This window comes from Rutidosis leptorrhynchoides, chromosome 6 (genome assembly GCF_046630445.1).
Source record: "Rutidosis leptorrhynchoides isolate AG116_Rl617_1_P2 chromosome 6, CSIRO_AGI_Rlap_v1, whole genome shotgun sequence".
NCBI lineage: Eukaryota > Viridiplantae > Streptophyta > Magnoliopsida > Asterales > Asteraceae > Rutidosis > Rutidosis leptorrhynchoides.
In genome coordinates, this window is record NC_092338.1 from 396,745,653 (window position 1) to 396,817,741 (window position 72,089).

Consider the following 72,089-nt stretch of genomic DNA (forward strand, 5'->3'; position numbering starts at 1 on the left):
AAACTTGTTCGCAAACAAAAGTTAATCCTTCTAACTTGACTTTTAAAATCAACTAAACACATGTTCTATATCTATATGATATGCTAACTTAATGATTTAAAACCTGGAAACACGAAAAACACCGTAAAACCGGATTTACGCCGTCGTAGTAACACCGCGGGCTGTTTTGGGTTAGTTAATTAAAAACTATGATAAACTTTGATTTAAAAGTTTTTATTCTGAGAAAATGATTTTTATTATGAACATGAAACTATATCCAAAAATTATGGTTAAACTCAAAGTGGAAGTATGTTTTCTAAAATGGTCATCTAGACGTCGTTCTTTCGACTGAAATGACTACCTTTACAAAAACGACTTGTAACTTATTTTTCCGACTATAAACCTATACTTTTTCTGTTTAGATTCATAAAATAGAGTTCAATATGAAACCATAGCAATTTGATTCACTCAAAACGGATTTAAAATGAAGAAGTTATGGGTAAAACAAGATTGGATAATTTTTCTCATTTTAGCTACGTGAAAATTGGTAACAAATCTATTCCAACCATAACTTAATCAACTTGTATTGTATATTATGTAATCTTGAGATACCATAGACACGTATACAATGTTTCGACCTATCATGTCGACACATCTATATATATTTCGGAACAACCATAGACACTCTATATGTGAATGTTGGAGTTAGCTATACAGGGTTGAGGTTGATTCCAAAATATATATAGTTTGAGTTGTGATCAATACTGAGATACGTATACACTGGGTCGTGGATTGATTCAAGATAATATTTATCGATTTATTTCTGTACATCTAACTGTGGACAACTAGTTATAGGTTACTAACGAGGACAGCTGACTTAATAAACTTAAAACATCAAAATATATTAAAAGTGTTGTAAATATATTTTGAACATACTTTAATATATATGTATATATTGTTATAGGTTCGTGAATCAACAGTGGCCAAGTCTTACTTCCCGACGAAGTAAAAATCTGTGAAAGTGAGTTATAGTCCCACTTTTAAAATCTAATATTTTTGGGATGAGAATACATGCAGGTTTTATAAATGATTTACAAAATAGACACAAGTACGTGAAACTACATTCTATGGTTGAATTAACTCAATCGAATATGCCCCTTTTTATTAAGTCTGGTAATCTAAGAATTAGGGAACAGACACCCTAATTGACGCGAATCCTAAAGATAGATCTATTGGGCCTAACAAACCCCATCCAAAGTACCGGATGCTTTAGTACTTCGAAATTTATGTCATATCCGAAGGGTGTCCCGGAATGATGGGGATATTCTTATATATGCATCTTGTTATTGTCGGTTACCAGGTGTTCACCATATGAATGATTTTTATCTCTATGTATGGGATGTGTATTGAAATATGAAATCTTGTGGTCTATTGTTACGATTTGATATATATAGGTTAAACCTATAACTCACCAACATTTTTGTTGACTTTTAAAGCATGTTTATTCTCAGGTGAATATTAAGAGCTTCCGCTGTTGCATACTAAAATAAGGACAAGATTTGGAGTCCATGTTTGTATGATATTGTGTAAAAACTGCATTCAAGAAACTGATTTCGATGTAACATATTTGTATTGTAAACCATTATGTAATGGTCGTGTGTAAACAGGATATTTTAGATTATCATTATTTGATAATCTACGTAAAGCTTTTTAAACCTTTATTTATGAAATAAAGGTTATGGTTTGTTTTAAAAATGAATGCAGTCTTTGAAAAACGTCTCATATAGAGGTCAAAACCTCGCAACGAAATCAATTAATATGGAACGTTTTTAATCAATAAGAACGGGACATTTCACAACTATCATAATTACTCCGTGAGTAACATTTACTAGTCATGAATACGTCAAACCTCTTATACCATTGTCGAGGTGATTGCTTCAAGCCATATAATGACTTTTTCAACAAACATGCATAATCTTCCTTTCCTTGGACAACAAATCCTTCTGGCTGGCGCATAAAGATCCGTTCCTCCAACTTACCATGTAAGAATGCCGTCTTGACATCTAATTGCTGCAACTCCATATCAATTAAAGCAATCATGGCAAGTAACACGCGGATAGAGGTATGCTTTACGACCGGTGAGAAAACTTCATTAAAGTCAACTCCCTCTCTCTGAGTAAAGCCTTTTGCTACAAGGCGTGCTTTGAACCTTTCATCTTCTACACCCGGAATTCCGTCCTTCTTTTTGAAGATCCATTTGCATCCAACAATCTTCTGACCTTTTGGCGGTTTCACCAGCTCCCATGTATGATTCTTATAAAGAAACACCATCTCTTCATTCATAGCTACAGACCACTTTGCAGATTCTGGACAACTAATAGCTTCAAGAAATGTAGCAGGTTCTTGGACCTCTATATCTTCTGCCATGCTCAGGGCATAAGCTACTAAATCTTCATGCCTAAACCGTTGTGATGGTCTTATAGCTCGTCGTTCTCTATCTCTTGCTAGATTATAATTCCGTAGATCATGTTGCTCATCTGACTGATCTTCTGGTGTCATATGATCAACACCAAAGTCATGTACATCTTCTACAATGGGCTCGATAGGAGTATCTTGTACTACTCCTTGTGGAACATCTATTTCTTGCTCCACCTGCTCCTCAACTTCACGATCTATTCCAGCAACTACTTGTTCTTTCTCTGTCTTTTTCAACATAGCAGACTCGTCAAATGTCACATCCCTGCTGATAAGAAATCGGGATGATTTACCATCAGGGCACCACAATCTATAACCCTTCACCCGATCTGCATACCCTAGAAATATGCATCTCTTAGCCCTCAGCTCAAGTTTACCATCTTTCACATGAGCATAAGCAGGACAACCAAAAATCTTCAAATCACTATAACTTGCAGGGGAACCTGACCATTTCTCCAAAGGAGTTTGACAATCAATTGCCGTTGATGGAGATCGATTTACCAAATAACAAGCCGTGTTGACAGCTTCAGCCCAAAATATATTTGGTAATTTTGTATTTGAGAGCATACACCTCGCTCGCTCAAAGAGCGTTCTATTCATTCGTTCTGCAACGCCATTCTGTTGTGGTGTAAACTGCACTATGTGGTGTCTCACAATGCCTTCGTTCTTGCAGAACTCATTGAATTCGCCTTTGCAGAATTCCAGTCCATTGTCAGTTCTCAAGCGCTTGATGAACTTTCCAGTCTGCTTCTCTATCATCATCTTCTATTGCTTGAAATTGACAAAGACTTCATCCTTACGTTTAAGGATATAAACCCACACTCTTCTCGAATAGTCATCAATAAAGGTTAACATGTATCTCGCACCACCTTTTGAAGGAACAGGAGATGGACCCCAAAGATCTGAATAGATATAATCCAAAGTACCTTTTGTCCTATGAACGGCTGTGCCAAACTTTATTCGGCTCTGTTTTCCGAATACACAATGCTCGCAGAATTCTAATTTTCTGATATTCTGGCCACACATCAAACCTCGTTTACTAAGTTCCATCATTCCTCTCTCGCTCATGTGTCCAAGGCGCATGTGCCATAACTGTAGTGACCCGAACTTTTCCATGTTTATATATATTAATTGAGATTGATATTTACATGATTAAATGTTTCCAACATGTTAAGCAATCAAACTTGTTAAGACTTGATTAATTGAAATAGGTTTCATATAGACAATTGACCACCCAAGTTGACCGGTGATTCACGAACGTTAAAACTTGTAAAAACTATATGATGACATATATATGGTTATATATATAGTTAACATGATATTATGATAAGTAAACATATCATTAAGTATATTAACAATAAACTACATATGTAAAAACAATACTACTAACTTAATGATTTTGAAACGAGACATATATGTAACGATTATCGTTGTAACGACATTTAATGTATATATATCATATTAAGAGATATTCGTACATCATAATATCATGATAATATAATAATTTAAAATCTCTTTTGATATTATAAACATTGGGTTAACAACATTTAACAAGATCGTTAACCTAAAGGTTTCAAAACAACATTTACATGTAACGACTAACGATGACTTAACGACTCAGTTAAAATGTATATACATGTAGTGTTTTAATATGTATTCATACACAGACTTCAAGACACTTATCAAAATACTTCTACTTAACAAAAATGCTTACAATTACATCCTCGTTCAGTTTCATCAACAATTCTACTCGTATGCACCCGTATTCGTACTCGTACAATACATAGCTTTTAGATGTATGTACTATTGGTATATACACTCCAATGATCAGCTCTTAGCAGCCCATTTGAGTCACCTAACACATGTGGGAACCATCATTTGGCAACTAGCATGAAATATCTCATAAAATTACAAAAATATGAGTAATCATTCATGACTTATTTACATGAAAACAAAATTACATATCCTTTATATCTAATCCATACACCAACGACCAAAAACACCTACAAACACTTTAATTCTTCAATTTTCTTCATCTAATTGATCTCTCTCAAGTTCTATCTTCAAGTTCTAAGTGTTCTTCATAAATTCCAAAAGTTCTAGTTTCATAAAATCAAGAATACTTTCAAGTTTGCTAGCTCACTTCCAATCTTGTAAGGTGATCATCTAACCTCAAGAAATCTTTGTTTCTTATAGTAGGTTATCATTCTAATACAAGGTAATAATCATATTCAAACTTTGGTTCAATTTCTATAACTATAACAATCTTATTTCAAGTGATGATCTTACTTGAACTTGTTTTCGTGTCATGATTCTGCTTCAAGAACTTCGAGCCATCCAAGGATCCATTGAAGCTAGATCCATTTTTCTCTTTTCCAGTAGGTTTATCCAAGGAACTTAAGGTAGTAATGATGTTCATAACATCATTCGATTCATACATATAAAGCTATCTTATTCGAAGGTTTAAACTTGTAATCACTAGAACATAGTTTAGTTAATTCTAAACTTGTTCGCAAACAAAAGTTAATCCTTCTAACTTGACTTTTAAAATCAACTAAACACATGTTCTATATCTATATGATATGCTAACTCAATGATTTAAAACCTGGAAACACGAAAAACACCGTAAAACCGGATTTACGCCGTCGTAGTAACACCGCGGGCTGTTTTGGGTTAGTTAATTAAAAACTATGATAAACTTTGATTTAAAAGTTGTTATTCTGAGAAAATGATTTTTATTATGAACATGAAACTATATCCAAAAATTATGGTTAAACTCAAAGTGGAAGTATGTTTTCTAAAATGGTCATCTAGACGTCGTTCTTTCGACTGAAATGACTACCTTTACAAAAACGACTTGTAACTTATTTTTCCAACTATAAACCTATACTTTTTCTGTCTAGATTCATAAAATAGAGTTCAATATGAAACCATAGCAATTTGATTCACTCAAAACGGATTTAAAATGAAGAAGTTATGGGTAAAACAAGATTGGATAATTTTTCTCATTTTAGCTACGTGAAAATTGGTAACAAATCTATTCCAACCATAACTTAATCAACTTGTATTGTATATTATGTAATCTTGAGATACCATAGACACGTATACAATGTTTCGACCTATCATGTCAACACATCTATATATATTTCGGAACAACCATAGACACTCTATATGTGAATGTTGGAGTTAGCTATACAGGGTTGAGGTTGATTCCAAAATATATATAGTTTGAGTTGTGATCAATACTGAGATACGTATACACTGGGTCGTGGATTGATTCAAGATAATATTTATCGATTTATTTCTGTACATCTAACTGTGGACAACTAGTTGTACGTTACTAACGAGGACAGCTGACTTAATAAACTTAAAACATCAAAATATATTAAAAGTGTTGTAAATATATTTTGAACATACTTTGATATATATGTATATATTGTTATAGGTTCGTGAATCAACCAGTGGCCAAGTCTTACTTCCCGACGAAGTAAAAATCTGTGAAAGTGAGTTATAGTCCCACTTTTAAAATCTAACATTTTTGGGATGAGAATACATGCAGGTTTTATAAATGATTTACAAAATAGACACAAGTACATGAAACTACATTCTATGGTTGAATTATCGAAATCGAATATGCCCCTTTTTATTAAGTCTGGTAATCTAAGAATTAGGGAACAGACACCCTAATTGACGCGAATCCTAAAGATAGATCTATCAGGCCCAACAAGCCCCATCCAAAGTACCGGATGCTTTAGTACTTCGAAATTTATATCATATCCGAAGGGTGTCCCGGAATGATGGGGATATTCTTATATATGCATCTTGTTAATGTCGGTTACCAGGTGTTCACCATATGAATGATTTTTATCTCTATGTATGGGATGTGTATTGAAATATAAAATCTTGTGGTCTATTGTTACGATTTGATATATATAGGTTAAACCTATAACTCACCAACATTTTTGTTGACGTTTAAAGCATGTTTATTCTCAGGTGAATACTAAGAGCTTCCGCTGTTGCATACTAAAATAAGGACAAGATTTGGAGTCCATGTTTGAATGATATTGTGTAAAAACTGCATTCAAGAAACTGATTTCGATTTAACATATTTGTATTGTAAACCATTATGTAATGGTCGTGTGTAAACAGGATATTTTAGATTATCATTATTTGATAATCTACGTAAACCTTTTTAAACCTTTATTTATGAAATAAAGGTTATGGTTTGTTTTAAAATGAATGCAGTCTTTGAAAAACGTCTCATATAGAGGTCAAAACCTCGCAACGAAATCAATTAATATGGAACATTTTTAATCAATAAGAACGGGACATTTCAGTTGGTATCAGAGCGTTGGTCTTAGAGAACCAGAATTTTGCATTAGTGTGTCTTATCGAGTTTGTTAGGATGCATTAGTGAGTCTGGACTTCGACCGTGTTTACTTGAAAAATGATTGCTTAACAAATTTTGTTGGAAACTATATATTTTTAACATGTGAATATTATGTGATATATTAATCTCTTAACGCGTTTGATATTATGTGATAGATGTCTACCTCTAGAACAAGTCCCATTGACTCACCTAATAATAATGAAGAGTCAAATGTAAATTAGAATGATTCGTGGACTGATTCACAAGTTCCCGAAGAGGAACCGGAAGAAGAGTCGGAACCGGAAGAAGAATCGGAACCGGAAGAAGAATCGGAAACGGATGAAGAAATAGAACCGGTGGGGGAAATAATAAAACGGTTAAGTAAAAGAAAATCCTCAACCAACCGACCAAGGTTAATTATGGTCAATGGTGTTTCCGCCAAGGAAGCAAAATATTGGGAGGATTACCAATTCTCCGATGAATCGAATTCCGACGAGAATTCCGATGATGTTATAGAAATTACCCCAACTGAATTTAAAAAGGCAAAAGAAAATAATAAGGGAAAGGGCATAAAAATAGAGAAATCTAATTCCAACCCCGATGAACTTTATATGTAACGTCAACCCCCGAAGTCCTTAAGTTGTAACAATGACCCGGGAACCTCTAAACCACCAGGTTTTTCTAAACCAATGTGGAAAACGACGGCTCGTATTAGGGGAACATCATATATCCCTAGAAACTTGGCAAAATGAACCAAAACCGAAGAAGAAGAAACAAGCGAGTCGGAATAAGATAGTTGTATTCGTGTGGTGTAATATATTTAATATAGTATGCTTATGCTTTATGATATATGTAAAAATTGCTTGTATTAATAAGTATTTTTTTTTATGAATCTAACTCTTGTCTATTTTACAGTATAAAAATACAAAATGGATAGACAACCCAATATTTTAAGAGACCTACCCGGAGACATGATTGATGAAATCTTGTCTAGAGTCGGTCAGAATTCTTCGGCACAACTATTTAAGGCGAGATCAGTTTGTAAGACATTCGAAGAACGTTCCAAGAATGTCTTGGTTTATAAGAGACTTTCGTTTGAAAGATGGGGGATATCACATTGGGAAACCAATAAGTTACGATGTGTTTACTTTGACGCATATATTGCGGGGAACCCAAATGCTATTTTACGCAATGGGTTAAGAAATTATTTTGACTCAATATATCCGAATATTGGACTTCGTGATTTAGAAAAAGTGGCTAACACGCAACATAAAGAAGCATGTTATGCTTACGGATTAGTAATGTTCGCTTCTCACCAAAGTGAGAACAAGAACATCGGGCTACAACTATTAAACAAAACGTTCCCACAAGTGACGGAGTCGGTAATTGGGGTAAGAAATGAGGTTTTTAGATTGTTACGGGACTGTTGGACATTACGTAACCCTCGTCCCTTTGACGACGTTACAACACGCTGTCTTATCAACGGCCATAACGGTTATGTTCCACAAGACCAAGGATGGGAAGTAATCCTAGTAAAACCAGAATGCATGACTTGTTTCTGGACGTATGAATTACGTGTCTTTATTGCCTTTGCTGAACGACTTGTGTACTAGCTAGAATTATCTTCACAACCATCTTGTATCAAATTTATTGTGTGCTATATTTCATGCTATATGTAAAATAAGCGGTATTGTAAGTTTGTAAAATATTGTGTAAAAGTTTGAACGCGAAATATTATTATAATCAGTTTTTCATATAGAATTGTAGTAGTTGAATTGTATATTAGCTACTAAGTATGAACTTAACGGGTAGGTACTACCCGAATTTAAACTTATAAAACGCTAATATGAAGAAAAAGCTTTTATAAATGAGTTCATATTATGCTACGAAATACTATTAACTACTCTTAATATTCTGTATGATTAACTTGTTCCATTTGACTATTTTGAAGGAAATGGCACCGACTACTCGACACACCATGAATATGAATGAAGAGGAATTCCGTACTTTTCTAGCTTCAAACATAGCCGCAGTACAGGCTGCGCTACATACCAATAATAACCTTGGATCTAGCAGTACAGGAAATCATGTAGGATGCACCTACAAAGAATTCACTGCCTGCAAACCTTTGGAATTTGATGGAACCGAAGGACCGATCGGATTGAAACGGTGGACCGAGAAGGTCGAATCGGTGTTTGCCATAAGTAAGTGTACTGAAGAGGACAAAGTGAAGTACGCTACGCATACCTTCACAGGTTCTGCATTAACATGGTGGAATACCTATCTAGAGCAAGTGGGTCAAGATGATGCTTACGCACTACCGTGGTCAGCATTCAAGCACTTAATGAACGAGAAGTACCGTCCCAGAACTGAGGTCAATAAGCTCAAGACAGAACTTAGAGGGTTACGAACCCAAGGATTTGATATTACCACGTACGAAAGACGATTCACAGAATTATGCCTATTGTGTCCGGGAGCGTTCGAAGATGAGGAAGAGAAGATCGACGCGTTTGTGAAAGGATTACCGGAAAGAATCCAAGAAGATATAAGTTCACACGAGCCCGCCTCCATACAACAGGCATGTAGAATGGCTCACAAACTAGTGAACCAGATTGAAGAAAGAATTAAAGAACAGACTGCTGAAGAGGCCAATGTGAAGCAAGTCAAAAGAAAGTGGGAGGAAAACGGTGATAAGAATCACCAATACAACAACAACAGCAATTACAACAATAATCGCAACAATTATCCCAACAATCGCAACATCAATCGCAACTACAACAAACGGCCCAACAACAACAACAACAACAACAACAACAACAACAACAACAACAACAACAACAACAACAACAACAACAACAACAGCAACTACAACAATCATCCCAACAACAATAATAACCGCAACAACAACAACAATCAGAAGCAGCTATGCCAAAGGTGTGAAAAGTATCACTCGGGGTTCTGCACCAAATTTTGCAACAAGTGTAAAAGAAATGGGCATAGCGCGGCGAAGTGTGAGGTTTACGGACCAGGGGTTAATAGAACGAAAGGAACAAATGGTGTCGGAACGAGTAATGGCAGAGAAAGTAGTGTCGGAGCAAGTTACGCCAATGTAGTTTGTTATAAATGTGGAAAACCGGGCCACATTATTAGAAATTGCCCGAACCAGGAGAACACGAATGGACAAGGCCGCGGAAGAGTTTTCAATATTAATGCGGCAGAGGCACAGGAAGACCCGGAGCTTGTTACGGGTACGTTTCTTATTGACAATAAATCTGCTTACGTTTTATTTGATTCGGGTGCGGATAGAAGCTATATGAGTAGAGATTTTTGTGCTAAATTAAGTTGTCCATTGACGCCTTTGGATAGTAAATTTTTACTCGAATTAGCAAATGGTAAATTAATTTCAGCAGATAATATATGTCGGAATCGAGAAATTAAACTGGTTAGCGAAACATTTAAGATTGATTTGATACCAGTAGAGTTAGGGAGTTTTGATGTGATAATCGGTATGGACTGGTTGAAAGAAGTGAAAGCAGAGATCGTTTGTTACAAAAATGCAATTCGCATTATACGAGAAAAAGGAAAACCCTTAATGGTGTACGGAGAAAAGGGCAACACGAAGCTACATCTTATTAGTAATTTGAAGGCATAAAAACTAATAAGAAAAGGTTGCTATGCTGTTCTAGCACACGTCGAGAAAGTACAAACTGAAGAAAAGAGCATCAATGATGTTCCCATCGCAAAAGAATTTCCCGATGTATTTCCGAAAGAATTACCGGGATTACCCCCACATCGATCCGTTGAATTTCAAATAGATTTTGTACCAGGAGCTGCACCAATAGCTCGTGCTCCTTACAGACTCGCACCCAGCGAGATGAAAGAACTGCAAAGCCAATTACAAGAACTTTTAGAGCATGGTTTCATTCGACCAAGTACATCACCGTGGGGAGCTCCTGTTTTGTTTGTCAAGAAGAAAGATGGTACATTCAGGTTATGTATCGACTACCGAGAGTTGAACAAACTTACCATCAAGAACCGCTACCCACTACCGAGAATCGATGACTTATTTGATCAACTACAAGGCTCGTCTGTTTATTCAAAGATTGACTTACGTTCCGGGTATCATCAAATTCGGGTGAAAGAAGATGATATTCCAAAGACTGTTTTCAGAACACGTTACGGTCATTACGAGTTTATGGTCATGTCGTTTGGTTTAACTAATGCACCAGCTGTGTTCATGGACCTTATGAACCGAGTGTGTGGACCATACCTTGACAAGTTTGTCATTGTTTTCATTGATGACATACTTATTTACTCAAAGAATGACCAAGAACACGGTGAACATTTGAGAAAGGTGTTAGAAGTATTGAGGAAGGAAGAATTGTACGCTAAGTTTTCAAAGTGTGCATTTTAGTTGGAAGAAGTTCGATTCCTCGGTCACATAGTGAACAAAGAAGGTATTAAGGTGGATCCGGCAAAGATAGAAACTGTTGAAAAGTGGGAAACCCCGAAAACTCCGAAACACATACGCCAGTTTTTAGGACTAGCTGGTTACTACAGAAGGTTCATCCAAGACTTTTCCAGAATAGCAAAACCCTTGACTGCATTAACGCATAAAGGGAAGAAATTTGAATGGAATGATGAACAAGAGAAAGCATTTCAGTTATTGAAGAAAAAGCTAACTACGGCACCTATATTGTCATTGCCTGAAGGGAATGATGATTTTGTGATTTATTGTGACGCATCAAAGCAAGGTCTCGGTTGTGTATTAATGCAACGAACGAAGGTGATTGCTTATGCGTCTAGACAATTGAAGATTCACGAACAAAATTATACGACGCATGATTTGGAATTAGGCGCGGTTGTTTTTGCATTAAAGACTTGGAGGCACTACTTATATGGGGTCAAAAGTATTATATATACTGACCACAAAAGTCTTCAACACATATTTAATCAGAAACAACTGAATATGAGGCAGCGTAGGTGGATTGAATTATTGAATGATTACGACTTTGAGATTCGTTACCACCCGGGGAAGGCAAATGTGGTAGCCGATGCCTTGAGCAGGAAGGACAGAGAACCCATTCGAGTAAAATCTATGAATATAATGATTCATAATAACCTTACTACTCAAATAAAGGAGGCGCAACAAGGAGTTTTAAAAAAGGGAAATTTAAAGGATGAAATACCCAAAGGATCGGAGAAGCATCTTAATATTCAGGAAGACGGAACCCGGTATAGGGCTGAAAGGATTTGGGTACCAAAATTTGGAGATATGAGAGAAATGGTACTTAGAGAAGCTCATAAAACCAGATACTCAATACATCCTGAAACGGGGAAGATGTACAAGGATCTCAAGAAACATTTTTGGTGGCCGGGTATGAAAGCTGATGTTGCTAAATACGTAGGAGAATGTTTGACGTGTTCTAAGGTCAAAGCTGAGCATCAGAAACCATCAGGTCTACTTCAACAACCCGAAATCCCGGAATGGAAATGGGAAAACATTACCATGGATTTCATCACTAAATTGCCAAGGACTGCAAGTGGTTTTGATACTATTTGGGTAATAGTTGATCGTCTCACCAAATCAGCACACTTCCTGCCAATAAGAGAAGATGACAAGATGGAGAAGTTAGCACGACTGTATTTGAAGGAAGTCATCTCCAGACATGGAATACCAATCTCTATTATCTCTGATAGGGATGGCAGATTTATTTCAAGATTCTGGCAGACATTACAGCAAGCATTAGGAACTCGTCTAGACATGAGTACTGCCTATCATCCACAAACTGATGGGTAGAGCGAAAGGACGATACAAACGCTTGAAGACATGCTACGAGCATGTGTTATTGATTTCGGAAACAGTTGGGATCGACATCTACCGTTAGCAGAATTTTCCTACAACAACAGCTACCATTCAAGCATTGAGATGGCGCCGTTTGAAGCCCTTTATGGTAGAAAGTGCAGGTCTCTGATTTGTTGGAGTGAAGTGGGGGATAGACAGATTACGGGTCCAGAGATTATACAAGAAACTACCGAGAAAATCATCCAAATTCAACAACGGTTGAAAACCGCCCAAAGTCGACAAAAGAGCTACGCTGACATTAAAAGAAAAGATATAGAATTTGAAATTGGAGAGATGGTCATGCTTAAAGTTGCACCTTGGAAAGGCGTTGTTCGATTTGGTAAACGAGGGAAATTAAATCCAAGGTATATTGGACCATTCAAGATTATTGATCGTGTCGGACCAGTAGCTTACCGACTTGAGTTACCTCAACAACTCGTGGCTGTACATAACACTTTCCACGTCTCGAATTTGAAGAAATGTTTTGCTAAAGAAGATCTCACTATTCCGTTAGATGAAATCCAAATCAACGAAAAACTTCAATTCATCGAAGAACCCGTCGAAATAATGGATCGTGAGGTTAAAAAGACTTAAGCAAAACAAGATACCAATTGTTAAGGTTCGATGAAATGCTTGTAGAGGACCCGAGTTCACCTGGGAACGTGAAGATCAGATGAAGAAGAAATACCCGCATCTATTTCCAGAAGATTCGTCAACACCTTCAACAGCTTAAAATTTCGGGACGAAATTTATTTAACGGGTAGGTACTGTAGTGACCCGAACTTTTCCATGTTTATATATATTAATTAAGATTGATATTTACATGATTAAATGTTTCCAACATGTTAAGCAATCAAACTTGTTAAGACTTGATTAATTGAAATAGGTTTCATATAGACAATTGACCACCCAAGTTGACCGGTGATTCACGAACGTTAAAACTTGTAAAAACTATATGATGACATATATATGGTTATATATATAGTTAACATGATATTATGATAAGTAAACATATCATTAAGTATATTAACAATGAACTACATATGTAAAAACAAGACTACTAACTTAATGATTTTGAAACGAGACATATATGTAACGATTATCGTTGTAACGACATTTAATGTATATATATCATATTAAGAGATATTCGTACATCATAATATCATGATAATATAATAATTTAAAATCTCTTTTGATATTATAAACATTGGGTTAACAACATTTAACAAGATCGTTAACCTAAAGGTTTCAAAACAACATTTACATGTAACGACTAACGATGACTTAACGACTCAGTTAAAATGTATATACATGTAGTGTTTTAATATGTATTCATACACTTTTGAAAGACTTCAAGACACTTATCAAAATACTTCTACTTAACAAAAATGCTTACAATTACATCCTCGTTCAGTTTCATCAATAATTCTACTCGTATGCACCCGTATTCGTACTCGTACAATACATAGCTTTTAGATGTATGTACTATTGGTATATACACTCCAATGATCAGCTCTTAGCAGCCCATGTGAGTCACCTAACACATGTGGGAACCATCATTTGGCAACTAGCATGAAATATCTCATAAAATTACAAAAATATGAGTAATCATTCATGACTTATTTACATGAAAACAAAATTACATATCCTTTATATCTAATCCATACACCAACGACCAAAAACACCTACAAACACTTTCATTCTTCAATTTTCTTCATCTAATTGATCTCTCTCAAGTTCTATCTTCAAGTTCTAAGTGTTCTTCATAAATTCCAAAAGTTCTAGTTTCATAAAATCAAGAATACTTTCAAGTTTGCTAGCTCACTTCCAATCTTGTAAGGTGATCATCCAACCTCAAGAAATCTTTGTTTCTTACAGTAGGTTATCATTCTAATACAAGGTAATAATCATATTCAAACTTTGGTTCAATTTCTATAACTATAACAATCTTATTTCAAGTGATGATCTTACTTGAACTTGTTTTCGTGTCATGATTCTGCTTCAAGAACTTCGAGCCATCCAAGGATCCATTGAAGCTAGATCCATTTTTCTCTTTTCCAGTAGGTTTATCCAAGGAACTTAAGGTAGTAATGATGTTCATAACATCATTCGATTCATACATATAAAGCTATCTTATTCGAAGGTTTAAACTTGTAATCACTAGAACATAGTTTAGTTAATTCTAAACTTGTTCGCAAACAAAAGTTAATCCTTCTAACTTGACTTTTAAAATCAACTAAACACATGTTCTATATATATATATATGATATGCTAACTCAATGATTTAAAACCTGGAAACACGAAAAACACCGTAAAACCGGATTTACGCCGTCGTAGTAACACCGCGGGCTGTTTTGGGTTAGTTAATTAAAAACTATGATAAACTTTGATTTAAAAGTTGTTATTCTGAGAAAATGATTTTTATTATGAACATGAAACTATATCCAAAAATTATGGTTAAACTCAAAGTGGAAGTATGTTTTCTAAAATGGTCATCTAGACGTCGTTCTTTCGACTGAAATGACTACCTTTACAAAAACGACTTGTAACTTATTTTTCCAACTATAAACCTATACTTTTTCTGTCTAGATTCATAAAATAGAGTTCAATATGAAACCATAGCAATTTGATTCACTCAAAACGGATTTAAAATGAAGAAGTTATGGGTAAAACAAGATTGGATAATTTTTCTCATTTTAGCTACGTGAAAATTGGTAACAAATCTATTCCAACCATAACTTAATCAACTTGTATTGTATATTATGTAATCTTGAGATACCATAGACACGTATATAATGTTTCGACCTATCATGTCGACACATCTATATATATTTCGGAACAACCATAGACACTCTATATGTGAATGTTGGAGTTAGCTATACAGGGTTGAGGTTGATTCCAAAATATATATAGTTTGAGTTGTGATCAATACTGAGATACGTATACACTGGGTCGTGGATTGATTCAAGATAATATTTATCGATTTATTTCTGTACATCTAACTGTGGACAACTAGTTGTAGGTTACTAACGAGGACAGCTGACTTAATAAACTTAAAACATTAAAATATATTAAAAGTGTTGTAAATATATTTTGAACATACTTTGATATATATGTATATATTGTTATAGGTTCGTGAATCAACCAGTGGCCAAGTCTTACTTCCCGACGAAGTAAAAATCTGTGAAAGTGAGTTATAGTCCCACTTTTAAAATCTAATATTTTTGGGATGAGAATACATGCAGGTTTTATAAATGATTTACAAAATAGACACAAGTACGTGAAACTACATTCTATGGTTGAATTATCGAAATCGAATATGCCCCTTTTTATTAAGTCTGGTAATCTAAGAATTAGGGAACAGACACCCTAATTGACGCGAATCCTAAAGATAGATCTATCGGGCCCAACAAGCCCCATCCAAAGTACCGGATGCTTTAGTACTTCAAAATTTATATCATATCCGAAGGGTGTCCCGGAATGATGGGGATATTCTTATATATGCATCTTGTTAATGTCGGTTACCAGGTGTTCACCATATGAATGATTTTTATCTCTATGTATGGGATGTGTATTAAAATATGAAATCTTGTGGTCTATTGTTACGATTTGATATATATAGGTTAAACCTATAACTCACCAACATTTTTGTTGACGTTTAAAGCATGTTTATTCTCAGGTGAATACTAAGAGCTTCCGCTGTTGCATACTAAAATAAGGACAAGATTTGGAGTCCATGTTTGAATGATATTGTGTAAAAACTGCATTCAAGAAACTGATTTCGATGTAACATATTTGTATTGTAAACCATTATGTAATGGTCGTGTGTAAACAGGATATTTTAGATTATCATTATTTGATAATCTACGTAAAGCTTTTTAAACCTTTATTTATGAAATAAAGGTTATGGTTTGTTTTAAAATGAATGCAGTCTTTGAAAAACGTCTCATATAGAGGTCAAAACCTCGTAACGAAATCAATTAATATGGAACGTTTTTAATCAATAAGAACGGGACATTTCAATAACTTGGTGGTATCTACATCTTTATCTGATGAAAAAACTCCAGCCGCACCAGTGACCGTGTTACCCTTTAACAAGTAAAGGCCGTTGAACTTTTCACCTTTCATCACAACAAGTGCACCTCTAGAGACTTTTAATACTCCACCTTGAGCTCGATACTCGCAACCGATGGATTCCAGAGTACCCAAGGAAATAAGATTCTTCTTCAATTCTGGAACATGCCTGACTTTTGTCAAAGTCCTCACCGTGCCATCATACATCTTGATTTGGATTTTTCCTATGCCAATAACCTTACAAGCTACATCATTTCCCATAAGGACTTTACCACCATTTATTTCTCGGTAGGTGGCAAACCAATCCCTAATAGGACACATATGATAAGAACAACTCGAATCAAGAATCCACTCGTCAACTGAGCGGCTATCGGTAACACTAAGAACATTTGCGCCATCAGAATCATTTTCTGCAACCGCGACAACTTTTTCGGCTCCCGTTGCATTCCAAATCTCTCTCTTTCCTTTTAAGTCTAGACAGTCTCTACGTATGTGACCTTCCTTGTGACAATTGTAACACTTGATCTTTCTAGATCTTGTTTTTGATCTAGAACGACCCTTGTTGTTACTACTTGATGCTCTATCGTTACGTCTTCCTCTCGCCACCAAACCTTCCGCACTTTCTTCCACATAATCCGCCGAGGATTTCTTCCTTAACTCCCTAGAGTTTAAGGTAGATTTGACATCCTCCATGGAAATAGTTTTTCTACTATATAGTAGAGTTGTAACCAAATGCTCGTACGATTTTGGCAAGGAACATAAAAAAATTAACGATTGATCTTCATCATCAATTTTCACACCAATATTATTGAAGTCCAAAATTATTTTATTGAACTCATCGATGTGATCATTTAATGAACCTTCTTTCATCCGAAAAGTATAGAATCGTTGTTTCATATACAACAGGTTCGTGAGACTCTTAGTCATATATAGAGATTCTAGCTGTTTCCAAAGTCCAGCCGGTGTGGTTTCTGCCGCAACTTCTCTAAGCACACAATCGGCAAGATTTAGAATAATCATGCCGTGTGCCTTTTCCAGAAGTTCATCCTTCTCTTCATCTGTCAACTTTTCGGGTAGATGTTCTCTCCCTTTCAAAGCTAACAAATAACCTTGTTGGCTCAATAAAGCCCGCATCTTCATTCGCCAAAGACCAAAATCGTTCTGGCCATTAAATTTCTCTACATCAGACCTGATTATCGTCATCTTGAATATTTAATCACAGCTATGCTCTGATACCAGTTTGTTGTGATTTAGCGCACTTTCAAGACCCGAGAAATTAATAGAACAATTAAGCAATAAATAAAGACACGAGATTTACGTGGTTCGGCGTAAGACCTAGTCCACGGGCGGAAGCAGGGAAGGATTTTATTAGCAAATATGACAAACTCGAGGTTACAATGTATCACTCAATCTAGGATCTAAAATACTAACAAAGTATTTAGACCGCTCACTAGATTATAACACTTCCCTCTTAACTCACTCGTATAGATTTTGATTAACAATTCTATACATCACTCTTTTCTCTATACTACTTTTACAAGAGTTAATTAAACTCTTTCAAGTATGGGATGATTCACAAATGAAATCCATGCACATCCTTTTATAGTTGAACTTTGTATGTTAAGAAGAAGACTTCAAATTGACTACTCCTTCCATTTATCAAGTTGTAAACAAGTTGTTGTCAAGTTGAAAACAAGTTGTAAGTTCTAGTGCACCCCCCTTTCTTTGACTTGTAATACCAATATGTATACAATTTGAATTTGACATCTCAAATACAACTCATAACATAGTTAGCCTTCTAGAGTTTGTAAGAAAAAAGTTGTCATGCATGTATCTAGGCTTCATTCTAATGTGAAAGCAAGTTGGAATTGAGTCAACAAATAACATTGTAGGCTTGGCCAAGCTAGCATCCAACAAATCTTCACCTTGACGAACATTCAATGCCTTTGCTATCCAACAAAATAAAGAAATCATAAGCTAGATATAACAAGTAAATGAAGATTCAAAGCTAGAAAGCTTGAATCTTTCATGTTCTTGAAGGATTCAAACTAAAGTTTGAATCTACAAGATATAACAAGATCAAGAAGCTAAAAAGCTTGATCTCTACATGATGATGATGATGTTGACTACAAGAAGAAGAAAAGAAGAAGAATAAAACTTGAAACTTACAATTTTTAGAGTGAGAAAGACTAGAGAGAGAATAAGAGAGTAAGTGTGTGTAATTTGTGAATGAGATCAAGTGTGAAATGTGAGGAATTAGCATGGTATTTATAGGAGGTAATGGGTTGGCAAGGTGGTGGTGGCCGTCGGCCTTGGGGGGGGGGGAGGGGGGACAAACTTTTGCTTTTTGGTTAATGGTTGTCTAAAGTTGGTGCTTATGTTGGGATCCCATGCAACAATTGTGATTATGGTTAACAAAAATGCTAGTATGTTTCCTCTAATAAATGGGCATTTGTCTTACACTTATATGGGTCATAAACTTATTAAAATTGGGCTAATTAAATAGTCCATTAGCTAGAGTAGGGTGGGCTTGAGTCCAACAAGGTAGAAAGTCCAACAAGACTAACTAGTGAGCACAAGTAAATTACTAAGTATAATTAAGCAACCAAAAGCCCAAGTAATTGTTATTAGAAAATAACAATTAGTATTTCGTAGTCGTAATATTCCAATTACGACAAAAGTTAAACGTGTACCAAAACATATAGCTCGTTCTCAACGTCAAGTGACACTAATGGTCGTAAAAGCATTCGAGGGTCAAGTTAAGTAACTAAGTACTTAATGGCACGTTGTATGGTATAAACGAAGGTAATTAATCATGAAATAAGATCTCAGAATATAATATAGCTCAGTACGCACAAATACGCAGTTTCGCAGAAAGTAACAAGCACAAAAGCAAGTCGAAAAAGTCCGGTCGTTACAATATAGGCCCAGGTTGCTTTTGACAACAATACGCCATGGGTTCCTGATGAAAAGTATCTTTGACATTAAAACAATTAAATAACTTTGTCTCCTCGAAAACTGGTTTACAAGCTTCTTCATTTGTTTGAAATTCAAAAGGACAGTCATTTTTATTGAAAACATCACAATCACTTTTGCTTTTTGTATCGAGACCATCACAATCACTTTTACCGTTTGTCTCGAGACCTTCACAATCACGTTTGAGATCCGAAAAGGTAGAACCAGAATCAGACCTTCGAGATTCACGATCATCCTCAACCTTCACCTCTTCGGCGTCACCTTTGGCCAGAACGTTTTCCGGCGAAAATGGAACTTGATTCTCGAGCACTACAGCGCCCACATTGGAAGACGCATTCTGTTCCCTCGGCAATTGCACCTCATCTGACACCCGTTCAACCACTTCCGGTGAAGATACCGGCGCCGGAGGATCGCCGGACGAAGCACAAAATTCGATTTCACCATCCTCCACCTCGTCGACGTTCACTGCAAATACACAATCCCTTTGTTCCGCCATACCAACGATAACAACATTGTGCTATATTACACTATAACAATAGATTCGTTATCAGTTTGATTAAGGAAGAAATGCTTGCTGAACTATCAAATATAACCAGCCGTGTTAGAATTAAAGGAAGATATTGAAAAATAATTCTCGAGATATACGAGACAAACAGGTGCACGATCAACTAAGAGAAGGTCTCTTCGAGCATATCTAGCACATTCCTCCAAACTTTCACACCATTATTGAATTTTTGTTTATTTAATTAGTATGTTTACAAATTTTAATCAATGTAATTTTTATAAATTTTAGTTTATTTAATAATTGTAGCTTAATTTGATGGATGTTAATTTTTTTACTTTATTTATTCATAACAAAAAGAAAATAAATAAAAAAATGTGAGACTTACTAGAATTTGACATTCATCATAAAATAACTTCAAAATTTAACACTATCATGTTAAAGTTAGATTTTATCTTTTTTTCATAAAAAATTTGACTATGTCACAATCAATGTAACATGCGGTCTTAGTAACATTATAAACATGTCATTATCTTACAATCGTCATTATTAACAACCACAATGTTCGAAGATGTGTCAAAATTTGTTTGCTAACAATTTCAACCACATGTAAAAAGTGGTGGAATTTGAACAAATTTTTTTGAGTAGTGAAAATTACCTAAAAGAAAAATATAAATGGGTAAATGAATAAAATTTTACTCCGTATTGTTTATATCATCTGAGAAAAGGAAGTATTTTTACTTATGTGTACGCGATCTAACTGGGTAATTCAATGATCGTTTCTAACCTTTTCCATGGTCACCTCAAGATGTCATGTTAATGAGGTTTGAAACGATGGAAATCTTGTGAAGTAAATTGCTGATAACGTAAATTTTGCGAGTCTTACCCATTTTTTACAACAATTTTTTTTTGAGAAACTCCGATTTAGCTGATTCAAAATCTTGTATGTCCATAATATCCGTAACTCAAAAGCTACAAATATCACTAGTTCTTCATTATTGGGGATGCGATAACCCTTCCTTGTCCTCGTAAAGCTCCACCCTTGCATGTAAAGTTATTACATTAAAAGCTGCATCTCCATGTCTTAACATGACGAGCTAATTATACGTAAGCAAGAGTAGCTACTATTTCATAATGATTACTTAATTGATGGTAGCTACTCTTAAAGTGTGTAGATTTTTAGAGTTGGAAACAAAATTGACCGTTAATCCCGTATGAAAAAAAAACACTTTTAATTAAAAAACAAAAAAATTATTTTTACACAAATATTAATTCAAGGATGCTAGTCCTGATGGGCTTTAAGCACAAAACACAATCTAAAACAAAATTGACCGTTAATCCCGTATGAAAAAAAAAACACTTTTAATTAAAAAACAAAAAAATTATTTTTACACAAATATTAATTCAAGGATGCTAATCCTGATGGGCTTTAAGCACAAAACACAATCTAAATATGAGCTAGTCACCTATTTACATTTGGGCTCACAATGTGGATCTACAACTATTTTGGAGCCCAAATATAAAGTGATAACAAATTCAAACTTCAAAGTGTACGACGTAACGTTTTTTTTTATTAAAAAATTAAATGAGTCATTATTTGTTTTGTACGTTTGCGATTTGATTTTTGGGTTTTTCCCCCTTTTCTCCACCATCATATTCCCAGAACCTTCATATCATTCACCTTTTTTGACATAATTCTAATAGTAACATGTTGAATTTCGAGCTGTTCTTGAAATGAAAATCAAATTTTGATCATCATCATCATCATCATCATCGTTGACCAGGGGTAAACAAAATCAAAAATATAACTAAAAAAAAAACACGAAATATCTTCTAGGTTTTGTTTTGCATCAACAAATTATCATCAAGTTTATTTGCGATTTGATTTTTGCGGTTCTCTTGGGACTTTTCACAAACAGGTGGTGTGCGTGCAGGGTTTGATTTATATTTTTCTCTTGGGAGTTTTAACAAACAGGTGGTGTGCGTGCAAGGTCTGCAAAGTTTGGTTTTTTTGTGGGACATGGGTTGTGTTTATTGCAAATGTTGTCGAAATTTTTCGTCATCGTGGTCTGACGGTGGTCAAAAATCGAAGGGAAAAAAAGATAAAACCGCAAGTACAGACGAGCTGTTAGAAATTGTTCAGGTACCTTCTCATAATTATAAGCTCGAGTGTGCAGTGCTTACACGACGTGGGTATTATCCCGATTCGCCAAATAAAGAAAACCAAGATTGTTTTTGTATCAAAACAAGTATTCAAGGTAACCCAAATGTCCATTTCTTCGGTGTGTTTGATGGGCATGGTCATACGGGTAAACAATGTTCGAATTTCGTTAACAATAGGCTCGTCGAGCTTCTTACAAGTGACGATAAGTTGTTAGAAGATCCTATTACGTCTTACAATAACGCGTTTGCTACCACAAACAATGAGCTTCATGATAATCCTGATATAGATGATTCGATGAGTGGTACAACTGCGATTACTGTTCTTGTGATTGGTGATAAGCTTTATGTAGCGAATGTAGGTGATTCACGAGCTGTGATTTCAGTTAAAGAAGGTGATGATCATAGGCATATTGTTGCGCAAGATTTGTCTAGAGATCAAACGCCTTTTAGAAACGATGAGTGTGAACGAGTGAAAGAGTGTGGAGCTAGGGTTTTGAGCGTTGATCAAGTTGAAGGTGTGAAAGATCCGAGTGTTCAAACGTGGGGTGATGAAGAAACTGCGGGTAGTGATCCGCCTCGATTATGGATGCAAAATGGGATGTATCCTGGTACTGCGTTTACACGTAGTGTAGGTGATAGCATAGCTGAAAAGATTGGTGTTGTTGCAGTTCCTGAAGTTTCGGTTGTTCAACTTACGGATAAGAATCCGTTTTTTGTACTTGCGAGTGATGGTGTATTCGAGTTTTTATCCAGTCAAGCAGTTGTTGATATGGTATGTTATGATTATTATACTGTTGATAGATTTTTGACATTAATTAGCAATCCTAGATGTGCACTTCAACTAGTTAAGCTATCTGCATTTATAAAACCCAACGCCGGTCCCGAGAATTTAAGTACTTAGAACGAGTTGGAAAAAAGGCCCTTAGGCCCTAACGAATAATATAAGTGTTTCTAAAAATGTCCTCTGGGTCTTGCTAGAGTGCTAGTGGACTTTGATTTCTTTTTTTCTGGGACCATTTGATTTTTGTTTTTGGGCCTATTGTGCTTCGTCTTTGCTGCTTGAGTTGTGTTTCACTAGTTCCCACTATTCTCAAATCTCCAATTATGTGTATATAAAAATTTGGGCTACTAAAAAACCATGTGCCCTGAGCGCGGTCGATCGCTTTGTTCCCCTCCGGGCCTCCCCTGATAAAACCTCTTAATTTGGTAGCATAGTTATTGTTCTTTAGATATTATTGCTTTATAGTACCAATGAGCAACCTGTTGGGAAATTACGGTCTCCCTAATTCCCACCACCCAGCCCAACAATAATAATAAAGAAATAAGAACAATACACAACACAAGATTTAACGTGGAAACTCCAAAACAGGAGAAAAACCACCGGCCTCCAAAGAGAGAAAATACACTATATCACAAATTGTTACAATGATATAGACGACTCTCTTAAGCCAACTACACTCTCCAAAATATTTAACTAATACAACTCTCAAACAAGGGTAAGAAAGAAAGAAATAATCAAATACTTAAAGTGTATTGATTGGTGCGATTTGGAATGAAGACTTAGCCCCTCTTATATAACCAAGTCACTCACCCCTCACATCTTCCTCCCACCAATGTGGGATAAACATATCTTCTACTAGCCAAAATAAACCAACAAATCTCCACCTTTTGGATAGAAGAAGATAACCATGCTTCCACATTGCAAGGATAACCGATGTAGATGCTTCCTCGACGACAACTTCAAGATCCTCATCTTCATGCCGTTGACATTATCTCCCAAGAGACAAAACTTGCATCTTCATCGAACATTGTCTAAACCGACAATCATTGTCATCACAGACAATCATAACTCTTAACAAGAATTATCATACTCCACCATTAAGAGTATAGCACTTAGAATATCACATTCCAAGCATTTCACCTCGGCACATGTTGTTGAACAACCAGCTGAAACTTTATGGTGCAACTTCCTGTTTGGCTTTCCCTGGAAGTTTCATCAGCTACAACATCAGTTTCCACCACACAACCTGCATCAACGCCAAACCAATGCCCATGTGTAATTGTGGAACCGCTAACGAACATCCCTTTCCACGGTGGCGCGGACACACCATGAGGATGACGTGACTTCAGAGGAATTCGTCACTCTCCGTAACAACAGAGACAATGTTAGCGTCTTTGGAGCCATTTGCCGGATTAGCTCCACCGGGACAATTAACCCTTACATGTCCAGTCTTCCCGCACTTCCAGCATGTCAGATTCTTTCTAGAGTTTCTCTTCTGCCTATCCGAACACAACACTATCGTATCTCCTGATGACGAGACCCCGTTACCTTCCAGTCTTTTCTCCTCGGATAGGAGCTTGCTAGTAACGTCTTCAAACTTCAGAGTTTTCTTCCCATACATCAAAATAGGTTTCATGTGTTCATAAGACGATGATAAAGATAATATCAACCTCAAAGCTTTATCTTCATCATCCGTTTTAACTCCAATAGCCTCCAGTTCTGAAACAATACCGTTAAGAATACTTAGATGATCTGAAATCTTTGAACCCCCATCCATACGCAGAGTATGAAATTGTTCTTTAAGACACAACCGATTTGAGATGCCCTTGTCCTGGTACAACTGCTCTAGTTTAACCCAAAGCTCCTTTGCCGTTGATAACCCGTGCACATTTGCAAGCACGTTCTTTGCAAGACACAAACGAATCGCACTTGCTGCCCTCAAATCCATATCATCCCATTCTTCTTCATCGAACTTACTGCTAGAATCACTGCCAGGAACAAGGGTGGGTTTACCCTTCAAAGTCTTGTGTAAACCGGACTGAATCAACACATCCTTGACTTGAACCTGCCATAAGCCAAAATTGATCATCCCATCAAATTTCTCTACATCAAACCTCATTGGACTGAACTTCGACATCGTATCCGTATCCTATAGACAACAACTTTCTCTGATTTTGCTCACGTTTCGAATAGCCAAAAGATGTAGCAGGTAGCCAGGACCCTTTAAATCGGAAATCCACAACTAGGCCACTAACAAATCCAACTATTACTACGAATTAGAAAAAAATATTGTCTAACCAGATACCCTATACGATCAATAGAACTCGTTTCTGATGTGGACGATCCACTCACGTGGCAACCACAGAGCATACTCCGAATCCTATAACCGAGACCCCCGTCAAACCTGACGCTCTGATACCAGTTGTTGGGAAATTACGGTCTCCCTAATTCCCACCACCCAGCCCAACAATAATAATAAAGAAATAAGAACAATACACAACACAAGATTTAACGTGGAAACTCCAAAACAGGAGAAAAACCACCGGCCTCCAAAGAGAGAAAATACACTATATCACAAATTGTTACAATGATATAGACGACTCTCTTAAGCCAACTACACTCTCCAAAATATTTAACTAATACAACTCTCAAACAAGGGTAAGAAAGAAAGAAATAATCAAATACTTAAAGTGTATTGATTGGTGCGATTTGGAATGAAGACTTAGCCCCTCTTATATAACCAAGTCACTCACCCCTCACATCTTCCTCCCACCAATGTGGGATAAACATATCTTCTACTAGCCAAAATAAACCAACACAACCTTCGTTAGATGTTCTTTTTAACTAGTTGAGGTATCTGCCTAAGATTTCTTTAATGTTAATTCGTAAAATAGATGTTGCTATGCTTTTATTAAGTAACTTAAAATTTGTGCCTTTATGTGTCTTGTGAAATCATAGCAATTTGGGTTAAAATTAATACTGACTATTTGTTACATATCTAATACGCATTTTGTTGGGTTATAAGTCGGTATCTTTTTGTATAGGTTTATAAGCTTTCGAGTTGAGGAGATTTTTCTTAGCTTATGTATGGTTATTTGTTGCCTAGGTTAACAGATACATGGATCCTCGGAGCGCATGTTCTGCAGTTGTTGCAGAATCGTACAAATTGTGGTTAGAGCAAGAGAATCGGACGGATGATATAACAATCATAGTTGTACATGTTAGTGGCTTGACCAATGTAAGAATCATTATCATTATACAAGTGATTTCATTTGAAGTAGATCGATCACATCATTATAATTAGAGTCTTCTGTTGCTTATACGTCGGTATTTATTTATGACAATAGTCAGGTGCTAACAATCAAGAAGAAGAAGAAGGTGAAAGTAGTATTCATCAATCAAATACGAAACCGGATATTACTCCTCCAAGGTCGGAGATGTTTCAGTCAGTTGGCAGCAATTTATCGCAAAAACTTCATTTTCATCAGGTTGCTTTATCAATCAATGACCACAAGTCAACCACTTGAACCACCCAAAAGATAGTTCGGGCCAACCCTTTTGACAGCAGTTTATTTGTGTAATAGCTAACACAAAAATCACACGATTTTTCCCTTGTGGTATTGCGTAGATTGATAGAAGTAACTGACACGTTGATTAGGTTATCAGACTAGTTGCCATAGGCGTCAGATGATGTTGAATGTACGTTAACGAATTATGAAAATGCATGGAGTTAGTTGTAGATGTTTGAATGATGTGTTTTCTCTATTAAGAATTGCTGATGACATTGCAGATTGTAACTAACCAACTACTGTAAGTGTCACTTTGATTTTTGAACAATTATAGCCTGGTGAGTATATTTGAAGTATGTAAACACACCGAGCAAGAGAACGCGGGAGACAATGTTACGTGCGAAAGGCAACTGAGAACAATACCAATGACTCAAGCAAATCGGGTGGTGCTTCAACGAGATATAGGTTAGGTGACATTGTTGACCTAGCAAATATGCTATATAAACAACAATTTTACTTTTTAAACTATTAAAACTTTGATTTAACGTCGAGAGTTATATCATTTTATTACAGAATTTCAAATTAACCCTTTATTGTAACTCAAAAAATGAGTTTTAAACATCGACAAAAAGTCAAATTATTGTAACTTTTAACGAATTCGTTACATTTTGGAGTCATTGGCCCTTATGATAATGATCATAACATTATTCAACTAAGCCAAATATTCATCTCCTTATTACAACAAAGTACCTTTATTAACATAACCAGAAGAACTATAATTAGTTTTTCTATATTTGTTTTGTGCACTTGCACTCTCTTAAACAAAAGCTTAAGATTGTATTAAAACTAAGGACACTTGTCTTCAAATTCCAAACATCTTCGGACGGGGGTAGGAGATGATGGAGCCTGCACGCCTTTGAGTCCTCTCACTAACCTTCGACTCTTCAATTAAGATCTTTTTGATGTAGGTACATGTAGATACGACAGTGGTTACCCCTGCTGCAGTAACACCCTTACAAAAGGCCATGCAGCAAGATTCAAGAAATTTGCATCCGTTAACTAGATGCGTTAAACCAACATCCGTTATTCCTCGGCAATGTGATAGTACTATATCCCGTAGTAACGGGCACCCTTTTCCTATCTCCGCTAGTGCCATATCCCCCAGATTCTGTCAGGAAAAAATGTGTCATATTTAGTATTGCGCATAAACGTTATATAAATAGGGGCGAGATCCGTGGCTAAGCTTAAAAGCGGCTAAGGGATAAGCAAAATTTCAAAAAAAAATAAATTTGAAAATAATTATCTTCTTAGGGTCTCTTTGTTTGTTTTTTAAGATGTTTTTGTCTTAAGATCTGCGGACCATGTCTATTAAGAAGATGTGGTCTGAAGGTCTGTATGCTGAATAATGAAGACGGTTTGTTTTTATGTCTGCAACATAACTTAATTATGTCTGCAGCACTTAGAAGCCCATTTCTAAGTCTCCGAGACTGCAGACATAATAAGACATTATTTTATCTTATGTCTTCAGAAAAACAAACGTCTGCGGGCTCGCAGATAGGAAAACAAACAACACCTTAATATGCATATAGAATAAAACGCAAAAATTACAATATATATATATATATATATATATATATATATATATATATATATATATATATATATATATATATATATAACCAAATCGTTCAAAACCAGTGATGAATGATAAATGATAATATCATGTGATGAATGAGCTATCATTCATCACGATTATTATCATTCATCACCGATTTTTGAACGATTTCGAATGTTTTGACTTATAAAAATACAGATTACGAGAGCATTTTGATGCAGATTTCTGAATCTAAAAAAAGTTTAAAAAAACAAAAAAAAAAGAGTGATTTTACTTATCCCTGGGTAAAATAAGACATTCATCAAATTTAAAAATTGTATTGGTATAATAATGGGTGAAATTAGACATAAATATTGAGATAGTCACTGTGGTTTCACTCAAATTTGGGTGAAACCACAGTGACTATCTCAGTAACAAAAGGACTATGTCAGCAACATTTTGAAAACCACAAGGGACAATTTCAGCACATTGGGTGAAACCACAGGAACTATCTGAGTAATTATGTCGGTAAAATTTTGATCTTATTTCATTTTATAATAACTATATAGTATTACAGTAGGTTTTAAGCATCAAAGATAATCAATTAGATGATTTAACCATTTTTAATTTATACAGAAGTTACCTCAAGAAAGCTAACATCCAAATATGTTAGTTGAGGGCAGCCTATTGCAACTGCGGTTATTCCTGTATTACCGATTCGGTCGCAGCCACTGACATTTAAATGACGTAACAAGGGGCAACCGTTACTAATAGCCACCAGAGCTTCATCCCTTACCCTGGTAATATAAATACAAAATCAGTTGCAAATTATACAAATGATTAAAAAACACAAAATTAAAAAAAAAAAAAAAAAAAAAAAAAAAAAAAAGGCTACGTGTAAGATACCGATATAGGAATCTAACAATAAACCAATCTTTGATTGACAAAAGGGTATCAAAACAAAAGGAGAAATAAAATCTACAAAACCACGCAAATTCATAATAAAATATCGAACTAAACTGCAGCATCAAAGTGCCCCATGGTAAGTTTTTTAGTGAATTACAATATTATTGTAGCTACGCATACAACATATATAAATATAAATACATATGAATTGCAGATACACTTACTTATCACAAAAACTGATATCAAGATCTGTAAGATATTTACAGTTTTCACCAACAGCTATAATTCCCTTGCTCCCAACCTATAAGTAAATACAAATATGTTACTTTAAACTTAAAAGTATTGCATACATCACTATTGACACACATAGAAGATACTATAAGTGATGAAAAGTAACATTTAAGTACATAAATACTTGAGAAAAGAATACCTCATAACATTTTTGTATGTGAAGTTTTTTCAAATTCTTGCAGCCAATAGCGATGCTGACTATGGCATCATCACCAATAAGAGAGCATTTGACTAAATGAAGGGCTTGCAAGTACTTACAAGTTTTGCCAACTTCGATTAGGGCATTATCACTCACTTGATTACAGTATAGTAATGCTAACTCTGTAAGTCGCCTGCAAATGTACCATTTTAGCCTTGTAGCACAACTGATGCAAGTAACTCAACTCTAGACAATCACAAATATTTGTGTTTTAAGACAATCAGATGAAGCAAATATCTTTCAGAAATTAATATTATAAAGAAAAGAGAAATAAATATCTTGTTTTAAGATAAGAGAAATAATTATTGTTTTTACTTTTCAGAGTCAAAAAGGGACGAGTTTACAATCAAATAAGTAACTGACACTTCTTGGTTCCTTTTTGATTTTTTTTTTTTTTTTTTTTGAAAAGCAATATAATTTTATTGATAAGGAAATGATACAACGAGGATTACAACATGAGTAACACTAATATGAGCGAAACTCGAGGACCTATACTAGATATAAAGTAAGAGACTAACAAGATGTAGAATACCCTGATTTCGGAGCAGTATTACCAAACTTAACATCAATCACCATTACCCTCATCATCTACTAGTACATAAAAAGGATTGTTTGTTTCAATTCTATCTTTGGAATATGTCTTATTATTACCTTCACCATCGATGTCCTTCCCTTTATCTCTTTTCCTTAAAACATTCTGATTTCGATTTTTCTGGGACTCCACATTCCAATTTGTTTCCTCCACAACAATATTATCTTTAATACCATGATTATTCTTAACTCCATTTTGCTTGATACCTTTTGCTTCTGTTGACTGCCATTGACTTTTATTATTATCAAAATTCAACTTATGAAATACCCTTCCTTTCTTACTAACATCTTTAGAGCCGTCCTCGACACACTGGTTAATTAAATCAACTGTTTCACCATCATTGTTGTTTTTCAAAGCGTCTTTTAACACTTGTGCTGAAACTTCTTCTGTTTTAGGCCTAATTTTACAAGTATTGAAAGAGTGCCCAAACACTTTGCAATGAGTGCATAAAGGCGGTTTCCATTGATAAGTCACCTCAAGTTTACCCACTTTGGCTGGAAAAGAACCAATCGCAGGATAGGAAAATTCGACAACGCTAGGAAGGTCATCAGCTGCATTGACTTCAGTCAAAACTCTAGCAAAACCTAGTCTTCCACTTTTACTTAAACATCTCTCTGAAGTAACTTTGTCCATCAACATAGGCCTACCAATACCACTAACAAGTTTACCTATACTTCTACCACTCCATAGTTCAATGGGTATATTGTGAATGCAAATCCAAATTGGAACTTTTTCAGGTTCAATTTTTTCAAGCCAAACCCCAGGTTCCCACTGATTCACGAAAAAAGGAACATTATTAACTAACCATGGACCACTCTCAAGAACCTCCTTCATACCCTTTTCATTATTAAATTTGCATAAATAAAATCCTGCAGCTGTTTTGACGATTTCTTTAAGGTCATACCTTCGCCACATTCTCCTTAGATGGGCGTTAACAACCCTATATTCCATTGAAGTTCCAATAAAATACCCATATAATTGAAGAGAAAAAGCACTACCGCCCTTCTTAACCTCCTCAGCGGAGAAAACTACTCTCTTTTGACCATTAGACATTAAAAGTGGAGGAATGAACTCCATTTTTAATTCTTCTTCATCTTTGTTTTGTTTTAAGAAGTCAGCAAAAGTGATGTTTGGATTTACCCATGCTCTTGGGGTTTTAGTATTTGTATTGTCTTGCCCATCACTAGTCTCAACCCCTTCCATTTTTGTAGAATTAATCCCAGATACAACATTATCTTTATCACCGCTATTATTATCCCGCGTATTCATTAAATTTACATTGTCACCCAATGTAAATTGGGAGAAATCATCCGGAACAACAATTGACTCTCTAATACCATCATTCTTAAATAATTTAGCAGCATTCTCAGCAGCAGCAAGTAGGTTTACATCAACCGCATTATAATTACCATCTTTAGAACTTTTAAAGAATACCACAGGACTAGCCGGTTTAGCAACAGCAATAGTTTCACCAATAGATTTAGCAATAATATCATCGTTACTAGCAACAATATCATCAATAGAATGATCAGTTACAACAGAATTCTTACCATACCCACCTTTCTTCCTGTTACCCTTGCGTTTTTTAATTACTTCTGGGAGAATTTTTTCATTAGCAGGAATAGAAGAATCACCAACATAAGGAACAAATTGAGCACTCTTCTTTTCCTTTGACGGACCTTCACCAACTTCAATCAGCTGGTTCACTATACCCTTCCTCTTTCTAGAACTATAGGTTTTCAGAATCTTCCTTTCTGAATCACGATTATCCTTCCCAGGTTGATCAATTGGCACATCTCCGTCGTTCTTATTTGGCTGATCAACTTCATCTACCATCAGATTGGAACGTACGACATCATCCATAATCGGAGATGAACGATCCCCATCAGAATCAGATGAAAACGTTTCTCCACTTTTAGAAGTCGCATCCGATGTTCCACGACTAACCGATGGGTTTCGCAAAACCCAAGTAGCACTCTCCATTAAATCTTGGTGCTTTTTCTTCTTCTTGGACACCATGATACTCAACAGAAAGCAATAACAGAAATAGCAGGTTTCTTAAAACTATAACACAAATTTGAAAGCAACAAATCAGACCTATATTCACCTGGGTTTTGGTCGAAAATCCAAGATAGTCTTACTGCAAGAAAACGGCAGCGAACGGCGGTGGATAGGAGGTTCACGCGCCGGCGCGTGTAATTCCGGCAGCCGGAGGAGGCGGCGCGTGGGATGGCGGTGCTGGTCGGATCTGAATGAAAATTTCAGGGTTTGCAATTCGAGTTTGTATGAATCGATTGGTGGGGGTCCTTCGAATTCTAGTACATCGTCATTAGCAAGTTCAAGTAGTGAAAAGCCATGGTGGTTATTTTTACCCGATGTCTTGTTATTTTATGCTAAGGGGCTTCACCGAGGCCATAAGAATCTTTTTCAAGCTCTCCCTAGGTTGTTGGTTCCTTTTTGATTTTACTTAACTAATGTGTTAGTTATGGTGACATAATTTAAAAAAAAAAAAAAAAAAAAAAAAGTTACTATTTACAATCTAACTTTGAGTTTAATTTTAACATTAGACCTGTTTTAGATCAAACACAACCCAATTCACCCATTGTAAATAAAAAAAGTATGACACGGGCGCTTCTGATATCTACAAAAGTAACCACTTGTACCACTACAAATAAAAGGAACCTGCTAAAAATGAGAAACACGTTACTTTAGTGTGGCGTAGAGGTATATAATAAAATGAGTTTTTTTGTTGTGAACTATAATATCTCCTAATCTCCTAATCAGGTATATAATATAATAAAGGTGAATAAAATCAATTCGATTGCTTACTTTAAATAAAGAACATCAATCAAAGCTTTAAACATAACTTACATGCAAGATCTTCCTATGCTTTCGAGCCCTAATGTGCTAATATTGTGGCAACCATTAACTTCCAATCGTTCAAGTTCAGACCAACCAACTGCAACAGCATCTAATCCATTATCACTCTCGAAATAGCAATCATTCAGTATCAGACTCTTCAACTTTTTACATCCCTTCCCAATCGCACAAAGGCTCCTGCATATCAAGTCAACATCGATCAGATAAAAAAAAAAAAAAAAACACTCAACCGCCATTACACCTTTAAGTATGAACAACATAAGGTTAAATATTGAAGTATGAAAAAAGAGAGAGAAAAATAAACTAACTTGTCTGAAGATTTCTGAAAACTATAGAGTGCTAACGACTCCAAAAGCACACAAAGGTTACCAACAGCAGTTAAAGCCTCGTCTGTAACAAACATACATTTAAGACTCAGATTCTTAAGACATGCACAACCTTCTGCAACCGCAATTACACCTTTGTCTTGAATATACTCAGAGTCCAACGATAAACTCTCGAGAATTTTGCAATGAGACCCTACAGCTTCTAGTGATGCATCGGTTACTTTATCACAAGCAGACACACCCAGTGATTTCAAGGTGGGCCCGCAACCAACGGCTAACTTAATTAAACCGGTGTCGGTTAAGCCTTCACAAAATCGGAAATTCACATCTTCAAGTTGTTTGCAACACTCTCCAATAGCACATATACCTTGATCTCCAACTTCGCAGCCCTTTGGACAAAAGCATAATCATAAATAAGTTCAATAGTATATAGTTTGATGCTGATCAACTAACTCTTCAATTATATTCAGGTCATTAAGCTCTATTAATAAATCATTAATAACTTGTTACTTATTATTATCCCTAATTAATTAAGATCCTTAAAAAAAATCCTAATAATAACTATCCGTAAACAATATATTAAAAATAAATTGTGTATTTCCTTATAATAGTTGATATGTATCATAGCTTATAGCAATGAATTAATAATAAATCTAGTTTTTTTCTTAAAAATGGTTAATATGTATCATAGCTTATATTAATGCCAGCATTCAACAAACCACCCTTAAAACCTGCAAGAAACTACGATGAATTACAAGACAACCGCCACATCACTAAGTTGACGTAAATGCAACAAGGCAACAACATAGCAACCACGTGATAAGACGAACCTCTTCAACTAAATTAATGCATGAATGCATCCATACTTTACAAAAACAAGAGTTAAACAAGATATTTACCTGCAAATCCAAGGATTTTAAAGATGAGCATTTTTGAGCTACAGATTTAAGACCCTCATTTGTTGCATTAATGCACCATATTAGTGTCAATTTTTCAAGTTTGGTGAACCCGTCAGCAATAACAGCCAAGCCAGCATCGGATAAACACTTTGACTCTAATCCCATCTCCACAAAGTGTTTCCTAAGCCTGGCAAAATCATGAGCACTGCGTCGTTTTTCCTGCATTTTACTAAAAATTAAAATACTAATAATAACCAAAAGTACAGACGTTGGTATGAGTTTAAAGACAGTGTGCGTATGAATATTAATGTACATTTAATGGTATTTGGTTAAATAACCAGTGACTACGCCATCTAACTACAAAGAACTATACTTTTTTTTTTATGTTCATACCATCGGAAAGAAACTCCCAACTTATGAAACTACAACAAAGGTTCTTATTTCTCTTCAACTACATAGATTTGGTAAACCAAAGTATAACAAATAAACTTTTAGCGCGTCTAATTGGACTGAATATTGTCTATTCAAAATTTTCTTTCCGAAAAAAGTACGAGAGATCATAAGCTTATTGCATAATTCCAAAATAGTAGCCAACAAAGCTTCGGATGTCTTTACCTTAAGAGCAAAAGATCATACGTACTATAACAAACTGAATTTATTTCCCATGCACATTTAATGTATGAAACATTTAGACAGACAATACGTAAGATATGAAATCTAATCAACGGGAGATTCACTTTCCTACGTCTTAAAAGAGACATCCAATAAATGAAAGTGTAGCACGGGTTCATATTCCTCTTCAGGTAAGCAATCACAACTAAAATCCAATGCCACGTGTTTATATTAATTAACGTTACGGATATGATAAATACTACTCATAATAACAAACTTAACTGATAAAATAGATTCCTCTTACTTTTTAGAACTCAACGAATTACTTACCCTTCACAGTTTTTATGCATTATTCCAACTGGAGTACATCCCAACTATGCACACCCTAGTGATACAAGACTTGGTATTTGTGGGTGAAAATCCCTAGACGTCCCTAAGTTCGAATCCCATGAGAAAAAAATATATCCCCTTGTGATCAAGGAAGTTACCCGTGATGTCTCCAGGCTACTCACAAAGAAGGTGGCCGCCCTGGGATTAGTCTATCAGTAAAGGCGATTCAGATACTTGGTTGATCAAAAAAAAAAAAAAAATGCACATTTTTGTTAGTTCGACACTTTAATATCAAAAAGGCAAGAACTTTGATTCTTTCTTAGAAAAAAATTAGAAACTTGAACTTAATAATCATCCACTCATGTACAAAATTGCACAAAAAAGTTAACAACAGATGGGATCTCATCTACTTGATGATGATACCATTGTACTCTACTGCTCACTCCATCCCTAAAGGAAGACCCCCAAGTAATGTTAATACATCCCATGATTGTTATTTTGTTCAAACAAATTTATATAGATAACTTAATTATACACCACTTTTAACATGTGAACCCACAGTTTATGGTGATTTTTTTTTTTGTCAATTGGTAATTACTAAAGAAAGCTATCATACAAAGTTAGAATAATGACGTTATCCCGCAGTAATCGGAGATTAACTTGGCGACCAAAGCTCATCAAAACTGTCGTGAGTAGTTAATGTACAACTTATTCCATTAATAGATCCTCAAAAGTGCAATAGTTGATATCGTTGACGATATTTTGTGCTAGTGCATGAAAGGGTAAACTGAGCGAAAGATCAAGCTACAACTAATTCAAACTGATGATACTATAACACGTGTTCATTATCATAAGTTTCACCAAAAAGTTCCTACATCAATAAAAATTTTCCCACGTTCATTACCCTATTATGAACGGCTACAAAATGTAACCTACTCAACACCTATATATCTTATATCTAAATTTGGTATGACTATATACAGTTATTAAAACTGCACACATATAGCATTGAATATGTAAGGTATATAAACTTATATACCAAATACTATCCCAACTAAACATGTACTAAATTCTTTAAAAAGACAAAAAATAAACAAAATTTTGTTCAAAACCCATAATTTAATTAACATCCATGACTCAACAATATTACACGAGCCCACTACGATAATAGATATAACCTAGTTCATATAAGTGCCCTAATTTATTAAAATCTTCATTTATCATTATAAATACTAATAAAACAAGTAAAAAAAGAAATTTAGGGAAAAAAACGAGCTTACTACACCAAACGGATGAGCACCAGACAATCGTTCATCAATATAAAGATTGGTAACATTAACGAAACGGCTAGCAAGGTCATTAATTAGTGAATCGGGACAACCGGAGCCACCAATTCGAATTGTATCACGGCTAAGACGTTCTAGGGTTTTCCAACGACGGCATACAAGAGAACATGCGTCTGTGCTGGATTTTGAATCCAATTTACGAAAGACCTCAATGATCAATTCGTTTGGTAACATTGAATTTATCCAATCACTACGTCTCATTTTCAATCACTACAAATTCATGAACATATATAGATATATAGATGCATGTGTATAGATAGATACAGGGTTTTGTGGATTATGATTATGATTAAGTTGAGGTGACTCGGTGGATCGGCGGTGTTGAGTACAAAGAGAGGGTCTTCTGGTTTCAGAAATTCAGATTATATATTACGTATGTTTTGTAAATACGGAGTAGCTTTTTGAGCATTTAGTAGGAGTAGTTGGCAGATTCTAATTCTTAAAATTATTAAAAGGAGGAAGAATGCTTTTTTACTATTTCATCCTTCACTAGCATAAATTGGATTAGTAAGTGTTGGAAATGTAGTGTAATTGATGGATTTAATTTATACTTGTAAACGGGTTAGGAGGTACGGAGTGTACACTCATTAAGTGATAGATTTCCCGGACTCGAAAGTGGTTTTCCATTATCACAAATTTGAGTGATTACGGAAGTATTATTCCTGCACTAGGTGAAACATCTCCATCGTGGAAATAAAACAAACAACTTTATGTAAAGGATTTGTTTTAGATTTGAAAACGATTTCCTTGATTTGGTTGTTGGAAATAAAACAAACAACTTTATGTAAATGATTTGTTTAGATTTGAAAACGATTTCCTTGATTTGGTTGTTGGAAATAAAACAAACAACTTTATGTAAAGGATTTGTTTTAGATTTGAAAACGAAATTAGTTAGTGAAACATCTTCATCGTGGAATAATACTTATTTTTGGGTGCCTATAAATAAGGACTATCATTTATGAGAATAAGATATACGAAAAACACCTTAATACTCTTATGCAAAAGAGTTCTTGTTTACTGCCAATAACAAGAACTAATCTCTGTGTTATCCCAAAGTGATATTCGTGTAACCCAGGCAATAAGGGTCGAATAATTACTTTCGGAAAGTGATACCACGATTCAGTGATTTATCCGGCTATCGATTATTTTACCCTACACGAAATTTCAATAAAACCTCCAACAATCGAAAGTAATTATTCGTTATAATCGATGGCGGCTACGATGAAACACATGACGGCGAATTTCTCCAAACTTGATAAGTTTGAGGGAATTGATTTTAGGAGATGGCAAAAGAAGATGCACTTCTTTCTGGGCAGCATGAGTGTGGTGTACGTACTCAGCACACCAATTCCTGAAGATCATGGTGATGATGCCACTATTGAACAAATTCGGAAAAGATGCAAGTGGAAGAACGATGACTACATCGCTAGAGGTTTAATCCTCAATGGTATGGCTGATTCCCTTTTTGATATTTACCTAAATGTTGAATCTTCTAAAGAACTATGGGACTGTTTAGAAACCAAGTATATGTCTGAGGATGCTTCTAGTAAAAAGTTCCTTGTGAGTAATTTTAATAATTACAAGATGGTCGATTCTAGACCGGTCTTGGAACAATACAATGAGCTCATTCGTATACTTGGTCAATTCACACAACATAAGATGAACATGGATGAGTCTATTCAAGTCTCAAGCATAATTGATAAACTACCTCCATCTTGGAAAGAATTTAAACATTCTTTGAAACATAAGAAGGAGGAGTTAACTCTTGTTGAGTTGGGTAGTCATCTGCGTATTGAGGAATCCCTCAGGTTGCAGGATAATGACAAGCCAAAGAGCAACGAAGTTGCTGGTACGTCTGTTGTCAATATGGTGGAACATAAAAAGTTCACTAGTAATAATGACAAAAAGGGCAAACGTAAACATCAAGGTTATAACAAGGCTAATCCGAACAAGAAGTCTAAATTGACTTGTTGGAAGTGTGGTAAAACTGGACACATGAAAAAGGATTGCAAGGTTATTTTTGGTAATAATAATGCCAAAGGATCTAGCACAAGCGGTTCGGGAAATGGTTTAAACAACCACAACTCGAAAGGTCAGAATATATTTAATAATTCAAATGAGAATTATTATGTTTCATATATATCTGAGGCTTATTTTGTGCAGGATGATGATGTCGCGTGGTGGGTTGACTCGGGAGCCACCACCCATGTATGCAAGGATAGATTTTGGTTCACGACTTACGAGTCCGTGACTGATGGATCAATTCTTCATATGGGAAATGAGTCAACAGCCTCTGTTCATGGACGTGGAAGTGTGGATTTGTGTTTTAGTTCTGGAAAAACTATTGTTTGTTTGATGTTTTGCATGTACCACAAATAAGAAAAAATTTGGTTTCCAGTAGTGTGTTAAATTGTTGTGGTTATAAACAAGTGATTAAATCTGATAAGTTTGTTTTGTCAAAACATGGTATGTTTGTTGGTTTTGGTTATTTATGCAATAGAATGTTTAGACTTAACATTAATCACTTGAATGTTAATTTTGCTTTTATATCTACTTCTAGCATAAATAATTCTACACTTTGGCATGCTAGACTAGGACATATACACTTTAAAAGAATGCAAAATATGTCTAAAGATGGATTAATACCGACTTTTGACATGAACAATGAAAAGTGTAAAACGTGTATGTTAACAAAGATCACTAAGAAACCATTTCAAAATGTACATCGTGATACTGAAATTTTGGAATTAATACATAGTGATTTATGTGATTTGCATGCTACTCCTACTTTAGGGAACAAGAAATATTTTGTGACTTTTATTGATGATGCTTCTATATTTTGCTATGTTTATTTGTTACATACTAAGGATGAAGCATTAGATAAATTTAAAATATTTAAAACTGAAGTAGAATTACAATAAAAGGCTTTGATTAAAAGACTTAGAACAGATAGGGGAGGTGAATACATTGACCAATCGTATTTCCAATCCGTTGGTATTATCCATGAGACCACAACTCCTTATACTCCACAACAAAATGGTATATCTGAAAGGAAGAATAGGGTCCTTAAGGAAATGGTTAATTCCATGTTATCCTATTCGAGTTTAAGTGAAGGATTTTGGGGGGAAGCTATGTTAACAGCTTGTTATTTGCTTAATAGAGTTCCTAACAAAAGAAACAGGATTACACCTTATGAACTTTGGAATAAAAGGAAACCTAACTTGAATTATCTCCGGGTATGGGGTTGTAGGGCGGTCGTAAGACTGCCTGATCCCAAGAAGAAAAGTTTAGGTGAAAGAGGTATAGATTGCATATTTGTTGGATATGTTGAACATTCCAAGGCATATAGGTTCTATGTAATAGAGCCTAATGAGTTTGTCTCAATCAATTCTGTGATTGATTCAAGGGATGCAATCTTTGATGAAAATCGATTTTCATCTATACCTAGACCAAAGGATATGATTCCAAGTAACAATGGAATAAATAAGGATTGTAATGATGAAGTCTTTGAAAAGGCTGTTGATCAGTCACTTGAGATTCGAAAAAGCAAAAGAAAAGGGAAACCTAAATCATTTGGACCTGATTTTCAGTTATACTTAATTGAAGGTTCCAGGGATGATGCTTCTACCCAATATTCGTATTGTTTCAATGCTGATGATGATCCTAAAACATATGATGAAGCAATGAGGTCTCAGGATGTTGCATTCTGGAAAGAGGCAATTAATGATGAGATGGATTCCATCATGGGCAATAACACTTGGGTGTTAGCTGATCTACCTCCTGGTTGCGAACCTTTGGGTTGCAAATGGATCTTCAAAAAGAAGATGAAGGTGGATGGAACTATTGAAAAGTTCAAGGCAAGGTTAGTCATTCAAGGCTTTAGACAAAAGTCTGGAATTGACTATTTTAATACTTATGCTCCTGTGGCACGTATCACTACCATTAGACTGCTGATTGCTTTGGCTACAATTCACAATCTGGTTATTCACCAGATGGATGTGAAGACAGCATTCTTGAATGGTGATTTGGATGAGGAGGTTTATATGAACCAACCTCAGGGCTTTGTCATGCCAGGAAATGAAGGCAAGGTGTGCAAACTTGTGAAGTCCTTATATGATTTGAAACAAGCACCTAAGCAATGGTATCAGAAGTTTGATGAAGTGGTTTTATCTAGTGGTTTTAAATTAAACCAAGTAGATAAATGTGTATATAGTAAATTTGATGATTCTTGTAAAGGAGTTATAATTTGTCTATATGTTGATGACATGTTAATCTTTGGGACTGACCAAAGTCAGTTTGATTTAACAAAAGAATTTTTGTCATCAAAATTCTCCATGAAAGATATGGGGGAGGCTGACGTTATCCTTGGCATTAGGATCAAACGTGAAAGCAAAGGAATTTCGATTTGTCAATCTCATTATATTGAGAAGGTATTGAAAAAGTTCAATTGCTTTGAATGTACTCCTGTGAGTACCCCTGTTGATCCAAGTGAGAAGCTTATGCCTAATCAAGGTGAAGCTGTATCACAACTTGAGTATTCTCAGGTGATTGGCTGTTTGATGTACGCCATGACTTGTACAAGGCCGGATATTGCTTTTGCTGTGGGAAAACTGAGTAGATATACTAGTAATCCTAGTACTCAACACTGGCAAGCAATTAGGCGGGTACTGAAGTATTTAAAGAAAACTATGGCATATAGTTTATCTTACAGTGGATTTCCTTCTGTAATAGAAGGATATTCTGATGCGAGTTGGATAACCAATATTGAAGATCATTCTTCAACGAGTGGTTGGGTGTTCTTGCTTGGGGGAGGTGCTATTTCATGGGCTTCTAAGAAGCAGACATGTATTACCAACTCAACGATGGAATCTGAGTTTGTTGCTTTAGCTGCTGCTGGTAAAGAAGCAGAATGGCTTAGAAACTTGATCCATGAGATACCATTATGGCCTAAACCTATAACACCCATGTCTATCCATTGTGATAGTGCTGCGACATTGGCAAAGGCTTATAGCCAGATGTACAATGGAAAATCTAGACACTTAGGTGTCAGACATAGCATGATTCGTGAACTCATCATGAATGGGGTGATTTCTATAGTGTTCGTGAGGTCACAACAGAATTTAGCTGATCACTTGACGATGGGATTGGCAAGAGACTTGGTTGACAAGTCTGCTGTGGGGATGGGTTTAAAGTCCACATAAATTTCTAATTATAAGATACCCAATTCCCTTCCAATGAAAATTAGAAGTTGAATTCAATGCGGAAGGCTTATATTTAGAAATTTGGAGTACATAAATTTTATATCATCCCAAAGTAAGGTATATACTCGGACCTGTTGAAGGTGAGGATGAAGTTTAGCTTCTTAATGGTTTATTTGAAAAAGTGCAATAGCAGGTGCATGACTGAAATGAACTATCTATGTGAATGTGAAGTTTTGCCGCTTCAACAAAGCTTGGACTTTTGCTTTAGATACATTCATGAATGGATATGGACACATGGCTTGTAAAGTGTCAGGATAGCTTTAGAGTATTTGAAAACTTATGTGTATGTTATTTTCAGTTATTCAAATGGGTTGAAGGGTTCAATTCTTAGAACACCCCGATTCTCGAATATTTGGAATGTGTAATGTACTAAGGTGAAAATTCAATCTTCAAGATATTTTCATTTATGCATAAGTTTTTGTTTTAATTTGTTTAATTCTCATGAAACGAATTGCACTAAATTGGGGAGGATTGTTGGAAATTTAGTGTAATTGAGGGATTTAATCTACACTTGTAAACGGGTTAGGAGGCACGGAGTGTACACCCATTAAGTGATAGATTGCCCGGACCCGAAAGTGGTTTTCCATTATCACAAATTTGAGTGATTACGGAAGTATTATTCCTGCACTAGGTGAAACATCTCCATCGTGGAAATAAAACAAACAACTTTATGTAAAGGATTTGTTTTAGATTTGAAAACGATTTCCTTGATTTGGTTGTTGGAAATAAAACAAACAACTTTATGTAAAGGATTTGTTTAGATTTGAAAACGATTTCCTTGATTTGGTTGTTGGAAATAAAACAAACAACTTTATGTAAAGGATTTGTTTAGATTTGAAAACGATTTCCTTGATTTGGTTGTTTGAAATAAAACAAACAACTTTATGTAAAGGATTTGTTTTAGATTTGAAAACGAAATTAGTTAGTGAAACATCTCCATCGTGGAATAATACTTATTTTTGGGTGCCTATAATAAGGACTATCATTTATGAGAATAAGATATACGAAAAACACCTTAATACTCTTATGCAAAAGAGTTCTTGTTTTAATTACTTTCGAAAAGTGATACCACGATTCAGTAATTTATCCGGCTATCGATTATTTTACCCTACACGAAATTTCAATAAAACCTCCAACAGTAAGACCTGAAGAATGAGTCATCAACCATTATAACACCATTTCATGGTTAATTGTGTATAACTAGAATGATTTCAGACCGCGCGATGCGGCGGAACATTTTAACACCTTTTATGAAAATAATGTTCAGCGAGAACTGAGAGAGAAAAATTGACAACAAAAGGATAAAAAATCGGGCAAAAGAACTCGAACCCAGCTCTTTTCTCTTACCAACTCATGAACTACCACTTGCTCTAGCCATTCACTTGATATAGTTAATTAGATTTGTTTATTATATATATACAAAATTTATCCAAAAGTTGTTTTCCAAAAAAAACTCCGTTTCGAATATAATTAGTTGCGTTTTGTTCACCAAATTATTTCGAGTTAAATAGTGATGACGGAGAAACCTAAATCGCAGAGGGAAAAAAGATAAACCCCGTTAAAAAAATTGGTGAGTTTTATTTAATGATTAATATATTAAATTTGATAGTTTACATTTTAACCCCCAAGTTACCTAATCAATTATAATTTTTACCCTTAAATATTTATAATTTTTACCCTCTAACTAAAGGTCACTTGACCTAAACTTCCCCTAGCCAAAGCTACAACCTTAAACAACCATATTTTTTGTGACACTTAGTAGATATGGAAATATTTTATATATACTAGTTGAAGACCCGTAAATTTGCGGTAGTTATTTCGAATGAATCACCTTTGAGTCTTGAGAATCATTATATTTTACATACTTTTCGTAAGGTTTATAATAAATCGATTCAGTTATAGTAATAATAGTACATGAGTTATATTCAGTGTTAATATTTAACATAAAATATATAAGATAGAAACTAAAATTGAAATGCTAACATTGTAGAAAGAAAATGTTTACTTTGTAATCAATATTTCGATTTGGTTTCCCACAAATTATTTCATGATTGTAATCGCTTTAACATGTTTATGAATTGCATAAATAGTGAAGGCTGTTTTTTATTGTGAAAATACTTTGAATTCCTTATATGTAATTGCACTAGACCAAAATGGGTCAGAATGTAAAAGGCCTTTCTCTAGGTAATTTCGATAAATTGTTTGTTTTATTGTGAAAATACGCTGAAAAAGGCCGATGCAGGACCAGAATGCTCTCGATCTACTATATCCACAAGAATGTAAACACCAGCTCCAATAGTTGAACAAACAACTGATATATAAAGGTTTAATCTCCTTATCAAAAGCTTCTCTGAAAACATTCAAATTCAAAACTTCATTAAAACCCCAAACAATTAAAAAACTACTGTAGCAGTAACAGATGAGGTTCCTTCAACTAAAGTCAATGAAGGGCATTCAACATGAAAAGAACATCAGTGATTTATAAAATTGCATTCTCAAAAGATGAAAAGAAATAAATTTGACACCAAAAAATAGGAGATAACTATACACATTTTATACATAGTGAAGAATCAACAAAGGCTGATATGCAAATAGCAGCTTAAATAACAAAGGTTTTGAACACTTGGTTTGCATTCTAACATCATGTATTCTTAAACCTTAAAAGTCAAAGGAACACCCAATAATAGTTAATAGTAACTCATCATTTGTTTACAACCAGTTTACTGCTACCAACCAAAATTTGATCAATGTATATAACAATTATAAATGTTGGTCATGGTATGAAATATATATTGAGATGTAAGCTGCACTTTGATTTATTCAGATAACTTCATTCGCATATTTCCTTTCAATGGGACACCTGGATAAAAACTATCAAAACTAAAATCAAATCCTAACCTACTGAGAAAGACCAACCCACCTAATTGCATGCCCGTTGGCCAGTGGCGGAACTTGAACCCGGACACAGGTGGGGCGAATGTAAAAATTTAATAAAAGTTTCAATGCCAGGAGGGTAAACACTAAAAAAAACCTTATTTGTTAGTAAAAAAAAAAATTTAGTGTAAATTTTTGTTTTCCAAATCCGGAGGGGGCGGGCACCCCTCCGGATATAACTAAGTTCCGCCTCTACCGTTGGCAATTTTCCTAAGGATCACCAACTGCAATAAAACAACCTCCAACCCTCATTCTCTTGCAAATGGCCTACGTTTAGGCTTCTATAAGAAGAATAAATACATGTGTGTGTGTGTTTTTTTTAACGGCAAAATAGTATATATTATATATTATATATATTATATATATATGAAAACGAAACATTTACAAGGAGTTCCAATTACATAAAAGCACCTACATCTATAGAACCAAAAACGAGAAAACTTATAGAGACCGAGATGAAAAGACTCCACAGATGGCAGGAAAACGCCTTAGTCCGTTCATTATCATTAAGGGCGAGATTGAACTTGAAAAGAATTAACTTAACAAGCTGGAATGGGAACGGGGCACAATGTTGGCAATTCAAAGACAAAGCACCCCGAACCATCCCAAATTCTCTCGACCAAAACGACTACTCCAGGAGTGGGGCAAAAAACCTGCGTGGAGTACAACATATTAACCAATCCCGGATCTCTTTGATGAAAGAGCTAGCGAATCGTAAGCACGTGGATTTGCTAACTATACATCCCATTCGATTTTGATGCCTTTTATCCTATTAGAGAACCATTCAAAACTTTTAAGTTGGATGTCTTTAAAGATCAAAGTGCTAGCCGATTTAGCTTTAGTGAATGTGAAAGCGTTTCTATTCTTCCAAATCGGATATCCTGTAACCCATTCGGTAGCTTGCCACAATTGTTTACCAACATCGGTAGTAAACGTGTGACCGTTAACGAGAAAAGCTTCATTTATACTCATGTTTGAAAAAGGACCAAGATTCCACCAATCGAAAACCCTACTCCAAACGTCGAAAGCAAAACTACATAAAATGATGGAGTGATCCACCGATTCAAGCCCGTTGTCACAAACCGGGCATCGAACCGTACCCAAATCCATCCCACGCTTATCAAGTTCGACTCTCGTAGGTAACCATTTGTGACGAGTACGCCAAATAAACAATTCGACTTTAAGCGGGACAAGGTAGTTGCGAAGCGTCTTAATACACGAGGAAGTGTTGGGTAGATTGGCACGAACTAAGAGATCCGTGAGCTTCTTAACCGAAAACGACCCATCCTTGCTCCAAGACCATGACCATTCTTCACGACCTGAGCTACATGAAACAAAACTCGATAAAAGGTTAGTAAGGTTGGTGAGGTCTTGACCAATCTCCCCGAGATATCGCGGGACCAACACCAAGAGGTATGAATATTAGAGCCCTCCCAACGGACGCGGTCAAGGACGGTGGCATCTTTATTGGAATCAAGTCGAAAAAGTCTATTAAATTTATCTTTTAGTAAACAATCCCCAACCCAATAATCGCCCCAAAACCGAGTGCTAGTTACATCAGAAATCCTTTTTTAAACGAATGTGCTAAAGCAGAGTTATCAATAAAAATATTTTTACCCACTTTAAGAATACCCGCCCAAGTGAAAGAGGCTCGAGAAGAAGGGGGAGAAAATAACGAAATTAGACCCCCATCTTCACCATTAATAGTTTTTATAATTGACACCCAAAGCGAGTCATTTTCATTATAAAAACGCCCCTACCATTTAGAAAGCAAAGCCCGATTTTTAAATGCAAGAGGGACAATATCCAACCCACCAAACTCATGAGGCAATAGACATGAATCTCATTTAATCCATACCATTTTTGAGACCTCGGAGGACCCACCCCAAAAGAAGCGTCGTCTCAGACCCTCCAGTTTTTCAATGACATACGATGGGGATAAATATAATAAAAAATAGAGAGGTAGTGTGATGACCCGGGAATTTCTGATCAAATTCAAACTTTATTTTTATATGGTTTCGACACGATAAGCAAAGTCTGTAATGTTGAAGTCTCAAAAAAAAATTTGAACTGTTTCATATATTCAATTACCTTCGACTTTTCTCGATGATTCACGAACCATTGCTTGTAAATATGTGGATATATATAAATATGTGTATATATAAATATATGTATATATACATATAATAACATGAACATTAATAAACTATTATATATATTTATTGATATAAATAAATATGTAAAATAAAATACATTGTAATAAAAACTATTATTTTATATATAATATATGTATATTACTTGTATATATATATTGTTATATTTAATTTAATTATTTAATATATATTTATTTGTGTAGTAAATTTTGTTATTTAAAACTGTTTATATATATACATAGTGTATATTAAATATAATTAATTTTGAACTTAAATTGTAAATGTCTGTAACTTTCGGTTGACGTTTAATTATTTTAAAATAGGTCTAATATATATATATATATATATATATATATATATATATATATATATATATATATATATATATATATATATATATATGAAGTTTTAAAATAAAAGTTGGTACATAATTTGATTAAAAATATAATAGTTTTGATAAATATTTTTTTTTCTTTTCAACCTAAGTTTTTGTACTCCGTACATATTAATTGGAATAGAAAATAAATAATTATAGAACCTTTTTGATCAGGTTTCAAACAGGTAATGGTCAGAATAAATAAATGGACTTAAATTGAAAATTTGGGATTTTTAGGTACACTTTTATACGTTAACTGTTTAGCAATGGACACGCCCCGTAAAAACTGTCGGCAGGTAATAGTTTAATTATACCCGTGAATGAAATATATGATTAAAGGTCACTGTTCGTTTTGGCTTTTAATATCTAAGTTATATATCTATGTATATCCATTACATATGATTACATACAACATTTACACTTCTTCTATCATCCTTAATTCATCTCATTCTCCATCGTGACCAAAGGTAACCTTCCACCACCGCGATTCACCACCATATCGCCATAACCAACACACGTCACCTTATTAGCTCGGACAGTTGAACCTGCTCAGTTTTTCTGATTCTTTCTGTGCTAGTGAAACCCACTCCATCCCCTTCATCAATTGGCTAGTAAGTTACCACCTCAAAACCTTTACTGCTCATTTTTTTTTCTTTTATTTCTAGTTCAATGATCATAAACCAAACCCATGATCTCCACCCATATCATCAAAAAACAATATTGCTTGTTCTATTTTCTGTTAAACCCGAACATCCACGAAACACCTCACATTCGACCCACCACAATCACCATAAAACCACATTCAAATCAAGAACAATCACCATAATCTTCGCCACTTTCAAACTACACCACTCTTCTCTCTCTCTTAAATTGAAACCACCATGGACCCGCTACTACTTTCGCTATACAACTTTCAGATCATGTAGAATTGGAACCGAACCATCACCAATTGTCGTTACTTTTGTTATTTTGTTCTTCATCGATAACAATCCCATGAACCATCACTACACGTTACAAACGCCACCCATTAAACTTATATGCTGCTACTATTCTGTCTTCATTCTGTCAACGACCAAAAACATCACGAATCACCATCATTCATATAGTTTCCTTCTACGTTCTATTTTTTTTCTCTCTATCACTGTTCGAACTAAAACAAGAACCATAAATTCTTCTTTTCTTCTACAGCTGTATTTTATTTTATTTTTCTTTTTCTTCCACTATTATTGTTTGTGCTTTAGGGGACAGTTTTAAAGAGAAAGAAACCAAATACTTGTGAGGTGATAAGATATGGTGGGGTTTAGAGTGACAACTGGATGATATATATATTTTGTTTTCTTTTCCTCGGCTGCTATTACTTTTTACCTGTATTCCATTTCTCTCTTTGATCAGAACACACCACCTATAGTTGTAGTTGGGCCATATCCTTTATTTATGATTTAGGCTAGCGGATTTTAAGGCTTATGATGTTGTGCCAAAGGATTTTCTGTTGGGCCGGAGTATATTGGGCCGAAGTATTATGATGGACTACTGCAAATGAATTAGATTATTTCTGTTGTTAGCCGACTACAACTTTTGATACTTAGTTGTTTAAATTTCTATTGCTGAGATCAAACACAACATTTCACATGATTCCGGTTCTACATTCTATAGCCCAAGGATGATGACGACATTAAACGATGATGATGATGTAATTATGGTGTTATAATGTATGATACATGATGATTAGATTAGGACGATGATCATGGATTTTTAGATGATGATATATAATTATAAATATGATTATGATTATAGTTATAATGATGTTATGATCGTGAGAAGATAATATACATGATTATGATGATCTCACGAGTTGATGATGTTCATTGATGATGATGTTGGTTAAAGTTACAGTGATGATGATGGAAGGATTATAATGAAAATGGCGATTCAAATGATGTTAATGATGATGACCGTATGATGTTAGAGATGATGATGAGATGATGACATGTTGATGTTATGATAATGATAATCACATAAAATGATATGGTATAATTTTTTATTATTATTATTATCATTATTATTATTTTTATCATTTTATTATTTTTATTACTATTGTTATTAATATTATTATTATTATTATTATTATTAATATTATCATTATTAGGAATATAAGTATTATTATTAATATGATTATTAAAATTATCATTTTATTAAAATTATCATTTTCCTTATCATTAAAACTATCATTATTATTATTATTATTAAAAATTATCCTTATTTTTATCACTTTTATTTTTAATATTATTTCTATGAATATTATTATTATTTTTATGAATATTACTATTATTATAATTTTGTGAATATTATTATTATTATCATCATTATTATCATTATTAACATTATTATTATTACTATTATTGTTATCATTATATTTATTATTATTATTGTTATCCTCATTAGAGAAATTATTATCATTATAACTATTATTATTAAGATAAAAATGATATATTTAATACATAAAACATAATAAAAAAAATTAATAATTCATATACAAAATGAATATAAGAAACATATATATATTTTTAATATAAAAATAATATAAATAATAAATTTATGTATATATTGTTCGATTGCAATTATGTGTATTAATAAATAAACAAATGATATAGGTTCGTGAATCTGAGGCCAACCCTATACTCGTTCAATGCCTTTATATGTATTTTTACTACAAAATACAGTAGAGTGAGTTTCATTTGCTCCCTTTTTAAATGCTTTTGCAATATATATTTTTGAGACTGAGAATACATGCGCTGTTTTTATAACTGTTTTACGAAATAGACACAAGTACTTAAAACTACATTCTATGGCTGGATTATTAAACCGAATATGCCCCTTTTTAGTCTGGTAATCTAAGAATTAGGGAACAGACACCCTAATTGACGCGATTCCTAAAGATAAATCTATTGGGCCCAACAAGCCCCATCCAAAGTACCGGATGCTTTAGTACTTCGAATTTATCATGTCCGAAGGGAGTCCCGGAATGATAGGGGATATTCTATATGCATCTTGTTAAGGTCGGTTACCAGGTGTTCAATCCATATGAATGATTTTTGTCTCTATGCATGGGATGTATATTTATGAGAAATGAAAATGAAAATCTTGTGGTCTATTAAATTGATAGAAATGATTATTTATGTTAAACTAATGAACTCACCAACCTTTTGGTTGACACTTTAAAGCATGTTTATTCTCAGGTATTAAAGAAATATTCCGCTGTGCATTTGCTCATTTTAAAGCTATTATTTGGAGTCATTCATGACATATTTCAAAAGACGTTGCATTCGAGTCGTTGAGTTCATCAAGATTATTATTAACTTAATTATAGTGGATATATTATGAAATGGAATGCATGCCGTCAACTTTTGATGTAAAGAAAGATTGTCTTTTAAAAACGAATGCAATGTTTGTAAAATGTATCATATAGAGGTCAAATACCTCGCGATGTAACCAAATGTAATGTATTCGTACAGATGGATTAGGACGGGGCATTTCAGGTGGTATCAGAGCGGTGGTCTTAGCGAACCAGGTCTTGTATTAGTGTGTCTAACTGATAGTTGTTTAGATGCATTAGTGGGTCTGGACTTTGATCGTGTCTGCATGTCAAAAGTTTTGCTTATCATTTCGTGTCGAAAATCATTTACTTATCATCCTTAGGAAATTACCTGCTTATCATTCCTAAGTCTAGACACGTCCTACTGCCTTTATTGCATAGATAGTGTATAGACAAATTCATATCTTAGCGTATCTATTACGGTAGACTTTGCCTGATATCTTCCGTAAATTTCTCCGTAATTTAGGGGAACCTGGTACTATATATCTATGCATATTATGCATTGAGAATACCATTCAACTATCAATTTCTGTCACTAAACTCTTCATAAAAAAAAAAAAAATTCTGAGATCGAGTAAGATGGCCTCTACGAATCGACCAAGTTCTTCTGACTCCGAAGACAGTGTGACAGGAGCACACCAACCAATCAACTACCGTGATTACTGGAAAAAATGGGGGTGGATTCGCGACATACTCACCCTGTGGAGAAGGGAAGAAGGTACTCCATATCATGAACCGAATCTACCACCTAACCTTGGAGTACTTGACCCGCTCACCGGCGAACCCGTTCGCAACACCGTTTATACTCTTTTTGCAAGATTTTTTTGTCTTGAGGTTACCATTAACGGAAATAGAGGAGATATCTGACCTCTACCTCACACTGATAACCAACCAGGGTTAGTAGAAGAAGTTAGAGAACTCCGAGCTCGAGTATTATCTTTAGAGAGCACGGTACACAATTTGCAAGCACCAGTAGTATCACCAACACCAGTAACATCACCAGCCTCAGCACCAACGGCACTAGTACCACCAATAACCCAGGTTTCAACAATCCATGCCTCAACATTTCATTTTGTACCTCGAGTACAATCATCGTTCTACGTATCGTTCTATCTATTTTATCTTCGTCCTTCATGGCGATTATGTAATCTCTAATGTTTTAGAGATTATGTACTCTAGTTCTAACTGTAAATCTGATGAGTTTAATATCACATTGACTCATTAAATCCATAATTACATCTGAAGAAAATATATTTGTATATATGTTTTCATAAAGATTGTAATTAAAAGTTCTTTTGTACAAACTGTTAATGGTGAAAATATTTTAACGGGTAGGTAATACCCGAGAAATATTTAGATTTCACATTAATAAGTTACACTGTACATTCTTTCAAATCTGATTCAACATTCATTTACTATCCTACTTACATCTACAGATATAAGTATCCGTTCACCGCAGAATAATCATTTTCATTCAATTTCATATTTGGATTTTGACCTATCAAAATCCAAAAAGTGACATAATTAAGAAAACATTAGACAAAATAAAATTTGTTAGAAACATACAATTTAACTATGAGGAATTTTGTTAAGAATCCACACTAACAAAATCCTAGCTAACTGTTCCTAGCTAACTGTTAATTCCGTATTACATTTTATTTATCGCAATTTATTTATCGCAATTTAATTATCGCAATTTATTTATCGCAATTTTATTTATCATCATTTAATTTCTGTTATTTATTTTACGCACTTTAAATATCGGGACACGTATACAAGGTTTTGACATATCATATCGACGCATCTATATATATTATTTGGAATAACCATAGACACTCTATATGCAGTAATGATCGAGTTAGCTATACAGGGTTGAGGTTGATTCTATAATAATATATATAATTTTAGTTGTGATCGAGTCTGAGACATGTACACGGGTCACGATACGTATTAATTAATTCGAATATTATATATTAAACTATATATAAATTATTGAATTGCTAACTGTGGACGATCAACTGAGGACTATCAACATTGGACAATTAAAATGAATTAAAATATTGATTATAACATATGAAACTAAATATTTCTTCAAGTTTGCCACTTGATTTCATCTTAAACCTCATTTGTATCTTGACGATTACAATCTGCGTTCAAACCCTTCATGATTCTTGAAAACACCTCAATCGAGTGGATGAACCAATCGCACTTCATCTACGGAAGGAAATATTTATGCATATAGTTATACACCTGAAAAACTCTCGGAACAGGAGTAAACGTTCAACACCTATCTGTGCTAGCTCCTTTGGCATTGTTATTACCGAAAATAACTTTACATACCTTTTCAAAAGTAGCCAATTTTGTCACAGCTCCAACAAGTCAACCTCGACTTTTCGTTCGAAACAACCTTATTATAACCTTGATATCCGTGCTTGCTCTTTTATTATTATTGGGGAATCTTTTATATTCCACCATATTACCATCAGCGTTTAATCATCTAAAAACACAGTTCTCTTAAAACCACCTCGGATTGATAACCGATGGTTCAAATATCGTAGCATTAAATGCAGAGGAAACATAAAAATTGTAGATGGTTTAAACAGCCAAAAGTTTGATAATATAGAAGGGAGTGTTAGGAACGCTCGATAGAAAATTTGGTACTGAAAAACAGATTGAGCAAACCATGAAGGGGACCAAGGCCAAATACAAAGACCATACCAAATATTCAAAGAAACCAGGTAATTCTGAATCCGATGAAATCTTCAACGAGTATCTTTCTCCGTACTCATGTTAAAATCTTGTGCAAAATCTTTCTTCATCAACCATCGAACTTAGAAATTCCAAAATATCATCATAAATATCTTCGATATTTTCATAAATATCCTCGTCTGAAATTATTTATCTCTTCGTGCTATCTATATTACATCATAAAGGAAACTACTTTAGTTTCTAAATATCTTTAAAATTCGAGTTTGAATTATGAGTGATTTTGAAGTAGTGTTGGAAATTGATGCATGAGTTAGTATAATATAATGACACTTGATCAACGTGATTATATTACAGTAAGTCATGCTGAGTTTCTAATGGAACGTGATGATTCACAGAGCATAACATCATCATGTGCCATGTTACACGACTCTTGTATTCTATTTAACCTCAAAAATATCAAGAAAATATTTTCTTGATGATTCGGTCTTTTCAGAATATTCTGGAAATTTGACAAATCAAATCGTGCCACTACCTTTCCTTTCTACCTTGTATATTATGATAATTCGAAACTTCATACCTCCAAATTCTGGACCATTATTCGCTTGACTTGAAGTCGGGAAGAGAAAACAAGAGCATGGAGCTCCGAAACATAACAAGAAATATAAAGCCGAACAACAACACCGAAATCATAAACCGTGTATATCAATGTGTATAGCAACATAAATACACGGAAGAATGAAAAACATTATAACCCCAAGGTAATAGTAGAAGTTAACAGAATCATCCGGTGGAAGTTGAAAAAGAAGAACGATCATTGCGATAGTCAAAATAAGAACAAGGATCAGAACTGGATTAAGCATTGTTACAATTTTTAGATGTATGGATAAGAGAAGAAAGTATAGGGATGGTGAGAATAATGGAACGGAAGAGTTTAATTTGTAATGGAAATATCAGACAGAGTAATCAAGGCAGATCACCGTATTTAATTATAGAGATCTTAACTTCCCTACTCGCCGAAGAATCAAATCTTTTAGATTTCAAAGATTTTCTTTAAACCCCTTGAATTCCGGAAATCAACCATGACTACGTCACCGGTTAAGTCGAACCTGATTTTACTCATTTCACTCTTTTGTGATAACTTCACTCATACGTTTCGAATAATCGAATTGTTTTATCTGTATTACTCAATAATGATAAAACTCTATTTATCAACTCATATTCGTCATGAAAACATTTTTATTGTTAGCCATGACCACCTCACTCAAATTTCAGGACAAAATTTCTTTAACGGGTAGGTACTGTGATGACCCTAGAAATTCTGATCAAATTTAAACTTTATTTTTATATGGTTTCGACACGATAAGCAAAGTCTGTAATGTTGAAGTCTCAAAAAAAAATTTGAACTGTTTCATATATTCAATTACCTTCGACTTTTCTCGATGATTCACGAACCATTACTTGTAAATATGTGGATATATAAATATGTGTATATATAAATATATGTATATATACATATAATAACATGAACATTAATAAACTATTATATATATTTATTGATATAAATAAATATGTAAAATAAAATACATTGTAATAAAACTATTATTTTATATATAATATATGTATATTACTTGTATATATATATTGTTATATTTAATTTAATTATTTAATATATATTTATTTGCGTAGTAAATTTTGTTATTTAAAACTGTTTATATATATACATAGTGTATATTAAATATAATTAATTTTAAACTTAAATTGTAAATGTCTGTAACTTTTGGTTGATGTTTAATTATTTTAAAATATGTCTAATATATATATATATATATATATATATGAAGTTTTAAAATAAAAGTTGGTACATAATTTGATTAAAAATATAATAGTTTTGATAAATATTTTTTTTTTCCTTTTCAACCTAAGTTTTTGTACTCCGTACATATTAATTGGAACAGAAAATAAATAATTATAGAACCTTTTTGATCAAGTTTCAAACAGGTAATGACCAGAATAAATAAATGGACTTAAATTGAAAATTTGGAATTTTTAGGAACACTTTTATAAGTTAACTGTTTAGCAATGGACACACACCGTAAAAACTGTCGGCAGGTAATAGTTTAATTATACCCGTGAATGAAATATATGATTAAAGGTCACTGTTCGTTTTGGCTTTTAATATCTAAGTTATATATCTATGTATATCCATTACATATGATTACATACAACATTTACACTTCTTCTATCATCCTTAATTCATCTCCTTCTCCATCGTGACCAAAGGTAACCTTCCACCACCGCGAGTCACCACCATATCGCCATAACCAACACACGTCACCTTGTTAGCTCGGATAGTTGAACCTGCTCAGTTTTTTTGATTCTTTCTGTGCTAGTGAAACCCACTCTATCCCCTTCATCAATTGGCTAGTAAGTTACCACCTCAAAACCTTTACTGCTCATTTTTTTTTCTTTTATTTCTAGTTCAATGATCATAAACCAAACCCATGATCTCTACCCATATCATCAAACAACAATATTGCTTGTTCTATTTTCTATTAAACCCGAACATCCACGAAACACCTCACATTCGACCCACCACAATCACCATAAAACCACCTTCAAATCAAGAACAATCACCATCATCTTCGCCACTTTCAAATGACACCACTCTTCTCTCTCTCTTAAATTGAAACCACCATGGACCCGCTACTACTTTCGCTATACAACTTTCAGATCCTGTAGAATTGGAACCGAACCATCACCAATTGTCGTTACTTTTGTTATTTTGTTCTTCATCGATAACAATCCCATGAACCATCACTACACGCTACAAACGCCACCCATTAAACTTATATGCTGCTACAATTCCGTCTTCATTCTATCAACGACCAAAAACATCACGAATGTGATGACCCGGGAATTTTCGATCAAATTTAAAATTTAATCTTTATATGGTTCTAACACGATAAGAAAAATCTGTAATGTTGAGTCTTAAAAATTTTGGAACTATGTTCATATAATCAAGTACCCTTTGACTGTGCCCGATGATTCACGAACAATTGTGTGTAAATAAATAAGTAAATAAATATATATGTAAATATAATTGTAAGTGTATATATTAAGTTGAATTAATATAATACTATTTAATCATTTGAATTAAATATGTAGAGTAATATACAAAATAATTAAGATGTTATTAAGGTATATATGTATAAATATATATATATATATATATATATATATATATATATATATATATATATATATATATATATATATATATATATATAAATTTTATATACAATTAATATAATATGTATTTTGTAATATATATATATATATATATATATATATATATATACATATATATATATATATATAATATATATATAAATATTCAAATATTCAAATATTCAAATATGTTATAGAATAAGTGATACGTAAGTAATGAAATGTAAAGTTAATACATTATTTGAAATTACAAGTTAGAACATAAATGATATATCAATATTATTATTATTACTCTCATTATTATTACTAATGTTAATATCGATATTAATATTTGTATTATTAATATTATTAAATCTTGATATGAGATATAAATATATATAAAATTTAAAATGTATAAGTTGTTATATTAGTGTTATTATTAATATTATTATCATTAATAATATTCATATTATCATAATTAGTGTTAATAAAAACTTTATTAATAAAATTATCGTTATCATTTTTATTATGGTTAATATTGTTAAACTTAATAAAATTCTCATTTTTGAGATTATCAGTATCATGGTTATTTGTTATTATAATTAATATATTTATTAGGGTTATTGATATTAATATCATTATTTGTAAAATTAATTATATTAGTTCCATTAGTATTGAAAATGAAGATTAAATAGAAAGGTTGTATAATTAGTATTATTATTGTTAACATACTTATTATTCATTAATACTAAATATATTATGAAATCAGATATATATAAATATTTACATATAAAATTCAGTTACATGTAAAAATAGATATTCAAATAAATATATACTAAAATTATTATTATTATTAATAAATTTAACTGTTATTAATATTAAGATATATAGAATATAAATACACACACACACACACACACACACACACACACACACACATATATATATATATATATATATATATATATATATATATATATATATATATATATATATATATATATATATATATATATATATATATATATATATATATTATGCATCCTATTTTTTTTTCCCCATTGCCATCAACGATTTTACTTACTGGCCTGCTCAATGAATCTGTCAATTTCAGTCTACATCCCATATCCAAAATCAGTTTTATATCAATATCAAACTTTAATTTTTTTATTATTATTTATTTGTCCTGATTACTTTCCGTCGATCTCAATTGTACTACAAACCGATCAACTTTAGTTGTAAATAATGAGAATTAACTTCACATTAGCAATTACGAATCACATATACCTGTATCAGCTCCAAAATTTTCGAAATAATAATAAAAAGGGATGAAGAACAGATGACAACCCTGTTCGTGTTTCAAAATGTCAAAAAGTTCGATTTCGAAATAAACTTCAAAATGTGTAAGTGCAGAAGTGTTTGAAATCTTTCACCTAAACTATCTGCAGAGTTGCAAATTCAAATTCTTTATATCGAGTTCGAATTTTGGGAGTCAAACTTAATTTTAGAAAGTCAACTAACCTGTTCTTGATAAAAATTCGATATTTCTGCTACATTGTTGAGTCAATTGATGAGTCAGATAGTTTGTAGGATTCAAAAGGAAACTTTTTCATGTTAACATTGTGGTCTATAATAGCCTGTAATAGTGAAATCGATTTTAAGTTTGATAAAGTGTTCTTCGTGTCTGTGAGGTGTCTGTTACGATGTTCAATTAGTTAAATACCTTTCTGATTTAATAAAGTGCAATACTTATAAATGTTATTATATCACTAATAAGTCCTAAAATATATTACGAATCATATTAAAGCTTGATTTGAATCCTGGTTCGATTTCTGGGTTATGAGGAAGAAGGAAGAACACCACAGCTGGTTACAAGATATATATGTATATATGTATATATATATATATATATATATATATATATATATATATATATATATGTGTGTGTGTGTGTGTGTGTGTGTGTGTGTGTGTGTATGGTATAAAATTAGAAAATGAGCAGCAGCTCAATTGGTTTGGGGGAGTGTCGGGTGTGCGAGAGGTCTAGGGTTCGAGTCCCTCTTGTGGCAGTATATATTTTTTGGGCCAATTTCTTTGAAGGTAGCCTTTTATTACTTCTATTATTATTATTATTATTATTATTATTATTATTATTATTATTATTATTATTATTATTATTATTATTATTATTATTATTATTATTATTGTTAAGTATTATTAATTATGGTTATAAATTTAAGTATTAGTGTTATTAATATTATTATTAGCATTATTATTTAGAAATTATTAGTACTAACATCATTATTATTATAAGTATTATTATTATTGTTAATATTAGTTATTATTATTATCATTATTACCAATAAAAGTTATCATTTAATATTACTAACACAATTAAAAACTACAATTTATAACTACTATCATTATCATTATCATTATCACTAGCATTATTATTAAGTAATAATATTATTAATATTATCATTTGTATTGCTATAAGTATTATTAATATTATTAATCGTACGATTTTAGTATTTTTATAAATATTATGATTATGATTAACATTGGAAATATTATTATAAAAATGATACGATTTATTAGTACTTTCATAAATATTAGCTTTATTATCATTTTATATAGTAGAACTATTATAATTAACATAAGTATATTATTAACGTTATTATCATTATTTTTATCTTTACTAATATTAACTTAGTATAATTAGAACTACGGTTTTGATAAACAAATGAAATATATATACATAAATATATTTAACATACACAACATAACAAAGTATTTTTTTTACATATATAAAACGAATATATGAAACCTAAATATATTATTAACATAAAAATGATATAATTAATAAGTTTTATATATATATATATATATATATATATATATATATATATATATATATAAACTCATTCGATTACGATTATGAGAATTGATAAATATACAAATGATATAGGTTCGTGAATCCGAGGCCAACCCTACATTGTTTAGTTGTTCAATGTCGTCATATGTATTTTTACTACAAAATACAATACGGTGAGTTTCATTTGCCTTTTTACTCTTTACATTTTTGGGCTGAGAATACATGCAAATGCTTTATTAAATGTTTTAAAATATTTATATGTGTGAGTTTCATTTTCTCCCTTTTTATATATATTTTTGGGACTGAGAATACATGCACTGCTTTTATAAATGTTTTACGAAATAGACACAAGTATGTGAAACTACATTCTATGGTTGAATTATCGAAATCGAATATGCCCTTTTTATTAAGTCTGGTAATCTAAGAATTAGGGAACAGACACCCTAATTGACGCGAATCCTAAAGATAGATCTATCGGGCCCAACAAGCCCCATCCAAAGTACCGGATGCTTTAGTACTTCAAAATTTATATCATGTCCGAAGGAGGATCCCGGAATGATGGGGATATTCTTATATGTATATTGTGAATGTCGGTTACCAGGTGTTCAATCCATATGAATGATTTTTGTCTCTATGCATGGGACGTATGTTTATGAGAACTGAGAATATGAAATCTTGTGGTCTATTAAAATTATGAAATGATTATTTATGATAAACTTATGAACTCACTAACCTTTTGGTTGACACTTGAAAGCATGTTTATTCTCAGGTATAAAAGAAACATTCTGCTGTGCATTTGCTCATTTTAAAGACAGTATTTGGAGTCAATCATCGCAATGGAACCAGTTGTTGGTGACTTCGTCCAGATGGTTTAGGACGGGTCCTTTCAGTTGGTATCAGAGCGGTGGTCTTAGTGAACCAGGTCTTGCAATAGTGTGTCTAACTGATAGTCGTTAGGATGCATTAGTAAGTCTGGACTTCGACCGTGTCTGCATGTCAAAAGTTTTGCTTATCATTTAGTGTCGAAAATTATTTGTTTATCATCCTTAAAGTCTAGACACGTCTTACTGCCTCTATTGCATAGACTGTGTATAGATAAATTCATATCTTAGCGTATCTGTTATTGTTACCTTTGCCTGACAGCTTCCGTAGATTTCTCCGTAACTTATAGGATTTTAGTATTATATATGCATATGTAAATTATGTATTGCAGAGTACTAATCTACATCCTATAATCTATTTCTTATCGAAAATCATTCATCTGATTGTACGAGATGAATCCCTCAACCAGTTCGAGTCCTTCAGATTCCGATAACTATTCCGATAGTTATTCCGACAGTTATTCTGATATGGAAACACACTTGAGCTTCGAAAGCAGTGTAATCGGAATGGAGCAAACAATCATCCATCCACAATTTATCTGATGGGTTCGTAGTCTACTTAATCACTGGAGACGCAAAGAAGGCGATCCCTTCCACCAACCGAATTCACCTCTTGGTGAAGAACCCGAAGCACTTACCGGCGAATCTATCTGAAACACCATTTTCTCTTTCACTTCTAGAGTAGTTCGACACGATTATATTCTATCCATAATTCTAAACCTTATTCATCCGCTCGTTCCTACCGACAATCATCCCGGAGTAATAAGTCAACGAGCTTCGCGCCTGAGCTGTAGCCTTGAAAAATATGGTACAAAATGTACCAGCTTCCGCAACATCATCAACATCAACGGTACCACCAACAACAACATCCGCATCCCAAGCCACAATTTCACAATCTGTTCCACGAACATCAACATCATACGCACCATGGATACCAAGGCAGCAACAATTAACAATGAAGTATTGATCCATAACTTCATCAATATTCTGCGAAGAATATGTAGATCCTAATAGTTTTAGAGATTACTTATTCTAGCTCAAACCGAAAATCAAATGAGTCTAATATTATATTGACTCATTTAAATCCATGATTGCATCTGAAGAAAATATATATGTATATATGTGTTCATAAAGGTTGTAATTAAAAATTCTTTTGTACAAACTGTTAATGGTGAAAATATTTTAACGGGTAGGTAATACCCGAGGAATATTTAGATTCCACATTAATAAGTTACACTGTACATTCTTCCAAACTGATTCAACAGTCGTTTACTATCCTACTTACATCCACCGATATACGAATCCGTTCACCACAAAATAACCTTTTTTATTCAAATTCATATTTGAATTTTGACCTATCAGAATCCAACAAGTGGCATAATGAAGAAAACATTAGAAAAATAAAATTTGTTAGAAACAAACAATTTAACTATGAAAAGAATTTTTGTTAAGAATCTACGCTAACTGTTCTTAGCTAACTGTTCCTAGCTAACTGGTTACATTTTATTTATCGTAATTTATTTATCGCAATTTAATTATCGCAATTTACATTACCACAATTTACATTCTCGCAATTTTATTTATTGTCATTTAATTTCTGTATTTATTTTACGCACTTTAAATATCGGGACACGTATACAAGGTTTTGACATATCATATCGATGCATCTATATATATTATTTGGAATCACCATAGACACTCTATATGCAGTAATGATCGAGTTCTCTATACAGGGTTGAGGTTGATTCTACAATAATATATATACTTTGAGTTGTGATCGAGTCTGAGACATGTACACGGGTCACGATACGTATTAATTAATTCGAATATTATATATTAAACTATATATGAATTATTGGACTGTTATTGTGGACTATCGACTGTGGACTAATAACATTGGACAATTAAAATGAATTAAAATATTGATTATAACATATGAAACTAAATATTTCTTCAAGTATGCCACTTGATTTCATCTTAAACCTCATTTGTATCTTGACGATTATAATCTGCGTTCAAACCTTTCATGATTCTTGAAAACACCTCAATCGAGAGGATGAACCAACCGCACTTCATCTACGGAAGAAAAGATTGATGCATATAGTTATGCACCTAAAAACACTCAAAACCTGAGGAAACGTTACCACATATTTGTGCTAGCTCCTTTGGGGTTGTTATTACAAAAAAAAAAAAAAAAAAAAAAACTTTGCGATCCCTTTTCAAAGTAGCCAATTTTGTCACAGCTCCAGCAAGTCAACTTCAACTTTTCATTCGAAGTAGCCTTACTATAATCCTGATATATACGATTACCCTTTTGATACCGGAGAATTCTTTTATATTCCACTATATTACCAGCAGATGTACCAGCAACCTCGTTGCTCCTTGGCTCAAATCTCTACGACAAATTAATATATTTATCTATTGAAGTCTTATCATGAACTCCATATATTTATCTATTGAAGTCTTATCATGAACTCATCGGTATCTTGTAACAATAATTACCATACCAAGTACCGGAAGACATCAATCGATAATCTCGAAATTCTCAGCGATTCTACGACAACAATTTATATATATATATATATATATATATATATATATATATATATATATATATATATATATATATATATATATATATATATATATAACTTCTATCTCCTGGATTTACGAATTCCAATTCTGAAATTCTGAAAAGCACCCAGTCTGCAAATTAATGCCCAAAATTTTGAAAATGTTGAATGAAGCAACAAAAACTGTAAACGACCTCAACAGTCAAAAGTTGATGATAAAGAATTGTATGTTAGCAAAGCTCAGAAAAAGTTTGAAACTGAAAAACTGATTGAGCAAACTACGAAGGAGTCTCTGAACAAATCACAAGGACTAAACTTGTACATTAAGAATCTTGATGATTCTGTTTCTGATGAAATCTTTAGCGAATACCTTGCTTCTGACTCCAAACTCTTGAGGACAAAATTTTCTTCACCATCCTTCGATATTAGAAATTCCAAGATATCATCGTATCTTTCATTATAAATATCCTCCATATTTCCGAAGATATTTTCATAACTATTCTTATCTGAAATCATTAATCTCTTCGTGATATCAGTGTTACATCATATAGAAACTGTTAGTTTCTATATTCTGTAAACTTTTGAGCTTAAAATATGAATGTTATTGAAGTAATGTTGGGAACTGATGCATGATTTCATATAATATAATGACACTTGATCAACGTGATTATATTACAATAAGTCATTGCTGAGTTTCTAATGGAACGTGATGATTCACAGAACATACCGTCATCATGTGCCATTTACACGACTCTTACATTCTACTCAATCTCCAAACATAGTAAGAACATATTTTCTTGATAGTTCTATCTTTTCGTATATTCTGGTAATTTAACAAATCAAAAATCGCGCCATTACGATTTCCTCTTAGAATATTAACTATGTTCATTTCAAAATTCATACTTACGAACTCTGGACCATTACTCGCTTTACTAGAGATCGAGAGGATAATAAATAGGCAAAAAGATTCGAAATATAAGGGAAGATATAAAACCCGACAACAACACATAAATTACAAACCGTGCATATCAATACGTATTGCCACATAAAGGCACGGGAGAATTAAAATTACTATAACCCAAGGTAATAGTAAAAATAAATAAAATCCTCCGGTGGTAGATGAAAGAGAAGAATGACAAATATGAAAGCTAGGAGTATATCAAGGATCAGAACGGGATTAAGCATATTGACGAATGCTTTAAAGTATGAATTGAGGAGAAAGAATAGAAGGTGTGAGTTGTAAGGAAACGAAGGGGTGGATTTATAGTAAAATATCTGACAGAGCAATCAAATCAGATGATCGCATTTAAAGCGGATCCTAATTCCCTTGATTACCGAAGAATCAAATCTTATTACGAAGATTTTCTCCAAATCTCTTGAACTTGGAAATCAATCATATCTACGTCAAAAGATATGACGAATCTATATCTACTCATTTCACTCTTTGGTGATAGCTTCACTCATACTCCTCACAAAATCAAATTATTTTATCATTATATTACTCAATGATGATAACACTCTATTCACCAACTCATATTCGTCATGAAAACATTTTTATAATTAGCCATGACAACCTCGATCAAATTTCGGGACGAAAATTCTTTAACGGGTAAGTACTGTGATGACCCAGGAATTTCCGATCAAATTTAAACTTTATTCTTTATATGGTTCCGACACGATAAGAAAAATCTGTAATGTTGAGTCTTGAAAATTTTGGAACTATGTTCATATAATCAAGTACCCTTTGACTGTGCCCGATGATTCACAAACAATTGTGTGTAAATAAATAAGTAAATAAATATATATGTAAATATAATTGTAAGTGTATATATTAAGTTGAATTAATATAATACTATTTAATTATTTGAATTAAATATGTAGAGTAATATACAAAATAATTAAGATGTTATTAAGGTATATATGTATATATATATATATATATATATATATATATATATATAAATTCTATATACAATTAATATAATATGTATGTTGTAATATATCTATATATATATATATATATATATATATATATATATATATATATATATATATATATATATATATATATAATATTCAAATATTCAAATATGTTATAGAATAAGTGATACGTAAGTAATGAAATGTAAAGTTAATACATTATTTGAAATTACAAGTTAGAACATAAATGATATATCAATATTATTATTATTACTCTCATTATTATTACTAATGTTAATATCGATATTAATATTTGTATTATTAATATTATTAAATCTTGATATGAGATATAAATATATATAAAATTTAAAATGTATAAGTTGATATATTAGTGTTATTATTAATATTATTATCATTAATAATATTCATATTATCATAATTAGTGTTAATAAAAACTTTATTAATAAAATTATCGTTATCATTTTTATTATGGTTAATATTGTTAAACTTAATAAAATTCTCATTTTTGGGATTATCAGTATCATGGTTATTTGTTATTATAATTAATATATTTATTAGGGTTATTGATATTAATATCATTATTCGTAAAATTAATTATATTAGTTCCATTAGTATTGAAAATGAAGATTAAATAGAAAGGTTGTATAATTAGTATTATTATTGTTAACATACTTATTATTCATTAATACTAAATATATTATGAAATCAGATATATATAAATATTTACATATAAAATTCAGTTACATATAAAAATAGATATTCAGATAAATATATACCTCAATTATTATTATTATTAATAAATTTAACTGTTATTAATATTAAGATATATAGAATATAAATACACACACACACACACACACACACACACACACACACACATATATATATATATATATATATATATATATATATATATATATATATATATATATATATATATATATATATATATTATGCATCCTGTTTTTTTTTCCCCATTGCCATCAACGATTTTACTTACTGGCCTGCTCAATGAATCTGTCAATTTCAGTCTACATCCCATATCCAAAATCAGTTGTATATCAATATCAAATTTTATTTTTTATTATTATTTATTTGTCCTGATTACTTTCTGTCGATCTCAATTGTACTACAAACCGATCAACTTTAGTTGTAAATAATGAGAATTAACTTCACATTAGCAATTACGAATCACATATACCTGTATCAGCTCCAAAATTTTCAAAATAATAAAAAAAAGGGATGAAGAACAGATGACAACCCTGTTCGTGTTTCAAAATGTCAAAAAGTTCGATTTCGAAATAAACTTCAAAATGTGTAAGTGCAGAAGTGTTTGAAATCTTTCACCTAAACTATCTGCAGAGTTGCAAATTCAAATTCTTTATATCGAGTTCGAATTTTGAGAGTCAAACTTAATTTTTAAAAGTCAACTAACCTGTTCTTGATAAAAATTCGATATTTCTGCTACATTGTTGAGTCAATTGAGGAGTCAGATAGTTTGTAGGAATCAAAAGGAAACTTTTTCATGTTAACATTGTGGTCTATAATAGCCTGTAATAGTGAAATCGATTTTAAGTTTGATAAAGTGTTCTTCGTGTCTGTGAGGTGTCTGTTATGATGTTCAATTCGTTGAATACCTTTCTGATTTAATAAAGTGCAATACTTATAAATGTTATTATATCACTAATAAGTCCTAAAATATATTACAAATCATATTAAAGCTTGATTTGAATCCTGGTTCGATTTCTGGGTTATGAGGAAGAAGGAAGAACACCACAGCTGGTTACAAGATATATATATATATATATATATATATATATATATATATATATATATATATATATATATATATATATATATATATATATATATATATATATATGCGTATGGTATAAAATCAGAAAATGAGCAGCAGCTCAGTTGGTTTGGGGGAGTGTCGGGTGTGCGAGCGGTCTAGGGTTCGAGTCCCTCTTGTGGCAGTATATTTTTTTTGGGCCAATTTCTTTGAAGGTAGCCTTTTATTACTTCTATTATTATTATTATTATTATTATTATTATTATTATTATTATTATTATTATTATTATTATTATTATTATTATTATTATTATTATTATTATTATTATTATTATTATTATTATTATTATTATTATTATTATTATTATTATTATTGTTATTATTATTGTTAAGTATTATTAATTATGGTTATAAATTCAAGTATTAGTGTTATTAATATTATTATTAGCATTATTATTTAGAAATTATTAGTACTAACATCATTATTATTATAAGTATTATTATTATTGTTAATATTAGTTATTATTATTATCATTATTACCAATAAAAGTTATCATTTAATATTACTAACACAATTAAAAACTACAATTTATAACTACTATCATTATCATTATCACTAGCATTATTATTAAGTAATAATATTATTAATATTATCATTTGTATTGCTATAAGTATTATTAATATTATTAATCGTACGATTTTAGTATTTTTATAAATATTATGATTATGATTAACGTTGGAAATATTATTATAAAAATGATACGATTTATTAGTACTTTCATAAATATTAGCATTATTATCATTTTATATAGTAGAACTATTATATTTAACATAAGTATATTATTAACGTTATTATCATTATTTTTATCTTTACTAATATTAACTTAGTATAATTAGAACTACGGTTTTGATAAACAAATGAAATATATATACATAAATATATTTAACATACACAACATAACAAAGTATTTTTTTTTACATATATAAAATGAATATATGAAACCTAAATATATTATTAACATAAAAATGATATAATTAATAAGTTATATATATATATATATATATATATATATATATATATATATATATATATATATATATATATATATATATAAACTCATTGGATTACGATTATGAGTATTGATAAATATACAAATGATATAGGTTCGTGAATCCGAGGCTAACCCTACATTGTTTAGTTGTTCAATGTCGTCATATGTATTTTTACTACAAAATACAATACGGTGAGTTTCATTTGCCTTTTTACTCTTTACATTTTTGGGCTGAGAATACATGCAAATGCTTTATTAAATGTTTTACAATATTTATATGTGTGAGTTTCATTTTCTCCCTTTTTATATATATTTTTGGGACTGAGAATACATGCGCTGCTTTTATAAATGTTTTACGAAATAGACACAAGTATGTGAAACTACATTCTATGGTTGAATTATCGAAATCGAATATGCCCTTTTTATTAAGTCTGGTAATCTAAGAATTAGGGAACAGACACCCTAATTGATGCGAATCCTAAAGATAGATCTATCGGGCCCAACAAGCCCCATCCAAAGTACCGGATGCTTTAGTACTTTGAAATTTATATCATTTCCGAAGGAAGATCCCAGAATGATGGGGATATTCTTATATGTATATTGTGAATGTCGGTTACCAGGTGTTCAATCCATATGAATGATTTTTGTCTCTATGCATGGGACGTATGTTTATGAGAACTGAAAATATGAAATCTTGTGGTCTATTAAAATTATAAAATGATTATTTATGATAAACTTATGAACTCACCAACCTTTTGGTTGACACTTGAAAGCATGTTTATTCTCAGGTATAAAAGAAACATTCTGCTGTGCATTTGCTCATTTTAAAGACAGTATTTGGAGTTGATCATCGCAATGGAACCAGTTGTTGGTGACTTCGTCCAGATGGATTAGGACGGGTCCTTTCAACGAATCACCATCATTCATATAGTTTCCTTCTGCGTTCTATTTTTTTTCTCTCTATCACTGTTCGAACTAAAACAAGAACCATAAATTCTTCTTTTCTTCTACAGCTGTATTTTATTATTTTTTTTCTTTTTCTTCCACTATTATTGTTTGTGCTTTAGGAGACGGTTTTAAAGAGAAATAAACCAAATACTTGTGAGGTGATAAGATATGGTGGGGTTTAGAGTGACAACTGGATGATATATATATTTTGTTTTCTTTTCCTCAGTTGCTATTACTTTTTACCTGTATTCCATTTCTCTTTTTGATCAGAACACACCACCTATAGTTGTAGTCGGGCCATATCCTTTATTTATGATTTGGGCTAGCGGATTTTAAGGCTTATAATGTTGTGCCAAAGGATTTTCTGTTGGGCCGGAGTATATTGGGCCGAAGTATTATGATGGACTGCTGCAAATGAATTAGATTATTTCTGTTGTTGGCCGACTACAACTTTTGATACTTAGTTGTTTAAATTTCTATTGCCGAGATCAAACACAACATTTCACATGATTCCGGTTCTACGTTCTATAGCCCAAGGATGATGACGACATTAAACGATGATGATGATGTAATTATGGTGTTATAATGTATGATACATGATGATTAGATTAGGACGATGATAATGGATTTTTAGATGATGATATATATAATTATAAATATGATTATGATTATAGTTATAATGATGTTATGATCGTGAGAAGATAATATACATGATGATGATGATCTCACGAGTTGATGATGTTCATTGATGATGATGTTGGTTAAAGTTACAGTGATGATGATGGAAGGATTATAATGAAAATGGCGATTCAAATGATGTTAATGATGATGACCGTATGATGTTAGAGATGATGATGAGATGATGACATGTTGATGTTATGATAATGATAATCACATAAAATGATATGGTATAATTTTTTATTATTATTATCATTATTATTATTTTTATCAATTTATTATTTTTATTACTATTGTTATTAATATTATTATTATTATTATTATTATTATTATTATTATTAATATTATCATTATTAGGAATATAAGTATTATTATTAATATGATTATTAAAATTATCATTTTATTAAAATTATCATTTTCCTTATCATTAAAACTATCATTATAATTATTATTAAAAATTATCCTTATTTTTATCACTTTTATTTTTAATATTATTTCTATGAATATTATTATTATTTTTATGAATATTACTATTATTGTAATTTTGTGAATATTATTATTATTATCATCATCATTATCATTATTAACATTATTATTATTACTATTATTGTTATCATTATATTTATTATTATTATTATTGTTATCCTCATTAGAAAAATTATTATCATTATAACTATTATTATTAAAATAAAAATTATATATTTAATACATAAAACATAATAAATAAATAAAAATTAATAATTCATATACAAAATGAATATAAGAAACATATATATATTTTTAATATAAAAATAATATAACTGATAAATTTATGTATATATTGTTCGATTGTAATTATGTGTATTAATAAATAAACAAATGATATAGGTTCGTGAATCTGAGGCTAACCCTATACTCGTTCAATGCCGTCATATGTATTTTTACTACAAAATACAGTAGAGTGAGTTTCATTTACTCCCTTTTTAAATGCTTTTGCAATATATATTTTTGGAACTGAGAATACATGCGCTGTTTTTATAACTGTTTTATGAAATAGACACAAGTACTTAAAACTACATTCTATGGCTGGATTATTAAACCGAATATGCCCCTTTTCAGTCTGGTAATCTAAGAATTAGGGAACAGACACCCTAATTAACGCGAATCCTAAAGATAGATCTATCGGGCCCAACAAGCCCCATCCAAAGTACCGGATGCTTTAGTACTTCGAATTTATCATGTCCGAAGGGAGTCCCGGAATGATAGGGGATATTCTATATGCATCTTGTTAAGGTCGGTTACCAGGTGTTCAATCCATATGAATGATTTTTGTCTCTATGCATGGGACGTATATTTATGAGAAATGAAAATGAAAATCTTGTGGTCTATTAAAATGATAGAAATGATTATTTATGTTAAACTAATGAATTCACCAACCTTTTGGTTGACACTTTAAAGCATGTTTATTCTCAGGTATTAAAGAAATCTTCCGCTGTGCATTTACTCATTTTAAAGATGTTACTTGGAGTCATTCATGACATATTTCAAAAGACGTTGCATTCGAGTCATTGAGTTCATCAAGATTATTATTAAGTTAATTATAGTGGATATATTATGAAATGGTATGCATGCCGTCAACTTTCGATGTAAAGAAAGATTGTCTTTTAAAAACAAATGCAATGTTTGTAAAATGTATCATATAGAGGTCAAATACCTCACGATGTAACCAAATGTAATGTATTCGTCCAGATGGATTAGGACGGGGCATTTCAGGTAGACTAGATAATACCGCTTTAATTAGAGTGAGCCTCCCGCCATATGATAATGATCTAGCTTTCCAATCCGCGAGTCGCTTACCAAACTTATCAAAAATCGGTCCCAAGCTTTAGATTGCTTCATAGACGAACCAAGCGGAAGACCCAGATAGGTGATCGGGAATGTACCTGCTACACAACCAAGCCAGGCTGCCATATTTTCAGTTTCAGATTTGGATACCCCGAGACCATAAACACAACTCTTATGGAAATTGATTTTTAATCCCGATGTCGATTCAAAGCATTTAAGAATTTTAGTAAGGTTTTGCTCGTTTCGACTATTCCATTCTCCAAAAAACAAGGTGTCATCAGCGTATTGAAAGTGCGTGACACGAACACCCCCCGCCCTATAGGAATCCCCGAGAACCGGTCGTGAGAGGTGGCCAATTTAGTGAGGTGGTCTAAACCTTCGGCAACCATGATGAAAAGATAAGGGGATAGGAGATCCCCTTGTCTCACGCATTTCTGAAGAGCAAATTCTTTTGTTAGGGACCCGTTTACTAAAATTGAGATAGACGCGGATGAGAGGCAAGCGTGAATCCATTTCTGCCAACGATGACCAAACCCCATGAGTTCCATGATTTCCATAAGAAAGTCCCAACTAATACTATCAAAGGCTTTCTCGAAATAGACTTTAAATAATAAGCCTTTCCTTTTAGTAACCTTGACATCATGAAGAACTTCATTTGCGATTAGGACGCTGATATCGGCCAAAAAGTCACATTTTTACCCCCAATATTAATCCCTAGAACAATAAAGATTCAAACTTTGTCGGAAAAATTATCGCTTTTTTGGTTGATTTTGTAGATTAAGTAATTACGAAGGTGATGCAAAAAGAATCAAGTAAAACGGAGCTAAAACGAAGATTCTAGAGCGAAATCGGTGAAAGACA

The 72,089-nt window shown here is 32.8% G+C and overlaps 3 protein-coding genes across 5 annotated transcripts; 1 reads left to right on the forward strand and 2 right to left on the reverse strand.

Moving 5' to 3' along the window:
* The first annotated feature begins 22,000 nt into the window (after positions 1-22,000).
* LOC139852600 (probable protein phosphatase 2C 35) lies at positions 22,001-27,001 on the forward strand. 2 transcript variants are annotated; one of them, XM_071841906.1, is made up of 3 exons: positions 22,001-23,155; positions 26,271-26,402; positions 26,512-27,001. In XM_071841906.1, the coding sequence occupies exons 1-3, from the start codon at positions 22,241-22,243 to the stop codon at positions 26,689-26,691; spliced, it is 1,227 nt and encodes a 408-aa protein (XP_071698007.1). In that variant the 5' UTR covers positions 22,001-22,240; the 3' UTR covers positions 26,692-27,001. The 2 variants fall into 2 exon arrangements, with proteins under 2 accessions (XP_071698007.1, XP_071698008.1); XM_071841907.1 differs by having other exon boundaries at positions 26,279-26,402; positions 26,512-26,650.
* Positions 27,002-27,297: 296 nt separating this feature from the next.
* Positions 27,298-37,056, reverse strand: LOC139852167 (uncharacterized). 2 transcript variants are annotated; one of them, XM_071841391.1, is made up of 8 exons: positions 36,583-37,056; positions 34,361-34,579; positions 33,444-33,850; positions 33,127-33,312; positions 29,604-29,796; positions 29,398-29,474; positions 28,911-29,064; positions 27,298-27,841 (listed from the first exon to the last, which is right to left on the reverse strand). In XM_071841391.1, the coding sequence occupies exons 1-8, from the start codon at positions 36,847-36,849 to the stop codon at positions 27,536-27,538; spliced, it is 1,809 nt and encodes a 602-aa protein (XP_071697492.1). In that variant the 5' UTR covers positions 36,850-37,056; the 3' UTR covers positions 27,298-27,535. The 2 variants fall into 2 exon arrangements, with proteins under 2 accessions (XP_071697492.1, XP_071697493.1); XM_071841392.1 differs by lacking the exon at positions 36,583-37,056 and adding an exon at positions 35,303-35,385.
* An 8,522-nt stretch (positions 37,057-45,578) lies between these two features.
* Positions 45,579-46,305, reverse strand: LOC139855023 (uncharacterized). The gene is made up of 2 exons (XM_071844285.1): positions 46,220-46,305; positions 45,579-46,167 (listed from the first exon to the last, which is right to left on the reverse strand). The coding sequence occupies exons 1-2, from the start codon at positions 46,303-46,305 to the stop codon at positions 45,579-45,581; spliced, it is 675 nt and encodes a 224-aa protein (XP_071700386.1).
* Between the last annotated feature and the right edge of the window lie 25,784 nt (positions 46,306-72,089).

Bases quoted from the DNA above. Each gene is read 5' to 3' on its own strand.
- LOC139852600 (XM_071841906.1), top strand. From the start codon at position 22,241: ATGGGTTGTGTTTATTGCAAATGTTGTCGAAATTTTTCGTCATCGTGG. The intron at 23,156-26,270 runs GTATGTTATGAT...TTTGTTGCCTAG, and splicing joins GTCAAGCAGTTGTTGATATG to GTTAACAGATACATGGATCC. The intron at 26,403-26,511 runs GTAAGAATCATT...TTATGACAATAG, and splicing joins ATGTTAGTGGCTTGACCAAT to TCAGGTGCTAACAATCAAGA.
- LOC139855023 (XM_071844285.1), bottom strand. From the start codon at position 46,305: ATGCCACCGTCCTTGACCGCGTCCGTTGGGAGGGCTCTAATATTCATA. The intron at 46,168-46,219 runs GTCAAGACCTCA...TGTTTCATGTAG, and splicing joins GCGATATCTCGGGGAGATTG to CTCAGGTCGTGAAGAATGGT.
- LOC139852167 (XM_071841391.1), bottom strand. From the start codon at position 36,849: ATGAGACGTAGTGATTGGATAAATTCAATGTTACCAAACGAATTGATC. The intron at 33,851-34,360 runs GTAAATATCTTG...TTTTGTCCAAAG, and splicing joins TAAAATCCTTGGATTTGCAG to GGCTGCGAAGTTGGAGATCA. The intron at 29,065-29,397 runs GTAAGTGTATCT...TTATATTACCAG, and splicing joins GATATCAGTTTTTGTGATAA to GGTAAGGGATGAAGCTCTGG.